The following is a 64739-nucleotide window of genomic DNA, read 5'->3' on the forward strand; positions in this document are numbered from 1 at the left end:
TTTTTTTTTTTTTTTTCTAATCTAAACTAGAATGATTCTTATCCTAGCACATAAATGTGATGGTATGTGACATCTTGACTATTCATCCATCATAATTCAGGCATCAACTCAATGAGTGAAATTGTGTTTAAATAAGTTAGCACTCCCTTAATACTGTTTTGTTCGCTGGAAGGGATACCGGCCATCTACATTTATCATGTCTATCATTGCTTCATGTTTGCCCTTTGCATTCTCATATTCCATGTTCCATGTCATCTTGGCTTAAAAAATGTGCTCATGAATCATGTCCATCTGTGTTCTCTTCATAGTTAGGAATAAAAAGGCTAATCATGAACCAAAGGATCGACCTTGCATTGCTTGCATTGCACTATCCTCAGCTCTAAAACCTGATTTCTTTAAATCACATCTCATCTCTTCTTGCTTTAAGCCATCCCTGCATCTTTTTCTTTTCCTGGCCGTGCTAATTCAAGTTTTATCTGTTTCTACTTTGGTGCACTTTTGGCTGCTATGCTTAGTTGTTGATTGCTGCATTTTAAATTAAAGTTTGGGTTAGTTCTCGAGGTCAAACATCGTCATGCTTTAAAAGCATGCTGTTGTTGAGTTGTACCACCTGCTACTATGTTTGAAACCTGTTTTCTGCCATAATTAGTTGATGGTTCAAAGTGTTATATTCTTGGCTGCTATTTTGTTATTCGCAACTGCATTGTTGGTTATTCACCACCATGGTTTTGAAGTTTAATAATTGATGTTCTTAAGGGTTGGATCGTATGCCCTCTGAAGCTTCATAATACCCTTCCTCTCCTTTTCCCATGCTGGACATATGAAGCCAAATACCATGTTTTCTTATGTCACCTATTCTGAGTCACGTTTGGTCTTGTCAAAACTGCCTGAAAGTCTATTCTAAATTGGAAAACACTTCATTATATTGACTAAAGTGAATTGAACAATGAAAAGGTCCTGTAAAATGAACAACATTGGCACTAAACAATTAAAATTGGAAAGTCTATTAGGCTGAATACGTGGAGGCTTACTCTTTCAATGACTGTGTGTGATATTTATATTTGGAGTGCAGACAGTATACAGTTGCTATGCGTTGAAGATGTTTGAGCCTTTTTTCTGAATCCTGTAGTCGAATTAGGCGTGCAAATTGCCTCCTGACATCCATATTTGTTATTTTGAGTTGTTGTTTCAGCCTGACTGTGTTGTGTTAATTACCTGAATGAATATGCTTAAATATATGCGGTATATATATTTAACTTGCTGGCCTGTTTTGAGTCTATACTTTATATGTTTAGCCTCGTTTATCGATTACTTACTAATCCTTTTCCTTTGTTATTTATGCATGAACATCGCGTATGAGTCCGAGGACTCGTCATCTCCCACATTCGGCGTCGGATCAAAACCCAACAAAATCTCCTTCTTGTCCGGCCTCTGTTCGCAGGACAAAAAAATAAGAAAGCAAAAAAAAATCTGGGACAAAGCCCAATAACGTCAACAGTTTGCAGCAATTGGGCCTTAACAAATGGGTCAGATCCATTTAACCTTCTCCTCTCTTCCTTATTCTTATTGTTGTGTATTTTATTGGCTTTGTATAACTAACATTTTTGTTAATTAAGATAAACCTTAGCAACATTAAGGGTTTTAGTTTGGTAATGGGTAGCTAATCTCATAAATTACATTCATTTCTATTTTAAAAAAAAAAAACCATGTATAGTATCTATAACACTTATTTGATTAATTGATTTTCAAAACGGCATGACTACATCTTTTGCCTAAGGGAATAATAATTTATGCTTACTATTTTAGAAACTTAAAACATCGCAAATCTTACACTAATGTTAGCTTACTCTAAGGAATAAAAAGGCAAACTAATTCAACGAACAACCCTTTTGCTTTAGTTCTTTTCCAACACTTAGAAATACACATTGAAATACATATTTATCTAGAACAACTTTTAAAACTTTATTAAATAACTCTTTTAAATTTTAGTCATTTCCTCCACATATAAACATTACATGTCCCGCTTTCTTTTAGTTTATTTTTTAACTAAACTCTTTTATGCAATTGCCATTTTCTACAAAGTATTATTTTAAACAACGTTATTATTACTTTCGTCTTAAAACCTTAACAACATTTATAAGTCGTATTTCAAAATAGCATTAAAGGTACTCTTTTATACAAATTATTATTTTCTACAAGTTCTATTTTAAGTAGCATTTCACATGTCTAGCTATAACTTTAGGCATGCTTACAAAGCTACTTTCTTTTTTCTATAATACTATATTTACACTTAGTCTAATTAATTATAAGTCCGGTCGGTTAACCATTGTTAATGGGTCTTAAAGGATGCCTAATACCTTCCCTTTAGATTAATTGAACCCTTACCTAGAATCTTAAGTTTCGCAGATCTTAAACAGAGTTAACTTTAAACATAACTTTAATGAACTTTAGGTGTCCTAATTCACCATAAATAATTAGGTGGCGACTCCTTAACATAAACAAAAAATAGGAATCACCAATATGTCGTACTTCTAATTTAACCCAGTTAAAATGGGGTGTGACAGCTTGGCGACTCCGCTGGGGAATCAGGTCAGGTTCTAACCATAACAGACTTAGATTTAATTAGGCTTTGTGTGCTAACTTAATTACTTTATTTTCTTAAACTATTTTTACATGCTATAAAATGTTTACCTGCTATTAATTGTTTGTTTGATATAAACTGTTTATGTGCTACTGCTTTGATAAAATTGTCATTCCGTTCATATTTTCTCCACTTCTGGAAATTCACACTATCACACGTACACGCGAGGTGTGTTTTGCGCACCCGCAAATTTCTTTCGTAGAATCCAAATTTTAGAAGAGTTGGCGTATGCGCGGGGTGCCCGAGTAACGGGGACCGCATAGCCTTCTCACTCGAGTTGTCCGCTCGGGAACCTTGCGTCTAGTAAACCCACTCCTAGTCAACCTAGGATAGAGCTAAACCAACACCTTTTATTAAGAGCATACATTTCATATCCTAGGAGGTTTAATACCCTTGGTGTATTAAATCCATTAGACGACTTTACCCAAGCGTCCAAGTGGGTTCACAACCCCAAGCGACAATAATCATACTTTATATGCATATTTGAAGGATAACTGTGCCTAAATATTGACTGTTTGCTCTAATTAATTAAACTTTAGGAGGGCGGGAATGACTAACGTTTCTATGACAGGTATGGATTTTCATTGGAATACAATGAATGCCGAAGATCAATGACATCACCAAAACGGAGCTGATATTTAGGCATAGGAAATTGTACTTACTTTACTTAGATTAGGAAACACTTTATGTTATATTCATTTGACATGTAGTAAATATTACACTACCGTTGTACTTTATTTTGAGGAAATAGAATTTGTTTAATTAATCAAAGCAACGGGATGACGTATTATGGCACACTTTACCCTTCAAACAAACGTTAGGCCTACCTCTGGCACGAAGAGGTCACATGCATATTAGGACGCGTTATTGTTTGATATAATCGTTTACATTTGTTTGACAACTTGTTTGACTTTATTTGATGATTATTCGCTACATGACTTGCTTGACTCTAAGTGATCATGACTTTACCTAGATATGTTGTGAGACTGACATCATTTTGCATTTTTATGTTCTTATATCCCCAAAAAAGTTGATTCGGGTCGACACCGACCATTCGAGATGCCGAACCAGGAGAGACATTGGAGAATTGGATTCCTACTCCAGGAGTCTTGGTTGTTTGAACATGTAGAAAACTTTAGAAATAGCACGATTTTAAAATTGAGGCTTAAATTGTGCCTCAAAACTTTTGTTTGTTTTGCTTCATCTTTTGGAAGCTTAAATTGCAAAAAAACAATGAATGCATTTCTGATTTTCCTTAATCATCCATTATTGTTATTTTCTACTTTATTTATCAAAACTGTCAACTCTACGATTGTGACATAAAATGAACGAATAGACAACATACATCCCGAGAGAGTAACAACAAAACTAGGGGACAAGACAAGATTCCACTCGAGAAATTGAAATAGCCGATAGACAATAACACAAGCATGAAAGTTATCAGTCAAGAAGAAATCAAGGACGACATTAGGTTAGACAGCCTAGTCTGCAACCTTTCCTTTAATACATGCGAACTACGCTTGACCTGATTCCTCGGTGGATACGTAGGCAGCCCACATAGGGACTCGGTCATACTAAGTTAGAATGTTTCCCATTTTGCATACTTACGAACTACGTTCCGACCTGATTCCCATGGTGGGATACGTAGGCAGCCCACATAGGGTTCGGTTGCTTTATAACAGAAAATCCAAAAAAAAAACATACTTATACAAGGAAAACCACATAGGGCCTGATTCCCTCGGCGGGATTCGTAGACTATCAACATACAGGTCCGTCACACTTAGATAAAAATCCAACAAATCTTTTACCATTTATATAACAGAACTACGCTGACCTGATTCCCATGGCGGGATACGTAGGCAATCCAGATCGGGTTCGGTCCCTTATTAGAAAATTTTAAACCATTTTTATATACTTTACGAACTACGTTATGACCTGATTCCCTGGAAGGATACGTAGGCAACCTATATAAGGTTCGGTCACACCACGACATAAGTTTAGCATACCCTTTCTGAACCCAAAACTGGGGCATATTTTGAAAATATAGACGAAAGAACGGTTGGACATCGACAATATTGAGGCTACCAGACAGGAAGTATTATAGACCAATTACTTTAGAAGTGTCACAATTCGAAGTTGGCAGAATATTTTACAACTTACATATATATACATTTACATATATATATATATCTTTCCTTACATACATACATTTACATATACATATTTCACAATTTATATACGTATAATTATATTTCCTTATACATATACTTACATACCTACCTTTCAAATGAAATACTTTCTTTCAATTATTTCACTACTGTTCATCTACCGAGGCTTGAACGGAGATCACAAGATCCAAACAAACAAGACAAATGGAGCGCCAACAACGTCAAGCTTCGAGTCAACACGAATCAACTTCCCCCTCCCAAACTAAGAATTTTTCTTTGAGTGCAGGAACGTAAAATCGCGAGATCAACAGTCAAGTCTATCAATCAGGGCCAAAAAGCATCATTTTGGCTCATTATGGCCTCGCCTCAAAGGCCATACGGCTTTACTTCCAACTTTATCTTTTAATTTATTTTATTTTTATCACAATAATTTTATGACTTTATATACCTGTTTTTGTAGGTTGACGAGATTGAAGGCGAATTAAATCAAGATTGCGTGTCCTGAATTTGGCCTGTCACGATGCCATCAACATCATAAGCCAAACGACTATTCCACCACTTTACTCCACACTTTATCAATTACTTTATCATATACTTTACCAGCTTTAACCATTTTACTCTGAACTTTGCAGGAATCATTGTTAAGTCTCCCAAGACCGCTGGAAGCATCAATATCACACCCCGAGGATAACTATACATTTTAGGCTCGCCCGCCTTTAATAGGACATCATTTCTTCAAAAAGCATCGCACTGCATATGCACTACTGCTTTCAAATGCCCGCACTGCAAAAGCACCGCACTGCATATGCACTACACCGACATTGCATTATTACTTTCAAATGCCCGACAAAAGGACAACATCATTGTTCGCAAACGCACAGCATTTAGGATCGTCCGCCTTTAATAGGACACTTTAGGCTCATCCGCCTTTAATAGGACATTTAGGCTCGTCCGCCTTTAATAGGACACTTTAGGATTGTCCGCCTTTAATATGACACTTTAGGCTCATCCGCCTTTAATAGGACATTTAGGCTCGTCCGCCTTTAATAGGACACTTTAGGATTGTCCGCCTTTAATAGGACACCTTGGGTTCGTCCACCCTAAAATAGGACATTTTAGGCTCGTCCGCCTTTAATAGGATATCATTTCTTTAAATGCCTCACACGGCATATGCATCATGTCCCCGAAGACAACCGGAGACACAGCATCAAGTCCCCGAAGACAACCGGAGACACAACATCAAGTCCCCGAAGACACATCATCAAGTCCCCGAAGACAACCGGAGACACAGCATCAAGTCCCCGAAGACAACCGGAGACGCATCATCAAGTCCCCGAAGACAACCGAAGACATATCATCGAGTCCCCGAAGACAACCGGAGACATCGCATGGCCACACGGCCTCACCTGCATAAGCCAAACGGCTATACACTTATTTTACTCCTCACTTCATTCCTTTATTTCATCATCTACTTTTCCTACTTTCACAATTTTACCTTGAAATTCGCAGACATCAACAAGTCCCGGAAGACAACCGGAGGCCTTATCACTATCATCTTCAAATGTAACTAAAGATATTATCACATCCTCAGCATACGCATCACGCATTCATTCAAGTCTCTGAAGACAACCAGAGACAACATTGGTCACACGGATTCATCTTCATTCCCGCACTCATATTTACTATCCTTTATAATTTTACAATTTCAACTTTATTACTAATTTTGACATGAATTTCAGTTTTGGCAGAAAGTACAACCTGCAGAGACGCAACACAACGTGGAACTTTATCTTACGCAGTGAACTGGGGCAAATTTGCTGAAGAGGAATACCAAACTCACAAGCAAAGGTCACGAATCTACTCTCGAACTCAACTCCGCCTACGTCCACAAACACGTGACACGTAGGTCAATTTCTCTTCCATATTTCCCACTAAAACTCTATTTCAATCAACTCTTTTCACAATCTCATATTCCTTTCTGCATCCCCAGCGTCTCCATAACTCAACACTGGGGATATAAATTATATTTCATATTTTTTAGAAAAAATCCATTCAAACAACCAAATATTATTTGCAAAAACTATAACCAAACACAACTTCAACTTCAAAAATTCCAAATAAAGTGAAATATTTTTTGGTTTCTATGGCCAAACGCATATTTTTCTCTACTTTCTCTAGATTCGTATCTTCCTCTTCTTGATCATCACCTATAGTTTTATTAATTATGAAGAAGAGAAAAATCATGGTCTCAACTATCAAGTAGTTGAGTCCTTTTTTTGCCTTCAAACAAAAATGAGGTGAATTCTGCAGAGAGGAAAAAAAAATGGGTATGCCGTTAGAAATCCCAATAATATATTATTAAAATACTAAGCTACATTGCTAAGAAGAACTAAGATACAATTAAACTCACAAATTAGTCACCCTAATGCTATTTGTACGTCTTGGAGATTCGGAGGCTCCATCCGAGAAGAGTAGGTTCACATGTCACAATTATATAGTTGGAGTCCTGACTTCCAAATTCTCAAAAAATGATCAATGTGAAGAGATTTGATATGTATATATTGCACGAGTCTGTCTTCATTTTGTATAACACCACATATCTACCCAAAAATGTGCTTTTTTTATTCGATTCACCAACCTCAAGTGCACTGATGCAAGCCTAAGCACACATATGCTTAGAACTTAGCCAGTTGGCGCTCTTCATTTATCAAATGTGGGACCCTTACGAAAACATAGGAGTAAAAAAAAATGTTCCTCTCTTTTGATATAAGGGTAGGATTAGGGGTCGTTAGATTACCAGGATGAGATAGATAAGAATATCCATTGTTTTAGCTATTCCACTTTCTATATGGGATAGATAATTTCACCATTTTAGTACAAAATGATTTTCGAGACTAATTAATACTCATAACCAAACGCAGGATAAAATAATCCTGCATTTTATTCAGAATTATCATCCCTTATCCCACCATCCAACAACCCCTAAGTTCCCTCTATAAAGAAACTAGGTAGCTTACATTTCAAAAAGTGTGAAGGGACTTTCATAGAAGTAGTATAGTTGAGTTGTGTGCTCCAAAAGTTTCATGTCTCTATTCCAATTTTATCTCAACTAATAGCTAGCTGCCTTCGTACTGCCATGGACTGGACTGTAAGATTAAAAGCATATACCATCACCTTGTTTTCTGATATCAAAACAACTCTTGGAGCTCATTTACCTTGCAAACACCTATACTTTTCCAGAAGATGAATGAGAAGAAAACCAAGAACCTGTATTCTTGGCCCATATGGGCTGATCTTCCTGATGAACTACTTCTTAAGATCTGCAAGTGCCTCAAATACTCATTTCAAGTTGGTCATTTTCGTGCTGTTTGTACCTCTTGGAGATCCGCAGTTCCACGTCCCCCTCATAAAACACTTCACATGCCTAAATGCAACTCCAGTAAGAAGCCTCATACGACTATTACATTCATCGGAAAATTGGTTTTCCGGCTTGATCTTCAAGGACTTCCACATTCATCATCAACACCCACCAGCTATTTAATAGCTGTGGAGGAACAATATAGTGGAGATGGTGAAACCCAACTCCGCCTCTTGAACCCAATCACTGGAAGTCCTATTCCTATTTCTTCAACACCATCAAACTTGTTTCCTAGAGAGATTAGTTTGAACAAATTTCGCGTCTCTATACTGCATAAATGTTCCTTGATTTTGCTTGCAGATACAACTCATTATAGTACTTTTAAAGCTGTTCGTCTTTATACTCGCTGCCGATCCTCTAGGGAAAGAGCAATTGCTGCTATTGCTGCTCTTTGGAAGAGTGGAAAATTGTCTTTACTTATAAGTAATACAGGAAAGGAAGTTGTCTTAAATGATTTAATGGATCGTCTTCTTAGAGACCAAAACCTGACCAAGCCTGTTTATCATGATGTGGTCAAGTACAAGGAGAAATGGTTCGCTATTGATCAATACGGCCGAGGGGTTATGGTGGATTCTTCTTTGAACGTGAGTCTAGTTACAAATCCTCTGTTTCTCCCAAACAGGAATGATTTCTTTTGTAACCACAAGTCATACTTAGTAAAATCATCAGGGAATGCAGATCTATTTCTAGTAGACCGATACCTGGATAAATCATCGGAGCAAACAAATTACGACGTGCAACATGCTGCGACCTCTGATGACTATACAAAGGCACCAGTTTACGACATGGCAGTTAGATTGAGAGTGTATAAACTTGAGGAAGAGAAGCATTGTTGGAAGGAAATTACAAGCTTGAATGACCAAGTCATATTTGTAGGGGATGATGCATCTTTTTGGTCCTACAGTGTGTCTGCTAAAGATTTTCCAGGGTGTAGAGGAAACTTGATTTTCTTCACAGATCAATCCAGGAAAGCTGAGGATGGGGATCTTCATGATTTTTGGGACGCGCTAAAACATGAAAAAGACTACTCACTTGGAGGATTTCACATGGAGAATGCATTTCTTGGGCCAATGGCATGTTTCCCAGGTTACACCGACTTTTTCTGGCCACCCCCTACCTGGCTTAACTGAGATAATCTCCCCAGTGACATGGTTAAATTCTACTCCGTGATCCATTTTATGTGTTAGATTGAATCTTGATAAGTGAAAAATATTTTGTATGTACAGAGCACTGCTTCTTTAGTAATTTCTAGACAAAAGTCATTCTAGTTGAATTGAATATTTACTGCACTTTCAATAGTTTCAAAATTAGCTCTGAGGTCTAGTGGGGCAAGGTACATGCACTGTTGAATCTGTGTTTAATCTTGAACCAATTTAAGTTAGCTTGGAGCATTGAGTTGTTACTTGATACTAGTTGCTCCACTAGAAGTGTGAATTTCTCATGTCTCATCTTCCCTTTTGCCATTTTGACCCTTGGCTTACCATGCCCAAAAGTAAGATAATCAAGGGAAAAAGGTTAGGGCCTAGCTGACCTATAAAACAAGGTTTGTTTTTTTAGCTCCTCCGCATTTGCTCTCATATCTAAAGGAACCAGACCTGTCATACACAAAATGAAGTAAGTAATTAACTTGCATTTGGGGCTGCATGTGCGAAGTAATTAACTTGCATTTGGGCAGGGGCGAAACTCGAAGGGTACGGCCGAACTCAATAGTTTTGGTCCGAATGTTATACTCTTTGTATTAAAAAATCAACTAAACATTTTCAAAAATCAAATACAGAATCCAATTACTGCTTGATATTGCTATCCCAGAATTTGGCTATGCTTTCTGGTTATGTTTTCTTGAAATTTTAGTGGTACCTTCCCTCTGCAAAAAAATCAGATGGGATGACACAAGAATGCAGAGTATGAATGGACTTTCACAGAAACACTAGGGTTGAGCTGCACACTCGAAAGGTTGTCTCTGTTCCTTTTTTACACAAGGTTTTGTGCATCAAAAAAGCATGAGCTATACCTAATCCAGCTCCATTTATTCTTTTACTTCTCACCAAACTCATTAGTGTTCACATGTCTCCCTCTTACCCCGTGAAAGGTTTCAGAACAAATTCTCAGGAGAAATTAACATTTGGACTATCTAATGCTGCAGTTCAACGCATTATTCTCTACTGCCTCTAGATTCTTATCTTCTTCTTGATTATCACCTATAACTTCATTGATTATGAAGAAGAATAAATCATGGTCTCGAGTAGTTGAATCATCTTTTCTGCATTCAACAATAAATGAGGTGGATTCTGCAGAGAGCCGTTAGAAATCCCAACAAAATACTATTAAAATACTTATTTAATAGACACAATGATGCAGCAAACTAAAAGATAAAGAAAGGAGAACAAAGAAATTAAATGGCGAACTTCAAATGAAACCAAAACACAAACTGAAGTATTGGAATTCTAATTATCATACTAATACCTCAAGGAAACATACTAAAATACTAAGCTAGATTGTTAAGAAGAATTAAGATGCATTTAAACTCACAAGTTGGTACTCCAATGTTTTTTGTACGCTCGGAGATCCGCAGCTCCATCCCGGAAGAGTGGGTTCACAACTATATCAAATTTTCCAACTACACACTTTGAGCAAATAGCAATCAATACAAAGAATCCATTACCATCTTGCCCAAGATCAGGAAGACCTGGTATTTTTGTAATCAAATTCTTTTTGACAATAAATTAGAATCCGTATAATAATTTACTTCTGAAATACTATCTTCTCTTTTACTATAAAATTTGAAACTATGGCTCAACATCCATTCTTGACTTCCAAATTATCACATAATGATCAATTTTAACAGATTGGCATGTTTGTATTGCACGAGTCTATCTTCACCCACCTAGCCAAAATATGAAATTTCATCTGCTAATCATGAATTCATTGGAAGAGTTGAAGCCCTAGATATCCTTCTGCCTTACTTTACATTGTATTTCATTTTCTTATAATCCGCAAAACCATAAAATTTGATCAACTTTCTCATTCCTGATGAAGCATATTCATCTTAGAGAAGGAAAAAACAACATTCCGGATCCAAATCACAAAATATGCAACATGATTTTTCATATTGGAAATCATCAATGCTTTCAAAGTTGATAACCTTTGTCATCCTTCTTTAGTAGTACTACTATATAACAAGAAGAAGAAAATAAAAAAGAAACGAAGTGCTTGCTAGTTACTAACCTCTACCTAATAGTATATACAGACAAAAAAAGAAAAGCTCCAACAGATGGGAGGAAAGAAGAAAAAGAACAAAACCTACACATGTAACTATGAAACAAAAAGAGTGTAAAAGCCGTCCAATTAGGTTGCTTATGAGATGCATCTCATGGAGTACATTGTAACAGGAGAGTCTACTGTAGGGGCACCACCATAGACCCTGGCATGATCACTCTCCAAACCATAGTCCATCATCGGACGGTACTCAAGATCTTCATCATGATCATACACAAATTCTGGCATCTCAATCTCATTCCTCCTCACATGTTCCCACATATAATCCACCCTGTTTACATACCTCAATTTCCCATATAACCTGCACACACAAGTAGAATATACGCCTTGTCAATTTATAGATTACTAGCATAAATACCTGCGCGATGCGCGGCCATTATAATCTAAAATTGAATCAATTTAAAAAGTCTTATACATCTATAGGTAAAGACAGAAAGTCATAGGAAAAACTTATGATTTATATGAAAATGCACTTCGTTAAAATGAAATTATGTGGTCGAGAAATGTCTTATTATTTACTGTTGGCGAGCCTACTTTTGCTTTCCAAATAATAACATAACATACATAAAATCCAACAATTCATTAAATATGCTAATGCTGATTACATATGAAAAAACAAATCAAACATTCAAATTTCAATCAACATAAATTTGTGAAACCGCATGGGATTGAAGTTCCTAACACTCAAGTTCCTACGTTTGTTCGATCTCCTTTTGAGTCCTCTATAATTCTAATTGATAGATTATAAGGACAAGTTTTTCACGATTTGATTGCTTCACGTAAATAAATGGATCTTGGCCTAACTTGACCCTCAAAAACTAACTCATGAAGAGAGGATTGCGCAAATCCATATAATGCATAAAGAGACCACACATGTCATTGGACTTTTTTCATTCTTGTAACACTTGAAAATTTGGATTTATTTCTAAAATCAGAATGGTAAAATGCACTGATTCATTGGAATTGACAATCTTACCCTCCACTAAAGATGAAGCGACCAAATGTGGCAAGGAAGAGTCTAGCTTGAAGGCCAGGATGAAGAAAGTAAACAGCCTCCAGATTCTCTCGAACCTTCACCGGAATTGCATCGTAGAATGATCGTAAAGCTGATACTCCAGGAAAATTCTCACTTTTCTCCACATCGGTGTGAACATACACCACGGCAAACGACCGTTTCTCAAGTTCTGGAAAGATCTTCTCCGCTAAATACTTATTCACTACTTCAACACTTAGATTCCTAGCTGATCACCCACAAAACAAAAGCAAAATCGAAAATTCAGGCCAAAATCTCAACCGGAAGAATCAGGAAAGTGGAATAAATACAGTATGCGGTACAGTTGAATTTCGAGAGTTAATTTTGAATGTGTATTCGGACAAAAAAAAAAATTAAGTTTTTTGACATAGCATTTAAAAACTATACAATTCATGATAATTGACAATTCAAAATATTTAAAAGACATATGAAAAATCGTGATTAAAGAAATACTTATTTGAATCTCGAAAACGGAGAGAGTATAAGAATTAGAAAAAGAAATAGTGTACCAGGGAAGAATTTGCCGATGATGCGCAAGATTTTGCGGCCACGTTTATCTCTGCCTTGGATCTTGAAGATTTCGAGTTTCTCAATAAGTTGTTCTTGTTCAACTTCTGAAAACATGGTTTTAGAATAATTTCGAATGGGTTGTTGTTGCAAAACGCTAAGTTTAAGATGAGGCGTCTGAAGGAAAAAAGAGAAGCATTTATATAGTGACAATGAAAATGGGCGGTGGCAAGAAAGAGAAGGTAAAGAGAAATGTTATCCATTTTGGAAGGAGGAGAGGAATATTAGGGGAATATTCTTAAGGATCTTATGTTTTGTAGGTGGGACCGTAACTTGTTATCTTGTGTTTATCATTGAGACACTCCCTGTGATCTACTGGATTACTGGTGGGACCCTTTCTTTCGGACTCTCCATCAATTGTTTGGGCCTTTTTATCTTCTCTTTACTCCAGATCTGGGCCCGCTCTATTATCTTGTTTTTGAGAAAATTTCATAACTAGCTATAGTTTAGCGCGTAATTAAATGTAGCAACAGGTTGCGTATTTATGAAATGTAGCTATAGTTGATATATCAATTGGAAGAGTAATATCAGGCCGGTAACAACTGTATCTATAATTACATCTTTTTATTTAAGATTTCATAAAAATTGTAACCTCCGCACAAATTCTTGAAATCAAATATTATTTTTTGTCGCTATTTTTCTTGTCTTGATTATTATTTTCAGGAACGAAAGATTAGTCGTTACAATTATATTACCAGGTTAATTTTAAGGTATTGTCTCATGTTTAACACAGATGATTATTATTTCTCTTTTAGGGTGAGGATATAGTATAAATATATCATGATCAATAATTGGTTTTTTAAGTTGAAGTATTTTTTTTTATTTTTAAGGTTCCATCTATATGATGGAGGAGTTTAGGCATGAATCTAACCTGCATATTTACCAAAAATCATAATTACAAGGGGGAGGACATAAGCCTTGGCCTCTAGAACAAAGTGATAATTGATTACAGTGAACCTATAATAGAAATTAACACAAAAATATTCATGTCGATCAGAGGTGTGGAAGGAAGAAACTGGGAACTTTGCAGCACCACTATTACGTGTTATGTATAGAGTGGTAAAAAATAACAAAAGGTTATCCACTGTCATTGATGGCATACTTGTTCTTCTTTTTCCTGAATCTGAAATTTGGAAGTCCATCAGCTTCTAAATTCAATGAGGCTCTAACCTTAGAAGGGACGGAAAAAGCATTATTGAAGATAGATGTATTTTTGGATTCCTCTACATGGTTTGCTAAGATATCAGCTGTATGATTACCTTCTTGTAATACCTCGTAGCTTCGGGCTAAGGTTTGACTCATAAGATGATAATATAATGGAACCAATATGAGGGTTATAGGAAGTGTTTTGAAAACTAATCAAGTCATAAGAAATGTCGTTGGGCAAAGTAAAATTGGAAGCCAATCTACGGGGCATGTTTGCAAGTGGGTTTGTAGAAGGTCTTACTTCCAACGACCATAAACCCTTTATTAATTAGGAATTTGGGAAAACTTCCTAAATGAAAGTTGTATCCCTTTGAAATACCTTTCCGACGGTATATTATGAGGGTCAAGGGGACATCTGTACAAAAAGTTATGGTCATTTTACTGAAGGATTACAGAGTAGTCCGTTCACTGGTCATGTTATACGAACTGGTTATACGGACCGTATAACTCGTTTGTACTTCATGAAACCTCAACCCGACGTACTGTTTTGTGCCATGATAAATATGGTCATATTATACGGATCGTATAACTTTATACGGACCGTATAATATGTCCATATAATTTCTACCTCACTTTTGTATAAATTCAAGCCTTGAGTTCTTTTATTTCATTATTCACAATTCCAAGCCCTAGCAACAATCCAAAACATCAAGGTAAGTCAATCCAAACCCTTCCCACTCAATTCTATCATATACTCTAATAATCTAAGCAAGAAATCATTGTTCCAAATCTAGGGTTTTCAAGAAAACCCATCTCAAGGTTCAAGAATCAAGATTTAGAAAATCTTCTCCAAAATTCAAGTCTTTAATTCAAGTTTTGGAGCAATTAAGGTATGTAGAGTTACTATCTACGTGTGGGAACATCATAGTTCTTCCCCACGCCTCATAATCCATAAATTATGATTCTTTACGAAAACTAGGGTTTCTATACCATGCTCATGATAACCCTAGGTCTATGTCCATGATTATATTATGTATGAATTGTTATAGTTCCAACATTGAGTTCTTAATATTTCTTTATGATTATTAAGAATCTGTCCGTAATATATGAAAAACCCTTAGATCTCATGCCATGGGTTCATGCATGCTAGTTTATGATATATTATGTTATTTTCAAGAAAATACTATACATGTTTTACAAGTTCATGCAAGCAAGCTATAATTCATAATATCCATGTACAAGCAAGTTATATTCATGAAAACCATGGGCAGCAAGTGCCACTTATTTTACATGTTTATGTTTTTGGGATTTGCTTAGTTAACCGAGAAGGCTCAGATAGCCTGAAACTACGTAGCCACCGTAGGATAAGGGTTGTCAGCAAGGAGGCAACACCTTCATTATGAAGTTTGGATCTTTACATGCTTATTATTACTTAAATCTCATATCCCTGGCAAGGTGTGAGTGTTCTGCTGGTAGGACGCAAGTACCAGATCATGTTGTCAGTTATACTATAGCATTCCCCAGGTTACAAGCAGTTTTATATACATGTATTTCCAATGATTTACTGTTTTCAGACTTTACTCACGTTTCATGCTTATGTTCAAGTTATATTCAGTTTCAGTTCATATCGTATACCTATGTTGTGCCATGTTCTTTATTTCAGCAAGTTTTACATACTAGTACTATTCACCATGTACTAACGTCCCTTTTGCCCGGGGCCTGCACTTCACGGTGCAGATACCGGTTTTCAGGAGCATACACCTGCGCAGAAGGATCACCTCAGTTATCAGCTTATTGGTGAGCCCCACTTCTCTCGGGCTTCAACATGGAGTCTGCACTAGTATTCAGTTTATGGTAGTCCAGGGCCAGGTCCTGGTAGTTAGTATTCAGACATGTTTTAGAGGTTTCATAGACAGATGTTAGTTCCCAGAGTCAGTTATGCTTCCATGTTTGCAGACTATTACGTTTTCATGATTTTTCATGCTCTGAGATAATTGTAAGACTTTATTCCGCAATTATATTTTCATGATTCATTTAAATTGCATCATATAGATTATATTGTTTTGATGCCCATGTTGACAAGCAAGCCATGAGGTTCGCTCGGACACATGCAAGCAAGGCCTGAGTGCCGTGTTACGCCCAGGCCATGGTTCGGGGCGTGACACTTCTCTTAAGGTATGACAAAAGTTGAAGTTACCATTCTTGCTCAAGATCCTAATCTGCTCTATAACCTGATTGAGTTGCCATGGAGGTTTTTTAACTCTCTTAATCAGGTCTAGTATAATCACAGAATCAGATTCCACAATCACATTAACAAGATTTTTGTTGAGACACATAATGATTCCTCTGAGCATTTCTTTGGCCTCGATCTGCTAGGTTATTAGTGCATCCACAATAGAACTTAGCAAAAGCACAAATAACTATACCATTGTGATCCCTAGTAACACCACCTCCTCCTGAAGAGCCCGAATTTTCTTTACTACGCCCATCTACATTGAGCTTAATCCATCTGACAACTGGTTTGTGCCAGTAAGCAACCTCAGAAGTATTTGATTCTATAAAATTACTTTACGTACGCTGTTATAGCACGCATATTACCTATAAAGTTTATATATTCATAAAACATAATCCACGAAAAATATGGACCATTACTGTATGATCAAAAGTCAAAACAGTATAAGATCCTCTTTAGAGAACGATGTTGCTAATTGCATTTAAGAAATGATCCATGTCAGCCGTTGAAGCTGCCAAGCAAATTGATTTATTCAAAGCACATTGAAGTAGCGAGTTATATCCCAGTTGGTAAGGTATTTTGTTTGAATATAATTCAAGAGAATGATAAGCGTAACTTCAAAAATTCCAAAGAAAACTTATACACAACCGAACAAGGTACTGATAATGAAATGGATAAATCCTTACTCAACTCCATAACCTAGTTTCATGAGGCCGTAAGGATTGTCAATGACCTTGTGAGATGCACCATCTCACACTTCTAACATGTCTCGCGACATGATCAAGCCTGCCAATTGGAACGTAGATAACATGAAATGGGAGCCTAATATCTGGTAAACCAAGAATAAGGACGTACAATAGTAAGAAAATAAATATTGGATCTAATAACTTAACTTCAAGAAGTGGAATAAAATCCCGACTATTAAGCTAGCTAGGTTGATAAGCTTTTCAGGCCTTCCAGTATGTATACAAGTCTTTTCGAGTATGCTTATGATCAGTTATTTTAATATTAACGTATGACACTCTTTTTCCAACACATTGTCACACTTGATCTCTATCATAATTGATGATTTACTTGTTTTTTTTTTCTTTCTCTTAGCAGTAGATAAATTTAACAAGTTTTGTCATACAGTATTATATTTATATTTATATATACTTCCTCAAATACAATTTCCACATAAAATATGTTTGTTGCTTTGTAATAAATAAATAAAATCCCTATTAAAACAAAAAAATAAAAACATAAGTTCATAACTGTGACATACCTAAAGTCTTTTTGAAAATTTCGTGTCATGACTCATGGGTCCAAGTTTTGTCCTTATCATTTTCTTTTTAACTCCAGTTTACCATCAAGGTTAAACTACTACTCGTTTAGTTTGGGTGAGTACTTTTAAAAAATGATCATTTACTGCAATAGTCATCGGTTACTAAAGCTTTTCTATTAACTTCGGTACGTAATTGGCGTATGGCATTGACGAGTAGGTTATTCTTTTTCTCCCACATCGGTAGCGTTAAGACAACATTCGAGGAAAGAGGCATATAAAAAGAGATGGCAGAACAAAGGGTCACTCATCTTTGCGCTTGGGGCAATGACGCAGCTAGTGAGGTACTAACCGAGGCGCGTCAATTGCTGGTTGAAAACTATTTCCAAACCCCCTCTTTGGCCTGGGTTCTGCCTTGGCCATTGAGAATTTTTGAAAGGGCTTCCCTTCTGGGTAAAGCCCCACAATTCTTAGTCTAATATTTTTTTCACTTAGCAACGTACTTAGTCTACTTCTTAGTTTGCCTCAAATAAGGCCTACCGAAAATAAGAGAAAGAGTAGTTCCGTAGCAAAACTGAAAGGGGTTAAAACCCTTTAGAACTTTGGCCGAAAGATGGCTTAAAGAGAAACTTTTAAGGTTACTTAAAACGGAGGACTTCACAATTTAAGAGCTGACCAGCAACCCCAGTTGGTTTATGAAAAGTTTGATATGATCGCTCATCAGCAGAGGAATAGTCATACCATGAAATTAATCTGCTCCGCCATCATCATGACCATGTAGACCATTAACTAGGAGCAGATGGAAATAATAGGAAGCTTGTTGCTTTAACAGTATATATATTCAATGATTCAGTTGCGATTTCATGGCCAAGCATTGAATATCCTTTTAAGCAACAACCCTCCAATTAGTTCCACCTGTTCTGTATGAGCAGAACAGTGATTCGGTGAAACAAACTGCTTCTCTTTCTTTACTATAGATTATAGATATGTTCATCGGAGGTTCCAGGTCCTGCATATTTTCCAGAGGAAAAGATCTTTAAGCATTTCGGACTCTTGCTCGCAGATAGTACTTCCAATCGCTGTTCAGTAGGGCCCTGTTCATACTCCTCCAACCAAACAGAATCACTCCGTTTATTATCGGCTTTGAAGAGCCCATTCAGGGTTCTCCGCGCAGTTACCACACATCTTTGTGAGGGTGAACTAAATGGGGTCATAGTCTTTTATAGGAACGGTGACCTCAACTTCATTGGAGTTATCATGAGCAATATCACTTGAAAATACAATCAGCAATTTAGAGGAACAAACGGTTGAGCCAAAAGATAATATAATAGCGAAACAAGAAATATCTCCCTAAACAGTCTTATAAGTGGAGCAAGTCAAATCATTATACATATCCAGTCGATCAGTAATACTGTTGGTGACAAAGTTGTTGGTGATCCACCAGTTGCTGCTGAACCGGATAATCTGACCTTCAACCCTTGCTCCGGAGAAACCTGATATGTAATATGGAAAGAGGGAGAAAATAGTGAACTTCCAAGTGAATAACATACAAGCACAAGAATAAATGCATAATAAAAAGCTTAGGCACCTTTACTAATGGTTTCTGCACAGAACCCGAAACCGAAGCAATCGCAGTCATATAAAGCGCTACATGAGTTTGTGCGGTGTTGAGGCTACAAAATAACAATGAAGAATCAATTGAAATAATTTTATGCATTTTAGACTGGGATATGATAACAACTACTGTAAGTCTGTAACCTTGCAGCTTATGATGAAGCATGGAAGTCTAGATCCCACAAGAACAGGACAAGTATAAAAAGCACATAGGCTACGCAAAATGTGTATTGGAACCTTGCAGAATATAGAAGTCAGAATATATTCACAAGGATACTAAAATAGGCAGTGTAAACTAAGTTGCCCAACACAGACAAGAATGACAACCAATCCTCTCCATGGAATTGCTTGGTTACCTGAACCAAAGCACACTCCTGAATAAATGCAAAGCATGTGTGGAATCATGAATAGACAAATGATATTTTACTGAAAAGAGTGGCCAAACTTCATATTGAAGGAAAAGCAGATTTAGACACGTGACTAAATATGGCCACCTCAAACCAGATATCTATATTCCCATTTTTCCCTTTTTAAGGGGATGACGGTTTTTTTGGGTCAAGTAAAATATTTCATTGATAATAACAAGGCCTACCTGGCCGTATACAAGGGGTATACCAAAAAAAGAGAAACCTACAAAATATGGTTCTCTCCAAACGCCACCCAATCCTCTATACAAACAGGAACTACATGGGTGAACCAAAAGAAAATAAGGGATCGGAGACTACTCCTTAGTTGAGCAAAGCTCATCTCCACCCCTTCAAAAGCTGTCCTATTTCACTCTTTCCAAATGACCCACATTAAAGCAAGAGGAGTAACATTCCACGCCTTGTGCCTTCTTCTCCGAGCTCCACTCTTCCAAGTGAACATCAACTCATTCACGGATCTTGGCATAGTCCAAGAAACACCAAACCATCTAAAGATATCCCACCATACTATATCAGCATATTGTATGCCTTAAATTTAAGCTAGCGTTTCTATCCAATTCAACATCTTATGTCTGGCAGGATCTATCCTGTTACAGAATAGACCTCAACTATAAAATACAATTACATTGCCAGATAAAACGCAGAAGTAACCATACAGAAAACCACATAACCAATACATGTTCCATTTCAGGGCATAATAATTTTGCTTTTCAACAGTCAAGACTCATTTTGAAAACTCTTCTCCCTCATAAACTCAAATGCAGTATTGATTAGAACTTTGGCAGAATCAATATGATGAGCCATAATACCTGCACAATTTTGGAAAACTGCCAGATACCTAGGTGGAGGCGATGCCAGATTAGAAAAATAAAGATACAATTGATTTGTTTGAAGAGATGAGCAGCACAAGATCAAGATAAGTACAAAGAAAAATCTAAAGAAAAGCAGTGACAACAATAGTAACTATATCACAATCTCCTTTTGATCTCTTAGCTTGAATATACATGGAGTTTAAGTGCAGTTGAAAAATTACAGTGTTTAAAGAAAAGTGGGCCCAAACCCAAAGATAACCTAACTTTATGAATTTGGATTACTATAAGAATAAAAATGGGTTCAATCTGACTCGAGCAGTATACAATTCAACAAATAATGAAAAAACGATGGAGGCTTCTACTTAAAGAAAGTAGATATATTTTTGTGATAGTTCAAAGAGGAAAGTAAGACAGACATGTCAAATAAAGGGAGTAACTATAATAAGCAAAGGAAAGATAATACTTGTAAGTAATGAGATGACCCCTTCACCTGAATTCCTTGTGAGCTGCTTCATAGCCCATTTGAGTCATGCCATTGTAAACCTGTGCATTCACAAGCAAGGGCCTCCACGCCATAAGTCATGTGAGACAGGTTGAAGGTACTGGATGAAAGAAGAACGTTCTCTTACAATTTCCCATGACTGTGGATGAAAACCAACTGTGAAACCTTCCAACTGAACATTCATTCTCCTCAAACAACAGCAGGCCCTTGCCCTTGCTTTCTTATTTATCCATCCAAATTCTCCCCAGAATCTCCTACAAAATTGGCATCCAGATAGGCATGAAGCTGGAATCTGGACCTGTGATTTTTTTTTTCCTGGACCTGTAATTGGATAATGAGCTACAGGGTGTGTGTGTGTGTGTGTGTGTATATGCTCTGAATACAATTTTTAGAAATTGAGCTCCAAGGAATCACACTAGAAAACACGCTAACAGGAGATGAAAGAACAATGAAAGACTAAACAAAGGAGAAGAGAAACTGGAAAATTGAAAGGAAACAAAGTAAATGGAAAATGAAAGGAGCAGAAAAAGGGATTTCATTATTCATACCAATCATATTGGTTTTACAGAGATATATAAGCAAGCAATACATGAAAAGGATGCGACATCACTCCTCTAGCTGGCTAACTAACTCTAACAAGAGTGGGAAATGAAAATCCAACTAAAATGAGAACCAAACTATAAATAATAGAACTTTCCACTACCCTGAATGCAAAAAAAATTGCAATAGACAATTGTAAATTTCTTTCATAGCAAAGTATGCACTAAAGAAAAATGACCACGAGGTCAACAATAAAGTCATTTCAATATCTTGCTACCTCTTCAGTGCAGGCAGTTTAAGCAGCACTCTGTTGGGAGCTATGAAAAAGTCAAGTGCTTTGCTTGATGAGGAAACACTCTACAAGTCCCCAACATAAATACTCCACTTGCTCTGAACTTTTCCGCCATTGAATTAGGAGGTCTATGATCTGATTCCTCATCCCTGTTTGACATGTTTCTTTGAAGCGGCACGAGATGACTGTTGGAAGACTGAACTGCATGTGTGCTGCTGGATAATATTGATGAGAACGAAAGTATTTGCAGCCAAGAATAGCAAACCTGCCACCCAGAGTTGAAGAAAAACATTTTTTCCTTTAAATTCAAGCAAATAACCCCACAATAACCAGTGACCCTGAGCTGCCATCCACAACAAGATGCAGACCAATCCTTTGCCTCTGAGCTTCATGTTGGTCCATGGCAGGATTAGCGGCAAGAGACAAAAGAACCAAACAAAGTATTGAGCAGTCATAACCTGTCAGAGGAAAAGAACATTATCCCGCTTAAGGAAAATCAAGCTAATGTTCACTGATACTCAACAAAAAAAGATTCAACCATTGCTGACGAACCTTGTTAAATGCAACAAATGCCACAGTCTGTACAAAGAAACAAAATGGAAAATCCTGCGCAAAGCGGAAAACAAGAACTAGCTGCACCATAATCTGAGGCAGAAACGAGACGAGCTTTTCCAAGTTTGATAACTCACGTTCATAGTGCAGATATATATGGTAGAAATAAATTGAAAAATTGTGCCTTGGGTCAGTACGTGTGAGATGGTACAGCAGTGCTTCATGCAAGAAGTCCCATCCATATAAGAAGAAGAAAACACCAGTAAGGAGAAAGAACATAGCTCCAGAAATAAGCCCAAACATTATCCTCCTCCAGGTAAAAAGGCTTGTTAAAAAGTTGCACATGCAACAAGGATCCATAAGCTTTTTACAGCTGGAAGTCTGCTGTGACTTGCTTTTTCTAGAACTCCAATTTACAAGAGCAGGTTTTGTACCATACTGGAAGAACAGAGGATCAAGAACTAAAATGATCGGAAGAGCATAAATTATTGGATAGATCCTCATGTGGACAACAAGCCCATACCAAAATGCAGCTTGTACTAAACGACCTGATCAGGGAAACACCACCAAAATCAATAGAGTGTGATGATTTGAACTTACAAGGAAAATTATGAAGCCACAGTCCCCTCTAAAGTGAGATTACAGTTATCTGACCCAAAGTATCGGAGGATTCTTGAGAACGCTCTCAATTAAAAGAGTTTGCAGTTTAACCCTATAAATTTCCAGAGTTAACATTCTTGGTTTCTACCTTTCCTTTAACTGGAGGCTCACTATAATTCAAACTGTATAAGAGCTATGAAAACAAACAGTCATTCAGGACAAGTCTTGTTTCATCTGTTTACTGGAGAAAGCAAGTCCTAAAAGTATAAGAACAATATTCAGCTTACATTGGTTGCTTGCTAAAACCTCATTCACTGGATGATAATATTGGGTTTTGAGGCACTATACCTAACACTGGGGTGGAGTGGGAGAAAGACTCAGTCTTGACAGGTGTTTGATGAAAATACCCTCTTTCCTATCAGTTTCATCACCTAAATCATGATTTTGATAGTCTAAATACTTCCACTTCCATTCTCCCCTCTTTACTGTCGTTTACACTGCCCCAATGATAATTAAGGTAGGTTAAGAGGGGCCATTTTTAAAGAGATGAGTAAACTAACAATGAGAAAGAAAAATTTGGGAGTAAATTCTGAACATAACCATATTAGAGGAAAGCAAAAGGTACTGGAAGTTTTACCCTTCATTAGACATATAATAATCCAAAGGATTATGGCGCAGATGATGGGCTCACAATTCCCACGAGTTCCAATGGTGAAGGTAAATGGATTCAAAAGCCATACCATGACCGAATAAGTGCACAATTTCTCAGGCACCCCTCTTAGCTTTAAAATGGCGTCGATAAGAAATCCCACGAGAAGATCTGCCGCACGAACTCAATGTAAGTTTCACTAAGAATATCTGTTTTGAAAACATAATTAAGATGTAATGTTTCTACGAATCCCAATTATGCATTGTTTGCCATAAGAAGAGATATTAAACCCATATACAAAGGTGCAAGTGCAAGAGCTATTTGGCTACTCTTAGATGATCACCCACAAGTGCTAATCACAATTAACAATTCATCCATTCTTAGTTATACAGCCACAACCACCCCAAATATTACCAATAACACCTAAGCAAAGAGAGACTAAAATCTCTTGGAAACCACATGCAAGAAGCATTTGTATGAGGAAAAACAAGAATCGCAAATGAGTAAATAAAAATGGAACCTTTGCATTGTCTTGAAATTAGAACCTTCCTTATAGAAAATTCAATAAAAGCTTAATCCAAGAACTGACTAAAAGAATAAACCAACAATCTCAAATCATCAAAAGCTTATAGCTTTCATGTATCTGAGTGTTCCAACAAATAATAAACAAAAATCATATGAAAATTGTAAAGCTCCGACTTGTTCAGTATTTAAAAGGAAATACCTGAAGCGGAGAAGATGAACTTTCCAAAAGAAGGATGAATGAAAGAATTGGGTAGGAGAAGAAAGGCAATTAAGGGTGAATAACGATATGTAGATCTCTGATAAGGGGATTTTCCATTAGCAACTAAAGCAGCTGCATCTGAGAAAACAAGATAGTCCACATCTGTGTATCTAACCTCCATATGGCTGTCTTGCCATTCTCCATAAATTATCAAAAACACCCTAAGAAATGCTGAGGATATTAGCAAGGATTTAAGATTCACAGTCACCATTCTTTTTACAGCTTCAAGGAAGTGATCACCACCAAAATGGGTCCTCCGATGTACTAACGGATGCAAAACAAAGAGAGAGTAGCTATATAAGGGATACTCCAGTTATTATTTAATTTTTATTTTTTTTTTAAAAAAAACAAACAAACAAACAAAAGATATGACTTTGCACCATATTTGGCCCCAATATATTTGTATTATTTGTTATAATTATCAAGGATTGAAACGCATTTATATATTCAAAATTTACACTTTGGATTTGAATAGAGTCAAACATTATACTGGAAGTAGAGCCAGTCTTCTTTTTAAAAATAAAAAATAAAGTAGCAAGTTAAATACAAAGAATAATTGTATAAGGGATATTTACACTAAATAGCTATTTTAGAATTTGGGTTTCCATTTTCGATAATAATTTTTATTAGGCTTTGTGACTAGATTCTAAGGGCCTGTTTGGAAACCACCCAAGTAATTGGAATTAGGTAAAACTGAGTGTAATTACACAATTTGATCTGTTTATTTGATCAAGTAATTACATAGTTAGATGGGAATTGAGTGTAATTACACTCTTCAATTCTCACGGGAGGGTGGGGGGCGCTGAGATGTAATTCCAGGGTTACTTTTTAGTTTCTTTCTTTTTTTGTTTTATTTTAATTTCTTTTATTTTTTATTTCTATTATTTTAATTTGTTTTTTATTTTACTTTTTAATTAATTTTATTTTTTAAATATATAGTTTTATTTTTATATTATTTATCTTTCATTTCCTTTCTTCTCAATCTAATCTTTACTTCTTGTGATTTCATATAGTTGCTCGTATTTTTTTATTTTATTAATTTAGCATAATCGTGCTATTATTTTAATTTTTGAAACTACACCTCTTAATATTAGAAAGAATGAGTCGTTAACAACCTTGACATATAATAAGTGATGTTATTAAAGTAAAATTTCGTTATGAATGAGGTTATAAACTTTATTTTTCCTTTCTTTTGAATTATTTTACTTAATTAAGTCACGTTGAAACTTATTTATGTAATGTTGAAATTTAACATAAAAGTATTATCTTAAACTTTTTCTTTTGAATTTTGAATTTAGATATTTTCGATTTTAGTTTATTTACTTTAGTACTATTAACTTATTATTTCACATTGCATGTTGTTTATTTTTCACTTACAACTAATAGATTTTTTTGTCAAACATTTGAATAATGTTTTGGCATTATGGCAAAGTTCAGGGGGAAGTTGGACAAGTACAACATAGGAAGAAAACAGTACCACAATATTCAAATACTTGCGGTTAATAGGATTTGCTTGATATATATTAATATATACTCAGAAAACTATCCACTCAGGATCATTCACTTTATCGTACTATCTATTCAGTTTTCTAACATAGAAAGATAATTACATTATGAAACAAAATAAATACCAGAGGGCAATAATAAGGTGACTACATAAAAGGTTGATATTATAATTATAAGAATATGGGACTGTATTGTTAAAGGAAGCTCATTTAGCCTCGGTGAGTTCTTTCATTTCGAAACCAGACAGTTCAGCCAGCTCCGAAAGCTTCTTCTCTCCGCTCAGAACCTGCAGCAATATTGTAGTGTTAAGGTCCCTCAATGGAAAGAAAAGCTAGAGGTCCAAAACAGCAAGATGTTCATTTTCTTATCAAGCGTGCAAATGATCGATGCCTTTATACAGGTTATAAAAGATTTTCTAGCAGTAAGAAGATTCTTGCTCACCTCCCCATTGATAACCCATGTAGGGAACGCTTCGAGTTTGGCTTCTTGACATGCATTGGCCATATAAGTTCCTCTCTTGAATCCATCAGGATAGCATTCCACATAGTCTAGTAGCTTTGCTGCTGCTCGTCCAAACATCTTGTTGCAGTGACATAACATATAAACTAATTTAGCACAGAGTACAAGCATCTCTTACACATGCAGTTAAGTGCATGATGCAAATAAGAATTTCTAGTGTAACTGCAAGGTAGAGAGGGAAGATTTTGATGTGAAGTGTAAAGAAGCAAAGATAACCATTTGCTTTGCCAACAATACTTTGTTTCCATATTTTAGTGGGATCTTTATGGCCCTTGTTTATATTCTTAAAGATTAGTTGCAATATTGAGTTGTGGTCGAACTCCAGGAATCTGCTTCTGAACTAAAGGGCAGCCCGGTGCACTAAGCTCCCGCTATGCGCGGGGTCCGGGGAAGGGCCGGACCACAAGGGTCTATTGTACGCAGCCTTACCTTGCATTTCTGCAAGAGGCTGTTTCCACGGCTCGAACCCGTGAGCTCCTGGTCACATGGCAGCAACTTTACCAGTTACGCCAAGATTCCCCTTCAATCTGCTTCTGAACTCTAAAGATAAATTAACTGAAGCTCTTAACCAAATTCCACCACCAGCAAACAGAGATAAAAGATATGAAATAAATGTAAAGCTCGCTCTTTTCCTATTGAATCATGCTCTTACTTATTTATGGAAGACGTTAACATTCAACCCAATAGTAGTTGCTGCACATCCATATTCTTCCCTACCCATTCATGTATTCTTTTGACTCTCAATCAGAAGCCTATCTTTTTTTCTTTTTCTTTTTTTGAGAAGGAATCAGAAGCCTATCTATGTTTTATCTTTTCCCTTATCGAATGTTAATTTACGAATTTAGCAATTAGACAATGTGGCTGGAGTTCAATCAAGATCCATGCTTCACCCTACCTCCATCATGGCAGACTTGATAATGAGGAAAGATCTTTCCTTTTCCCGTTTTCTGTGTAAGGAAGCATATTTCTTTCTCTGTAGCTCACCTTTTATTTTTCGCCTAATGAATTGATGTCACTATGCCATTTGGAAATAATTCATCAATTAGAAAAAACAATCATTTTCATATGCAGTTTTATTTTTTTATTTTTTATTTTTATTTTTGGAGGAGAGATCCACCAAAATGCAGTTTTAAGAAAGCACAATTGCAAAAAGAAAGAGAACCTGCTTTTGATGCTGGCAGTGAGAACACCAGAAAGCCCCATACATCTTTGCTCCAACTGAACGCAGGTGCTTTGCTAGGGAAATAGCAAAAGGTGTCGATTCCGATTTGATCTCCGTTGTAAAATATTCCAGCTCAGCCATAGCAGAACTGCAAAAGATGGGAAAAGGAATTTGAGTAATTGTTCTCTTGAGTCTTGAATGAAGTCCAAGATCTTTTCACCAGCTCATGGATTTCAGATGATCTAGAGTTTTAAGTATGACTATACATCAAGACTTTTCTCTCTTAATATGACCAAGATATCTTGTTACTGCTAAATCTAGAAACCGAAACAAGCTTCTCCTACTTGCTTAAAGATGTAGCTTAGATAATTCATGAAAGTGATTATGTAAGTTATGTGGTTATCTTGTGAGTTCTATGCCAAAAAAACATTGACCACTTAATTCTAAGCACTTCAACCCAAAGCTCAGCTCAGAAACAAAGCTAATTCTTCTATAAAATCTCTTGCACCATGAAGCAAGGGTGGAACAATTGTTTTCTAAATAGTAACTTATTTACATGAGGAAGCAATTGAGAGATCGCGAATAAGGACAAATATGTCTGGCATCGTATGGTTGAATAAAGTAAATATGTAGTTGACTGATCTCTGCTCACTAGCTGTCTTGCCTTTATTTCCTCCCTTCAACTTCTCTACAAACTTAGTTATTCAAACCTTAATTGTCTGTTTCTAAGCCTGAATTATCAAGTCTTATCATCCTCTTTTTTTTTTTTGGATGAAGTGGTATTAATCAAAGGCATCAAGAAGATGCAAGAATTACACGATATAGCATTTGAGCTTACAAAAAAAGACTGGCTGGCTGTACAACAAATATCTAAGCCAGAACTAATGAGCTAGTAAAATCCAAAAGTTGCTCTGCAGTACCTACAGGGACCAATTTGGTCCAACTAAACAAATTGGCAATACACCTTGCTTTCAAAAGACCTAAAGGTGTTGACACCCCTTGAAAACATCTCCTATTCCTTTCTAACCAGATACACCAAAATATACAAGCGGGTACCATGTTCCAGATCTTCTTGATGGCTTTGTCAACTTTCCATAGATTCCAGCTCTCAAATTGGCAATACACCTTGCTTTCAAAAGACCTAAAGATGTTGACACCCCCTGAAAACATCTCCTATTCCTTTCTAACCAGATACACCAAAATATACAAGCTGGTACCATGTTCCAGATCTTCTTGATGACTTTGTCAACTTTCCATAGATTCTAGCTCTCATAAGCTTCCTTTATTGAGAGGGAGATGGTCCAATTAAGTCTCATCATCCTCTTCAACCAGCCCAAATCAAAGTTAATCTACGGCTATTATTACTCCGAAAAACAACCTGAGAGCACAGCAGCCAAACACACACAATGCTTTTACTTTAAAGGGCAGCCCGGTGCACTAAATCTCCCGCTATGCGCGGGGTCCGGGGAAGGGCCGGACCACAAGGGTCTATTGTACGTAGCCTTACCCTTCATTTCTGCAAGAGGCTGTTTCCACGGCTTGAACCCGTGACTTCCTGGTCACATGGCAACAACTTTACCAGTTATTCCAAGGCTCCCTTTCTTCTTCTACTTTATGCTTTTGAAAATGCTATGCTAATGGTCCCGTGCATGTGTGATAGACTGTTGGCAACTTTTCTTAAATAAACTGTATCAAGATTACAAGAATCACAAGTGTCAACCTCATAACTATTTGCTTATCTGCTTAATTAGGAAAAGAATAATCTCCATATTTCATTACATGACAGCATTGCACAGGCCTAACAAGCTTTGTCCAGATATCTTCAGACTCTTAACTTAATTGAAGTTAAAAAGTAATGGACAGCTGGGATTCTCTTATTTATACATATTCTTTCAAGGAGTATCTAACGTGTTATGAAGAGGTAAGATCTAAATTTTTAGCTCCAAGCCTAACTTGCTTGGACTCTCCAAAAATGCTGCCCCACCCGTGTCGGATCCTCCAAAAATACACTACTTTTGGAGGATCCGACACGCACCCGTCGGGATTTTTGAAGAGTCCGAGTAACATAGCTCCAAGCAACCCACTCCTACTCTGGGGAAGAATAGACAAGGAAATAGAAAAGAAAAAAGCTCCTGTTTTCTTTTCCTTGAACCTTCCCTTATATAACACAAGAAAAGGGAACTCTAGCCTATTGTCCTTTCAATCCAGACAATTTGACTAACATCATCCTACAATGTGTAAATGCGTACGGATTGTTACCTGGTATCTGTAGGCTGAGAGCCACTGAATGAATTGTTTAGGGTGGAAACCACCAAGAGAACTATAAGCAACTGTATACCCACATCTTTTTGGACCTCTTGAGACCCCAAACCCTGTAAACGAAAGCCATATCTTTGTCATTAGCATTGCATATAGCCATAGAAGCTGAACAAACAATGTTTTCTGTGGTGGAGATAACCTTTATACTGCTGATGAACAAACCAAACGACAACAGGACAGAAGCTAAACAGTACGGACAAAATTCCCCAGTGAATTTTGTGCTTAGGATGTACAAGAAGTATGCACTGGCAGCTGCCATGGAAGTACTTGTTCCAAGTAAAACCAAACGCCCATTAGCTTCACCAATTCCAAGAGGCATGCTTTTCTGGCCCAATTGTATCCCAAGTACCGCAACTACTCCATAAGCAAGCATCCCAATCAATGGAAGAGGAACACCTGGCAAATGCAAAAGGATGAAAACTGAATCTCTTTCCAAACATATTACCTGCAATTTAAGCGACATATTGCCTTCAATTTGATGATTTTCCAATCTGTATCTTTCAAATCAAATAAATACAACTGATACTGTAACAAAATTAGCACTCCATTAATTATCAACTCTGAAGACAAAATAAACTCTATAATAGAACGTGCTACCTCCTATTTGAGATGATTTAACCATCAAGAGGAGTTAAATATTCTGTTAGAAGAAGAAATTTCTCGTAGTGTAGGTTTTCAACAAATTCCCAAGGACTAGGGATCAAACAGATGTAACGGGTCCAATGGGATGGGCAGCCTATCCCAGCCCATCCCTGGCCCAAGTATGCCCTGACCAATTCACCTCAGTGTTTTTTTTTTTTTTGGATAAGGTAAAGGTAGAATGATTCACCTCTGTGTTATTCACACTATGCACATAAAGTATATGAGAGATTTACAAGCAATTGGAGTTACACCAGTACGAGAATTAGGAGCTGTTACTTCCAGGAATTGGTTTATGTTGGGGCTTCACCATTATGTGATAGAAAGAGCTGCAACTTGTAGCAATGTTTACTGTCAACATCTTCTTGTCAAGTATGTTGGACCAATTGATATTGGTTTTGCTAATTCTAGCTCCACGTTGGAGTTTTTGTAACCTCGTGCAATCAATGTGTGCCGGCTTATTGTAACACTGAGATAGGATAAAAGTCCTTTGATTCATCACTGGATACTGAGAATGGTGTATAGGTGGAAATGAGGGTGATCTTATGGAGGCAAACTGGGTAGCGCATCAGTTTCTGCGCCCGATTGCATTCCTAAGCATCCCATTCATTGATAACACAAACTATCTACCTTACAGCGACAAAAGATTCCTTTGGTTAATAACCTCTTGTATTTAGTAAGGCTTCTTGGAACCCACTTTATTTCATGTCCTGAATTAACAATTTTAACAAGCAAAACTCACTATCTCCATGTACAAAAATAACAACACCTAAGCCCCAATTTCTAATTAATTGGGTCGGCTATATGAACTCCAAAGTTAAGCATGCTTTGGCTGGAGTAGTATCTGGATGGGTGATCCCCTGGAAAACTCCGCTTGTGTGAGCTTGCTCATATAGCTAATCCCAAGCCCGGGTAGAGGAGGAAGGTTGCGGCGGGTTGACAACCCGTATAAAACAAATCAAATTATGACAAATGCTAGCAATACACAAAATTTACTATCTCCATCTGTAAATGGAAGTTTCACCATTGTCTTCTTTGTCTGTCTACTTTATTACTAAGGATATGTTTTCAGAGCTATTATACTACATAAATAGTTGTACTCCTCTCGTTATTCTTCCAAACAATTTTTTTCTAAAAACAGAAAAAGGAATCCCATTGCATTTCATGTTCTTCAATAAATACTTAAAAAGAGCTCCTTCTACTCTTTAGTCAAAATAAGACATTCAATAGGGGAAATAGGGAGTAAAAAATCTTATTTCTGGCAAGTAACAATTCATTAAGAGAATCAAACAAGATCTAATCCTCAAAGAAAAGCATGAGATATTTTAAATTCTGGCGAAGATTTGCCAAACTCTTTAAAATAATTGTATCCAACCACTTCTTCAGGTTCCCACCAATACTTGTCCAACTGTGTTAACATACTCAGATATCTGTTTCTTTTAACCAAAATTTAGACATTTATAGATTGCTTTAAAAGTTTCTTGCTTTTAACAAAACTTTAGATATCAATAGAAGGTTATACAAAGACACGTCTAAAGTAGAAAGTTCTTTTAACATCCGGAGTTCCTAAAATTGAAAGAGATAATAATCCCTCCGTCCATGTTTGACTTGGCACACCTCTTAACGAGCAATAAATGAAATGACAACTTTACTATATCACCCCTAATTTTTACTCCATAAATCATCTAAATAATTGAAATCAATCAAATATACTTTAAAAGTTGTGCAACCACTAACAATTCCTTGAAGTTTTCAACCCAATAATTAAAAATAAGGGTAAAATAAGTATGGAATGCTAATTAATATTGCACAGGAACTGGGTCTACCCGAAGGGTAGCGGCTGTGGGTTCCCATGTATTATCTCTTGGTTTTCCAAACTGGAGATATATTTTTAGCATACTGGACAAGAAAAAATGGAGGGAAGGAGTACCAAACACAGTTGAGTAGCTGCTGTTGAGGATGTCACCGCAACTGCCCCCATCACCAACAGGACAAAATGCTTCGGAGTTAGTGAGCTTGAGATAAGTCAAGTAAGAAGTTTCAAGAAACCCAACCCCTCCAAGTGCTGCACACCAATTGTATGCTGAAATGCTTGAATCACCAAAAGTAGTATTTGGCAACACCGCCTTAGATTCTGATTCTGTCTCAGCATCTTCGACCTGTCTTGATGAGCAGTTCAGTCGGAGAAACAACAATCGCCGACCCGAACCCGAATCTCTCTTTAAGAAAAATAAAAATGTCAGTCAGTATTTGAGAGACAAAAAGTGAATGTTGAAGAGTAAGTGTACTACCTTGAGTTGAACGAGAGAAGAAGGTATGGAATTAGAGCGAGATGGGAAGGGATGAGAGGTTTGGGTGGGAAAAGGAGAAGACGCTGCTACGCCGATGAGACTGGCCATCATTGGGTGGCACCCGCCGTCAGTAATGGTGGTTTGACTCTACTTCAACGGTCGTTATTAATTGATCTGCGGAAAATGTTACTCGTTTACTGAATTTGGCTTTGGACCAACTCTTGGGCTCTGCCCCTTTATTTTACACAACGTCCTTTGCTTAACTCTATATTGGGCTGGAGTTCAAAGGGAACGGAAGTTGAAAAACAAGTTAAGTGAACAATATTTAAGTGAAAGTCTCGCCTTATTTTAAACTTTGTGTCCGGTCAAACTAAGAACGGAAGGAGTACACTTCACTTCATGCTCAAATACTAAAGTTAAGGACCCATTTGGCCACGAGAATTATTCAAATTTTTCTGATTTTTTTTTCTCATTTTTTCCGAAAACTAGTGTTTGGCCAATGAAAATTCCAAATACAATTTAAAATTATATTTGAAATTTGAAAAACAATCGAAACTTTGTCTTCACTATTTTCTCTTTTTGTTTTTGACCATTGCTTTTGTTTTTTCCTTTCCAAATTTTACCCTAATTTATTTTTTTCTATAAATTTAACCCTGTCTATTCTAGTATTGGTAGGGGTGGGCATGGTACGGTATTTGAAACTTTAGTTCGGTATTCGGTTTTTAAAAATATGATACCATTACCATACCAAACTAATTCGGTATGGTTCGATATTTTTAAGTTCGGTTTCGGTATTTCACGGTACGATAATTCGGTAACTATAGTTTATTTGACTTCGACTTACGTATATACTCATGTAATAAAGGATTGTGATTTCGACTTTTCTCAATTATATTAAACTAACACCATACACAAATAGACATATTTAAAAGAAAGTACAAACAATTTTCTTCGTTAATCAATTACACAACGGATTACACAAAGGACATTTATATCACGATAGAGTAGTCAAAGTTCCAAAACCTAAACAACATTAGCCAAAATTAAGCATAATCTTCAGTCCTATACAATTTTACACCAAAATTTCATTCAGAAGCAGAGAGAATAGGCCATTTCCACCATTTCGAGTCTTAATGTATTGGAAAAATAGCAGATACAAATTAAAGGTAGCTTCTAGGCCTCAGCACATCTGAAAGCATGAAACTATTGGATAAAAGGTCAGCTTTGATGGTACAATTTTCTATTAGATACAAATTGGCATTAAATGAGACGTGATGTAATTTTTTCTACGAAAACTAGTCTATATATTTAGCAGTAGTAAATATAATATATATGGATTGTATATATGTAGTATAAACTTCGGTATGGTATACGGTATCTCGCTATCCATTTTATAAATACCAAATACCGTACCGAATACCAAAAAAAAATTAAATTCATAACAAATATCATACTAAATACCTTAATACCAAAACCGCGGTATTAAAAACTTCGATATCAGTATGGTACTCGGTATATACCGTACCATGCCCACCCCTAAGTATTGATAGTGTTTACAACTATTTTTAGTTCTTGTTGGGTTTAAGTAGTGAAAAACAGGACGTTGGTCTAGATATTTGTAATAACCAGAAATTTGCAATAGCAAATAAGATTTTGTAACCAGAAATTTGTATAACAAAAATCGTTGTATGTTCCGTTATTAACTTTGCTTTCTTTTTAATTTTTTTCTTTGTTACAAAAATAATTCTAGACCTTAGTTTATCATTTATGATTAACTTAATTGAGATGGGTGTAAACACTCGGTGCAATAAGTTTTTTACCATTCCCTCCGCCTCAAAGGAGCTTTGATTCCTTTAGGGCTAGGGGTTGATGGTCAGGGGAGGGATTGTTGTATGTGAATTTGAAGTTCCATTCTACTGAAAGTTGTTTTCACTAATGTATTAGTTGTTTTGATGTAATTGTGTAATGGCTTGTTCTGATTCTACCAACTGGTTATCCTTTTGAATTGTTTTGAATGGTTTTGCTAGTTTTTAGAAATTAGGGTATAACTTTTTAGAAAAAAACACATTCAATCGACCAAATATTATTTGCAAAAACTATAACCAAATACAACTCCAACTCCAACTACAAAAATTTCAAATAAAGTGAAATTTGTTTTGGTTTCTATGGCCAAACGCCTACTATTGTTTATGAATATTTATGGACAAACTAGTAATCGAAATAATGCTTGTCGTTGATTTTGAGTCACTTCAATTGTTGGACCAACGTTGATTTTGGCTATACTTTACTCAATGTCGTGTACTTACTAGTAAACGTCTAGAAAATATTTTAGTTGAAGTTAAAAACAAGATCAGTAATTTGGAATTGAGGTTGGGTTGGAAAAACGAGTTTGTTAAATCAAATTTGTGTTTGAACATGAACTTTACTTGATAAAAAGAGCTTGAAAAATAAAAATTTGTAATTGTAAACCAACATTTTATTTGAGACACACCTTCAAATTGCCAATATTTAATTTTTTACATAAAATTTATATTTATAAGTACTTAAGTTCAATATCCACAGACTGCAGGAATAAAATAGCAGTCCATGCTCAAACAGTACTGTTCATCCACATATTATAAGTGTTGCAACTAATCTTGATTTTTCTTGTGAAAAGAAGTTGGGGCTTTTGAATGTTCAATCAATAAATTATACAGTTTAAGCTGCCGACTTGCCAAGTGATGTTAATTTTAAGTTTTTAACCAAGTCACTTCATTATCAAGCTCTTTTGATAACTATGGAAAGGAAAAGAAAAAGAAAAAAGAGGAAACACACCCGCAAAAACGAATGTTAAGAAACAGATAGGCATTTTATTAAGGGGATCAGAATTTGCGTAAATGTGAGCAAATAACCGATCTATCACCTTCACCTCCATATAGAATTGAACAGTACTGGTTTACCTGAATGTTTTGATGTAAGTGCCTCTCAAACATACAGGAATTGGAGTTGAATCTCTGTATGTCTGTTCCCACATCGGAAGCCAAGCAGGACTTGAATGCAAGTGCTTGTAATAAAGGCCCGTCACTGACAACATACAAAGCATACCTTTCTCGGCCTTTTGGCTAAGATCAAGTGTAGTATCTGTTCTTATCAGTTTAATATCAAATATTTGATATGTGGATTATTGACTCACACGATATTAATTCAATTTTTTAAGGGGGAGAGTTCATTAAGGTAGCTTGCTACTTGGGCTCTTGCGTGTCGCCCATGTGTTGCACTATTGCACGGGCCTGGCACACCCCACCATGTCCAGTTCAACTGTTTTAGTCCATGTTTTTAGAGTCCTTGATGCTTTGTGTATTGTATTGTTTGATAAAATAAATTATAGTAATGCAGTTTCTGTAATTACGTGTACTTTGAAACATTCTTTGATTGCTGGTAAAGTAATATAAGTTTGCAGACTATAATTTTTGTGGCTTACAGTTTGGTATTTTAAGCATATTTTGGGAACTTCAGAAAAACCAAAGTTGGACGCTCAAAATTAACTTACAATAGTACGATGGGGCATCCAATTTTCATACAACCATTACCGAACCTTCACTTGGATTCATTTCAAGTCTTGAGTATTAACTGTTTAGTATAAATTATCACCATTTAATTCTTAGACGTTTGGTTCATTGCGTGGTTTAATTGTCCAAAGCATATAGAGGTAATTATTTATGTGTCGCGCCAAATAGATTTTTGAATTCAATCAGTCAACTTTCAGATGCAATTTTTCAGTTGTAATTTTAATATAAATGAATATATCTCAGTGTTCTCACTAATCGCAGCAAAAAGACAAATTAGGACATAAATTAACTTACAAATACCTTCTCTTAACTTCAAATATATTTTTTTATAACTTAAACCAAATATGCTCAAATGCCCTAAAGCTTCTCACTTCCTCCTCAACTTGGTCAGTATTAAGTAGTACTTCATATTTTGGAGTCTCCACATTATCAGTACTTTTGTCTCTCAATATATATATGACTGCTAGTAAAAGAAGAGTCAGTCCATAATATGCATTTAGTATGAGCAGATAATCAAATCTATCACGTCCACCCTCCAAATCTTATTAAAGACTAAAGTTTTAAGTTTTCGAACGTTCTATTTTACATAATGTTTTCATCAGGTGCATCTCATATTTTGACAATGGTCATGGTACAATAGCAGAAGCCTAATAAATTTCATTCTTCTTGAAGATAAATCTCTAAATTGGTTGCCCACATCGTTGGCTGAAGCAGGACTTTGAAGGCAAGTGCTTGTGATAAAAGCCAGCTGCTTCCACTGGACGAAGCATACCTTTCTCGGCCTTTTGGCTAAGATTAAGTGTAGCATTTATTCTTATCAGTTTAATATTTGATATATGAGCCATTGACTCACACAATGTTAACTTAAAAATTAAGGGGAAGAGTCCTTAAGGTAGCTTGCTGCCTGGGCTCTTGCGTGTCGCCCATGCGTTGCACTGCTGCATGGGCCTGGCGCACCCCACCAACTCTAGTCCAAAGCTATGTTGGGCTCCAATCCAGAGTTCTGTTGGGCATTGTTACAACTTTCTGATGATTATATGGGCTAGTTGTGTTAGGTCCACTTCGTTACGTGAAGAGATTTCGATAATGTAGTGATGAAAGTAATTGTATTGTATTTGACGTGAAGTAGAGAGTTAAGAACCTAAATGAAGTGTTGAATAAGTAACGTTCCAACTAGCTAGCATTAGTGATTGAGGTAGTAAATATCACAAGAGTCAACTCCAGGACTTTTCTTTGTTTTAATTTTACCATAATGGGAGGTTTAGGCTGACCCCAACCCGTATATTAATATCCACTAGGAGAAAACATGGAGTGATGGAGAAGTGGGACATATTGCCTGACTTCTCCATTAACATCAAGTAAATTTTCCCTAACTTTACACAATTTATTTGCCCAACAAAAACCTTTATACGGTTTGATTCTAGACAACGTCAGAAGTGTTGTAGATATCTACATCTAGACAAGTTTTTGATCCTAGTGTAAATACAACAAGGTAAACACAATTAAGCTTCCAATTTTTTTTTTTTTGGAGGATTCCTCCCTGTTACATATGTGCAAAATCATTGAGAGAGCTCAGATACTCAACTTCAGGACATGTGGAGTGGTTGCATCACTATTCAAGCCCAATGCTTATATCCTTGGGCCAAGCAATTGCACTTTTGGCCCTATTTTGTGCTGGTCTTTACTTTTTGGCCTTCAAGATCGAACATAAGATCCACAAGTTATGTCAACACTGTTAAAAAATTTATGCCAGCTAGACATCAGTTCGATTTTGAAGGGAAAAATTTAAAGACTAGCACAAAATAGGACAAATCACATACAACATACATATAAATTGTTAGAAGAAACTTTAATGAGACTATGAATTCATGAGATTGATTTAGATTCTCATACGGGACACTCCTATGACAATATTTCATTTACCCGACCATTAGTTTTTGTTCTTTTTCGTAGAAAAGGAAAAAACTGGGTAAATTTCATGAATGATCACTTAACTATCACTTTTTTTCACCAAAGTTACTTAAATATGTTTTCTAACATAAAAGTCATATAACTATCACTTTTTTTCACTAAAGTCACTGAATTATATTTTCTAACACAAAAGTGATATAACTATCACTTTTTTCCACTAAAGTCACTTAATTATGTTTTATAACACAAAAGTCACATAACTATCACTTTTTTGCACCAAAGTCACTTAAATATATTTTCTAACACAAAAGTCACAACACTTTTAGCCTACTAACACAAAAATCGCACCTCCAGAAAAATTCAACTTCCGTTGGATAATATTTTTATTTTTAATCAAATAGATACAAACTCAATTAAAAAGAATCGACCCGATCCAAAAATCATGCAATTGTTAAAATATTAAAGAAACAAAACTAATCCTTCACCAAGTATACGATCCTTCTCTCTAGGGACTCTCAAGTAAAAAATGTGTGAATTTTATTGGCCCTTTTTTCCAATATATATTGTACATGTTGGATAGTAGGAAATTGAAGTATACGGAGTAATAGTTATTATTATTTGCATCGGAAAAAGTAACCTTGTGATAAAAAAAAAATCAAATTTATTCACCCTTTGGTATTTTAATATTTGCATATAAGTTTTGGATCGGGTCGATTCTTTTTAATTGAGTTTGTATCTAATAGATTAAAAATAAAAAAAGAATATAAAAATATTACTCATTGGAAGTTAAATTTTCCAGTAGGTGTGATGATAGTTTAGTGACCATTTATGAAATTTACGGGGAAAAAACTCCATCTCTCTAACAAGGTCCCAATAAAGACAAATAGAATACGTAATCTCATGACAACCTTTTTTATTTCAATAAAATTTTCATTAGATATGACGACATATATATAACACAACAAAAGTTACCAAAACCACTCAATTTTGTACGCCTTTGAAGCTCATTGATAAGTTTCATCCAATAACTTACAACTGCAATTCTCATAAAACCACACATATTAATTTGGTATGAACTTTTATTCATCTTTTTAATTCCACAGTCATACTATTAAAGAGTGGCGAGATGGAAGAAATTTGTTCACCTCTAATAAGAGATATCTCGTGTTTGATAAAGCAAAAACTTCTAGTAAAAATACTGCTATCCCCGATTAGATAGTGCACGATCTAATTTTAAATTAATCGAATATGTGAACTTTTAATATCGACGGATTAAAAAGAAAGAAAGATATAACCTCCACTATGAATATAACAAAATGTAACAAGGTGAAAGGGCAATAATAAGGGCATTGAAAAGTGTGCGTGTGGATAAAAGAAGAGTATGGCATTAGACAGGAAAAAAATGGGTCCATTTGGGACTTATCCAAACCACAGGATATCCAAGTCATCCTCACATCATTTCGGAATTATCTCACTGCAAATTATGATCCAGAAAAGTTCATAATATTCTTCGTTTACGTGTTTATCTATCCAAACACTTAAGACCCATGTTGCTTCCACTAGTCTACTCCATGCCTTGTCTTCACCCTTAAATATCCCCCTCCTTTTCATTTCTCACCATCAACATAACAATCCAAGAAAGAGCTGATTCACATTCTATTGAATCTCCACCACAATTTTGTTCACTTCTATACTACGTACTAACTCAAAGTTCATAGCTTGTATTGAAAAACTTGCAGAGCCAACAAATTAGAAGCAATCATGACAACTCTTTCCCTTCCCTCCACCGCATTTTCACTTCTTGAGTGCCATGGTCCCAAGAATTTGACAAATAGGTATTTATATGTATTGAAAATTTATCCCTCAATCAGTACAAGTTTTCATTTTTTTCCCGATGGGTGTTTCCCTGTTTCTCGTATCTGACCCTGTTTTTATGACTTGAATGCCTACTAGCAGCAGGATCACTGGATCAGTATCAATGATACCAGTGGCTAGGTCTCAATTTCAGCCACAAAGAAGACGTAACCTTGGAACTAGCAATAGAAATCCAAGCTTTAGGTGGGTTCTTGATTACACTCTTTTATTATTATTATTATTATTATTATTATTATTATTATTATTATTATTATTATATTTTGGCCTCAAAATGACTGATGGAGTAGTGGGGTTTTAAACAATTTGTTCAGCTGGATGGCAACAGTTGGAGAGAAAGTGCAGTCCTCCACTGTTCCTACATCAGTTCCTGTTCGAGTTGCACTTGAATTACTTCAAGCTGGCCATCGTTATCTAGATGTCAGGTACTGCCAATTTTTGCAGTTTACTTCTAAGTATTTGATAAAACAAATTGGGTTTTATTCTAGATAATAACTATTAGTACTAATTGATACTATGAAAGTTTCAATCTTTTTTAACCTTAAATTCGTGCAGAACCCCTGAAGAGTTCAGTGATGGGCATGCTGCCGGGGCCATAAACGTTCCTTACATGTTTAAAATTGGATCAGGTTCGATTATTAGTAATTTAATACTCCCTTTTTTCTGAGTACCAGATGTTGACAATACCTTAGTATTACAAAATAATTTTTTACAAGTGTCCTCTTTATTTCTAAGTGGCAACCAAGCATGAATTTTTTATAATTGTCATGAGATGTCAAAACTTCAAATGGTCTACGCCTGGTTTTTCCTTGCCGAGTGTCTTCAAGTTTACATGTAAAATGTATTCTGCTTGGCAAGTGTAGATAATTATTACATAAGTATTACGTAATGATGACACATGCTAATGATAACTACAAAAATAGTGATGAGGTGCCTATGTTTAATCTTCCATCTTTCCATGGTCAAACATTTCGTACTGCCAAAATTGTACCAACTCATAAATATAATATTGTAGCAAGTATTTTATTCTATGGAAAAGGGTCAAAAATATCCGTATACTTTGGGAAAAGAGCTAAAATATCTTGCATTACAAATTTGGATAAAAAAATACTCTTTCCGTCATTAAAGTTTTCAAATATACCTCTATCTTAACGAAAATCCCTAAAGTAAGCCGATTTTATTTTTAAACCCGCTTTATTTAAATCCGACGTAACTAAATAAAATACCCATTTGGGTTACCCGCTCCTGTGCCTAGTGAGTCCAGATGTAGGACTCGGAATAAGTTGGTCGCATATGAGTTTTTTATGCAGTTGGGTCGAGTTTAAATGGAACCGGGTTTAAAATGTAATCGGGTTATTTCAAGGGATTTGGGAATTTCTTCCCCTTATTTTCCGCAATGCTACTCCCAACACCAGAAATGTGAACTTTTAATTGCACTAATCTCGTGGAAATATTTCATTATATCGAGAATATGTCCAATCAGTTTGCTTCTGTACATAGAGTTGATGTTCAGGATTGCAAACATACCAACTATTTGAATGCGTGAATTTCACTATCGTCATTGAACTTTATTCATTCTATCAGAAAGTTATATAGTACAGTAACTAATTTGTCGATTGAACTGCCTCAAAATTCCTCAGAAAGTAGAAATATAATCGGAAAGGTCAAACTTCAGCACGATCATTAGTTTTTAGCACTCTGCTACTATTCTTTAGCTTCTGCATGTTTGGTGCAGGTATGACAAAGAACCCTAGCTTCTTGGAGGAAGTGTTAGAACATTTTGGAAAGGATGATGAAATTATAGTTGTAAGTCCACAAAGCTATACTATGATTTAAATAAGCTTCAATTTCACGAGTTAATGATTTGTCAGTTTGATTTTGCTTATTAATATATATCTTTGGTTGACTTTATTATACAGGGCTGCCAGCTGGGGAAGAGATCATTTATGGCTGCGAGTGATCTTCTAGCTGCTGTAAGTCCCTTTTACATGTTCTTGAAAGTAATTAATTTGCATTAACACATATAGAGGAAATGAGAAATATTAAATCAGTTTGTATATGCAATGGCATCGACATTACCGAGATAATTCACTAATATATATTAAAAATTTGTATTTTCTTTACTAATCAATATGTATGTATGCAATAAGATCGATCTCTCTTGAAAGTTGAAACTAATCCAAAGTATTTTGGGACAAGAAGTAAAATTTTAGAACCTCTACCGCCCAAACTGATACATATATACAATTTGAGCTCCCCAGACTCAAACTTATTTACAAATAGTGGCCCTAGACTTAAACTTACATACAAATTGAGTTGCGGTAATAGGTTGCCACTGCCGGCATAAATTTATGCCGACTCAAACTTTACATACAAATTAATTGCGACAATAAGTCGACACTGCTAACATCAAATTCTGTGTTCGCCACTAATTCTTTTTAATATATTTTGCAGGGATTTACTGGGGTGACTGACATTGCTGGAGGATATGCTGCTTGGACAGAGAATGGACTTCCGACTGAGTCTTGAATGTAAATCATTAATAGCCGTTTGTTCACTCACATAAAAGGGTATATTAATTAATAATAAGCAAATAACACCATCTTAATTACTTTAACCAGTAGTCCACTTGATGAAGTCAATGCCCTTTCATCACATCAAAATGTGGACAAGTGCGGCTGAAGTTAAGAAGCAACTTGCTAATAGTTTTTGTACAGTAATTTATAGGCGATATCCGATGTGGAAAAATGTGAAGTGCTGAAAAAAATTGCAAGCAATATGTGTAAATGTTCTCCTAATTCTGCTGGAATAAATAATATTGCCTGAAAGGGTTCTCATCTGCTGACTTGCACTCTCTCAAAATTGTTATGTTTGTTTTCAGAATGGTAACGGTAACTAGATCTCTTAATACATTTTTCCTTATTTTGATATGTAAAATTTGCAACTTGCACTACTCTTTCTTGTATTTATTGATGAATATCTAATTGGAAAGGTGAATTAGTATGTGTCTGATTTAACATCGAGAGTTAGTCAAATTAATACTCTCAAGGAAAAAAAAAAGAAAAAAAAAAAAGAAAAAAGAATTGGAACAGACTGATATATGCACTTGTACTATTTGTGTAGCTTTATTTTACTTCTTTGCTTTGGCTTGAAAACAACGATAGATTAAATACGGTAGGTACAAAATGTCTTAGGTGATCTAATAAAACACGCAAGGAAAACTGAATAATCTAATTCTTAAATTAAGGAATCCTAACGAATAACAAACTGACGGAAATGATTAATTTTAATTTTAAAAAAAATGAAGAGAGCAAATGCAAGTCGATATAAAAAGTGACCACCTAACTTCTAGTAGCGAATAGCGTTGGTTTGAATATAAAGGATGGTTAGGCATTGCAAATGCAGAATAAGCTGGACCTTACTGTACTAATTTAATCTTTCAAAATTATATTTAAGGTGTTAAGCATATTTATAAAATTAAATCGCTTATAATGTAATTACAGCTGAATGTGTATTATACACGTAACTGGTAACTCATTGTAAATACTGATTAATTTGGTATCATATGTTAATCTATACTAATAGTGTAAAAAATTCTATATGTCATCAACATATGTAACCTAACCTAAATCCTTTTAATTTTATGTTTTATTTCTTTTGACTTTGATTGATATTCCAGTACTCCAAGCCACGTCCCAGCATCAGTGGTCCCTGGTGCTGGAATGGTCCTTTGAAATACTTCAAAGTTAACACAAAATCAATTTCATCTTGCCACGTTCTCTTAGGCCTATTGTCCCCTTCTCTTATTTCCTAACAAACATGTTGGCCACGCTTCCTTATTTCCAGAATGTATAACACACATAAAATCTGTCCATTCATATGCTCTTGCAAAATCAAAGGCTAGCAAAATTTAGAAGCTAACATTATCAAACATGAGGATGTCCAAGAAGAATTGGTTTGGCAGTGTCCGAAAGAAACTATTCAGGTCATCTCCTCCACATAAAACTATCATTGTTCTTCATAACAACACAATTACCACAAGGACCAGCAGTGCCAGACAGTCTATAAACAACAATGGCCGCACCTATTTTATTTCTAAAGAGGATATGGCTGCTATAACTATCCAATCTCACTTTAGGGGTCATCTTGTAAGTTGTACTATTAATTAACCATCTTCTTTAGTTTTCATTTTGACATCAATATTTGCTAATTAGATAAACGTTGTGATTAATCGTGGAAATGATTTTTTTTTTCCAGGCAAGACGGGCGTTTAAGGCACTGAAAAGCCTTGTGAGGCTTCAAGCAGTGGTACGTGGGGCATGTGTGAGAAGACAAGCAAGAATAGCTCTGCATTGCATGCACGCCCTAGCGCGGTTGCAAGTAACTGTCCGAGCTCGGCAACTCCTCAGCAAATGCAATGACTCTTGATAAAGGACCTTTAGGTGACCTGATAGTCTAAAAATTATTTCACACTGTCAGCATATAGAAGTTAACAGTCCTGTGCAAATTTTCGATGAGTTGCATCTGAAAATTGGTCAGACGTTAACCATCGGAAAGTAAATGGGGCAATCAGATCATAGGATTGAGGGAGTACGTACTCATGAGTGCCTGAACATGACTTGTAGTCTTGTACCTCTTGTGATCCTTAGAACTTGATAATTGCCACTAACAAAACTGTGTAGTTCTGCTGTTTCCTGTGTTGCACTTGCATATAGAGTTTTTAAATTTATATAGGTCTTACAGTTGTGAGCTTGGGAAGCTTCTGAAGAATATGTTGATTATCAGAAAGATATGAAATGTTTTTCTACAGCATACATACTATGTACGCATGGGGTTGTAAGATGATCTAATTTTCTTCCATTCTTGTCTCTTTTTGTCTTGCTAACAGTTGAATCTTTTACATCTCTTCGTACAAAAAAATTATTGTTTTGGTCATTATTTCTTTTCAGATTGTATACCTAGAGTCAATCGAATACAAAGCTCATTAAGAAACACTGTGAACTAGAACGTGTAAACACGTCTTGGATGAAAATCAATACTTTTGGGACATTCCCGGTAATCTGTGCCGGCATTGATAGACATCTCGGTTAGCTTCAAAAACATCAATTCCGGTAAGCAATGATCTAGTGGTCTAGAACCAGTTAAAAAAGATATAGGTTCTTAATTAAAAAGAGTAGAAAAAGGACTAGCAATTAGAACTTGCGGAAATTCACAGGTATTCTGTACAGAGTTGCCAAAGCTTTCCTCACCAGCTTGCACCCCTGACTAAATTAGGAATAGTAAAAGAATACCAAGCAACATTGGATAAAATCATGATACAAAAACTAATCGGATCGAGTCTGGTCATCTGAGAATCTGTACACTGCGACAAAAGCTGAAGGCCGATTACCCTCCTCTCTTTTAGTAAAATCTCAGTGATTGCCCTTTCTAAGACCCGAGAAAAAGCTACTGATGGTTTTGTCCTTGTGTCTGTCCTCTCCATCATCTCCAACCTGTTTTTTAAGCATACAAAACTAGGTTCAAAGGAATGAACAAACTTCAATAAAATCAAGTTTATATAATGCAGATGCCTAACCTCCCTAGTTAGTTTCTGCAGAATATCCAAAATCTCCGAGAAATCAGGTCTCTGAGTTGGGTCTTGCTGCCAGCATTTCTCAAGAAGTTCAACAAGCTTTGGATGAGTGGTTTTAGGAATTGTTGGCCGAAGACCCTGATAACCATCTCAGACCAAATGTGAGGTGTTAGTTTATCTGGGGAAGATATCATTAGTGCTACAGATGACAGTGTTATACTACCTGCTGCACCACACCTATTGCTGCTTGTAATGGTGTTAAGTACGCATATGGAATCTGTCCCATCACAAGACATGAAAGTTAGTTGAGGTGTTAAGCAACTAATACATGAACATAAATAGCTGCTACGCAAAGACTTACTTCTCCAGTCAGAAGTTCCCACACCACTATACCAAAGCTGAAAACATCGGCCTTGTGGTCATACGGTTTGTGTTCAATCACCTTCAACATATAAAAACCATTTTAAGCGTGAGACTTGCATGCTGCAGGATGGTTAAGCGCAAAACTGGGCTAGAATTTTGGACTGGGATAGCGTAAGAGAATGTTGTAGTATTAAAGGTAAAAGAAGTCAAAACCAATAAACCAAGAAGTTGAAGTTTTAATACTTAATATTGCAGAATCCAAATGTATCTGCATGATAAACTGTAAACGAGTCCTGCAATGCATTTTACCAATGACAACCTAAGCAAAGTAACCCCCGTGGAAGGTCATCGAAAGCTCCTTGTGCTTAAAGTGTCCAAGATGCAGGAAGGTGAACCAAAAAAACACAAGTCACAAGCACTGCATGAAGGTGACAACCACACTTTACTGAGTGTGGAAACAAAATTCAATTACAAGGATGAAGGCAAAAAGTCAAGAGAGCATCACACATATTAAAATCTCCTCGTGCTTAAAGCACATAAGATGACGGATGTGTATCTCAAAGCACTAGCCCCAAATCAACTCGAAGGGAACTATTGCAGTTGTTTTATTACAACAACAACAACAACAACAACCCAGTGAAATCCCACAACGTGGGGTCTGGGGAGGGTAGAGTGTACGCAGACCTTACTCCTACCAAGGTAGGACGGCTGTTTCCGAGAGACCCTCGGCTCAATAAACACATAAAAAGAGGTCAGATAAGGCTAAGAGATTCAAATTGATATGGAAATGAAGTAGCGCAAGCGAAACAGATAACATAGAATAATCAAAGCACAGGAAATAACAGATAATAGCATAAATCAGAGCACAGGAAATTATACTATGATAATGCGACCACTAATAAGACAGGATAATGAGACTATCTACTAGCCTTCTACCCTAATGTGGGTCCTCCAAACCCTCCTATCTAAGGTCATGTCCTCAGTAAGTTGTAACTGCGCCATGTCGTGTCTAATTACCTCTCTCCAACCCAGTTGTTTTATTGTGGCAACAAAATCTAAGCACGAGGATAAATAGAAAATTAGTGGAGCAATCATGCATATTTTTCAGCAAGAAAAGCAAAGAATTTGGAATCATGAGTTTCAACTGGATTGAGGATGTTGCAGTAAGTTCTGTATAAAATTAAGTTCAGATCTTCTGCACCTCAGGAGCCATCCATCTATATGTTCCAGTTTCTGCAGTCATCACCCCAGTTTGAACCTGCACTCTCGCGACCCCAAAGTCACCAACCTTAACAACCTGTCAAGGAGAGGATGGATCTTAAAGTCAGAGTGAACATTCTGTAAACAAAGCAATTAACGTGGGGGGTAACTCTGACCAGCAGCAGTGTAGGTGTTGCTGGGTGATTTAAGCATAGTTCACAATAGATTTCCTTGGAATGCAAAAACTGGTGATGTAGAAATTAACAAGAATCAGTGTGCTATTTTGCACATTCACATTTTTCGAAATATGAACCAACTTAAATTGCCACTGATCAAGCTTTAATGCTGGTACTATTCCTCATTGATTTTCTTTTTATAGGATTCAATGAATAGGTGGACCCTGCAAATTAAATTTTCCATCATCTTTATTTGACATTTTTAATTGGCTTTGCAGTCTGATCACAAATATGGTTCTTTCACTTAAATAGTTTTCAGAAGATATCATCCACATAATCAGACATTTCAGAACAGAAATAGCAAAGGGTTCTGAGCAGTGAAAAACCTTGGACTTCTAAGCCATACAGATCTCCTTGATTGTTATATATTCTTAAGTTAACCTCCCCTAGCCTAATGCAAGACACAACTTTCCCCTGTATTTTCCGAGGCTAATTGCATATTAACCTTGAATCGCCTTCATGTTTGATTGCACCCAAATTTTTGCATGAGAATGGATTACGGTTTAAAGATAGCTTAAAGACAGCTTAGTAACAGACGAATAATTCCCTAGACTACTGGATAAGCTTTTTGAAACAGTTGCAATACAGCTCTGACTTACTCCATGTTCATCCATCAGAAGATTGGCAGTCTTCAGATCCCGATGAATTATTTTATTCTGGTGCAGATAACTCATTCCCTTAGAAACATCAATTGCAACCTTCAGGAGAGTAGGAAGCTTAAAAGCACCTCTTTGCTTGTGCAAAAATGTATAGATGCTTCCTCTGGACATGAACTCTGATCAATAAAATAATCAGATGCACTTTGTCATTAACGTGATGAAGAAGGATAGGCGTACACCAAAAATTTATAAAAATAAACTGCCATTCAAGTGCAGTAGCGTGAGCAGAAAATTCAAATTTTGGAAAATGAATAAAAGCACATCTCTGCTTATGAAACAATCAAACAATGTATCTGCTGGTGAACACTATGTAACAGTAATCAACAGAGAACAAACAGTTCTAATAATTAACAGACATAGAAGCACAATTAGATATATAAAATCTTGAAATATACCTGTCACGATGCACAGGTTCGGAGGTCGTGTGCATGCCCCTATAAATTGAACAACATTTTTGTGCCGAATTTTCCTAAAACAGAGCAAGATGATCTCAAACAATTGATGGAATTACAACACAAACTTGATAATAAATTCAAATCCACATGCACATATATCCACTAATATTTTAAATTTGTTATTCTTGGGTGTGTTTGGGAGAACCCAGTCCCTTGAATTATGTAGGACCCATTTTTCTCATCTGAATAGCCTAATGCCACTAAGAAAGAACATAAAATAGCTTAAATCCACTTGTAGAAGAAATGCCTAGTGACTCAATAAAGTAGAAAGGAAACAGGACATTCAAATTACGCAGAGGGAGTAAAAACATTGTAAGAAACTCTCTAGTGGCACAGCAGAAATGTTTTCAACAGAGTACGACTATCTTAGGAGCAAAAAACAATCCTTCAAATAGCCTTTTAAGTATGGAAAAGATTCTATACAATACACTCGAACAACAGTGAGGTTATGCTGAAAGGGATTCTCAACCATGATAGTACAACCGACACACCTCATTATAAAGACCTCCTGGGTGAACTCTTTTACCATATCCATATTCAAATGTTCAGGCTTGAGAACTTTTATAGCCACTTCCTGGCTACAGTATGTGCCTTTATACCTGAAAAAGACGGTATAAATCCACTGACTCAACAAACTCAATTAGAAATCAAGATGTGGATCGTCGGATCATACAAATCTCCAAATGACCCAGATGCAACTTTGTTTTCAAATTTCAGCAGACGGATATCAATTTCCCAGTCATCAGATCCATCAGTAGGTATTTTTACACTATCGGAACCTGATTCAGATGTTTGACCTGGCTCATTCATTGCAGCCTGGAACTGTGGTTGCTCCTGAAAAACATTACCAGAAGACAAAGCATTGAGACCTTCTGTCCAGGATGATAATCAAAATCTAGAAGAATAAATAAAAAGAAAACTTGTTCAAATTAGAACCTACAATTAGTAGGTTTAGTTAGAAATATGTTTTACTCAGTTACTAACATTTACTTTAGGTCCTATGCTTTAGGAGTCTTTTAAGTCATGTCAAAGACTTACATGCTAAGTGAACTTTTAGTACTTTTTATTTTTATTTTTAACAATATTGGTTTGAGATGAGCCTAAATATAGGAACATGGTTAGCTATTCATTAATTTTTTCCGATCAAGTATGATTAGCTATTCATATAACTGATCCTAACTTGATTGGATTGAGGCTTGTTGTTTTGATTCCTTTTATCGTTTTATAACCAAAATCTCATGCATATTACACATAACAACCAGGAGAAAGTTGGAGAGACAACCGTGTACCAGTTACTGAAAAAGTCGAGCTGGTCACAGAAACCAACTACTGTACTTCTTGGTGAATTTATTTTCTTACAAGCCCATTTAATATAACTGACCAGAAGTTTTAAATAAAAGAAAGTTTACCCAGTGGGTAATTTGGATGGAGTCATGTTAGCCTCATATTATTATTGGTCATTTTGTGTTAACATCAGTATCCTACCAACTACTTCTTTTTATGCGATGTGAAGTAGGGTGTTAGAGGATATCTGCATGACTTCTAAAAATCTGTTATGCAATACATATATGAACCATAATTTCAGTTGACGTTAAATCTTACTTGTGCTATAGCTGTGGCTGGAAAAACTGAAATTAATTCAGGGAGAGTTAGCAACAGAGCATTTACAGTACTACTACAGTAGAAAAAACAACTCTCTTCTATAAATTTGTCTAGAATATAACACAGTTGTTAAGTATGTTTTCTTACTCACAGAATGCATCAGACAAGCAAAGGCGAGCCCTCATGTTTGAGGAAGTCATTGAATATCTCTTGTTATCTCACTTTGAGTAGTTCTTTTATTTTCTGATCCCACTAATTAAGTGGACAATTTTTGGTGAGTACAACAGATTCAACTCAATGTAATCATGTGGTTGTCCATTCAGCAGGAGACAATGGAAACCAACTATTTCAGCAATTTCTCTATAGTTGCATAGCAACATAGTGAAGAAAAAACAGCTACATCAGCATGTTACTTTTTGCAAAAGAACATAGCCACGTAAATTATATTTAGTATTAACAGAAGATAATTTTGAGTCCCATTCTTGTCCACATTAAGCAGTCAGAAGAATATCTACCTTGCTCCTTATAGTTTCCTTTTGCACCTCACTCTTAAGCAACTCCGTCTCCTAGAATTTCAAGCCAGATGAATAAGTATAAAAGCAAATTGCCACAAAAGCGAAAAGCAGAAATATACTTCATGGATCTAGTGAATATAGGAAGACAACGAGGGGTTAATTTTCCAAACTTTCATATTTATATGATACTACATCCTCAATTCACCAAATAACAGTTGAGCGTCCTAGTATGTGAAATATATCTAGTAGAAAAATATGACAAGAATGAGAAAGTTATCAGCATTAAAATGCATTCTCAGCATCCCATTATTATAACGACATTCTACTGCAGACATATCTTAGATATTATTCGACATAAATTGTATTACTAATGGTAGAAGAATATACTAAGGTAATGACTGCAAAGTTGGTTTAAATGTTTGATAGAAAAAGAAATCACATCACAGTTCAGAGTTTGAGAAGTTTAATGAGTTTGAATTCTTGAAAGATGTACAGGAATGAATGGTGTCAAATATTTCAGGTTGTCCAAAATTGAAGGGAAGCCATAAAAACCGGGACAGGAGGACGAAACAAGCATACAACTAACAAACAATCTAGTAGATCAATGAGGAGCAAAATTTAGAACTTTCGTATGTTAACAAGAAAAGGGGAATTAAAGGTTACTTTAGTCCTGCAAACACAAAACTTTCATCTTTTAACTAATGCCAGAATCAATAATATGTATGTTAGTCATATAAGTAGATTAAAATTGTAGAAATAAGAAAGGATTTCTAAACTGCTAGCAAGCATTTCGTTATATCTTGAGAGAAACATTAGTAATGTACCTCATATGGCCATCCATCAACCACAAAGACGTCCAAGGAGAAACCATCAGTAGTTGAAAAAACATGGGCCTCTTCAATGTTCAGACCAATCTCAGAAATTATATTGGTCAACTGGGAATCCAGGATGAACGTCAATGTAACCAAACAAGATAAGAACAAAGTTAATATGTTAACAGAACTCTGAAAATATGGCAGCATCTGCAGAAAAATGAAATTATATATTTTTCAAGACAGCACAGATATGAAAAATTTAAACAGTGATATAACCTTAAAATGCATTAGACAGAAAGCAAATAAAAGATACAGATTCCAGTACAGGTAAACTGTCTCAATATTTTTCAGAGACTATTCGATTCTGTAGGTGTATTAACTGGCTAACCCCTCCCCTGTAAGACCCATACTATCCATCCACAACAGGAATTCAAGGGGTTTAACCTTATTTCCTGTTATATTCGCACTAGCCCCGCACATATTAAATTCATGAAACTACAGTTTGTGTTTGATTATGAGAATGTAAGAGGTGATAAGAGATGTATTTATGAACAAAAAGGGAGGAGGATTCCAAAAAGAATGAGGCACCTGAGTGAGAGTTTTTGGCTTGTCAATTGTTGAAAAAGTAATCTCGTGCATTGGCCTGCACAAAATCAATTTGCTCATAAGACTACTGCTAGAAAAGAAAAGTCAATTAGAAATCCTTTGTGAAGACGAAATAAACTCTATATGAAAGCTATGAAGAGCATCATGAATCTTATCATCACCAACTCAAGAATTAAGGCAATTTGACCTGGTTGTCCGCGAAGTTGAATTGATATCACTTTCTCCATCATTTACAGGTTTATTGTCCTGAATTTCAAGGGCTTGAAGATTTGGTGCTGAACCAAATGTTGGAGGAGGATGGATGCTGGAGAGAGAAAACCATATGGAAGCACATAAAAGTAATAGACGTGAGGAAGCACAACAGAGAAAATTCAAAGGTGCAAAAGTAATGTACAAGAAGAAGTTATACTGGAAAAAAACTTTAATTCTTAAACTAAAGAGCATACCTTGGGATTTCTTCTTTAACTGAAGAATCTACATCAACAGTATTGGTTGACACTCCATTGTACATAGGCTGAACCTGCATTATGAACTTAAAGTGAGAACATGCATGTACTAGAATCTCTCAATTATAAAGTACTTGTCTTAGGCCATGACTCGAATTCTAAATTTTGCTGTTATGGTCAAATCTTTGCTACGAATCTTCAAGTTGTCGATCATTGCCTTCTCTCTTCTGTTGGGTTTTATATATTGACATCTCCTCTTTCTTTCATTTTCTCACAAATCTAGGCAGAAGCGCACTTCCCAAATCTGGTCTAATCCTGATTCCTTAGTCTTACCGTAATTTGTCTCGCAGTCGTTAATGTTAAATAGAGCTTAGATATGACATGACTTCCATACTGGTTTAAGTCTCTCGATTTAAATCTAAACTCTTCTTCTATTTATACCCACTTAAAGCATGTGGCCGCTTTATCCAAAAACTTAATTTGTTAGACATGACACCTTCATTTTCTAAATTATGTTTTCAACATGGCACTTACATTCAGCTTGACTTTTTCATGAAGTAAGGGCGTAAAAAATCTTTTTAATTATTGGTGGGAAGAACACTAGGTGATGTCTTCCCATCTATCCAAGCCTCGGCGGACAGAGTTACCGGGTACTTGTGCTGGTGGGAGGTAGGAGGTGCCACGTGGAATTAATCGAGGTGCGCACAAGCTGGCTCGAACACCACGGTTATCAAGGAAAAAAGAAAGACTCAAACTCAAGAACTTTTCCTTGATTTAAAAGCTTAAATTGATAGAGAAGAAACATCGTTGTTCACTTAATTATGTTTTCAACAGGAACATTTCAAATCTTCTTCCTTTTTGTCCTCAATGAGCCTTAATTGCATATTCTGCAGGATGTGACCATCTATAATCTTTTTTTTGAAAACTTGTGACCATCTATAATATTGTATGATCTCACATCCATAATTTTATAACATTTACTAGCATCTTCTATTTCTACTTGAACTTATGAAGAAAGATGAATCAAACGTCTATCCCCTTAGATGCGTGAAACTGAAGCCTATCAACAACAACAACAACAACAACAAACCCAGTATAATCCCACCATGTGGGGTCTGGGGAGGGTAGAGTGTACGCAGACCTAACCCCCACCTTGAAAGGTAGGGCGGCTGTTTCCGAAAGACCCTCGGCATCAGAATAACAAAAATGTTTAAAATGGTTTTACTTTGGGTCATTGAACCACTACCAGATGTAAAAATGAACAGCACTAAAGAGAGCTCTCATGGCCTCCGAAGGTAGAATGCAAGAGAAATTTTGGATCGATGAAAAGAAAAAAGCCATGTCTTTGACGAGATTATGGCAAATTCACTACTCCCCCCGTCCCAAAATACTTGTCATGTTTTGTTTCTCGAGAGTCAAACTATATGAAACTTTGACCAACATTTTAATAACTATTTTTCCACCATACTTATATTAGAAGAATTGTAACTTATAATACTTTTTGCAGTTTTCAAATATCTAAATTTTAAAATATTGAGTTAATCTAATCTAATTTAGCTTCGAAGATTAGTCAAATTGACTCTCAAGAAGCTAAATGTAACAATTATTTTGGGGCAGAGGAAGTAGCTTTCCATCTTTTTTTTTTTTTTGATAACTGTGGTGTCCGGGCCAGCTTAGCTTGTGCGCACCTCGACTAATTCCACGGGATACCTGCCACCGGTCCCAACTCCCTCGACAGAGGGAGTAGCTTTTGCAACTCCTTTCGAGTACTGTAAAGCAATCACATAATACATCCTGTGTTTCTTAATCAAATCCCCAACTTATTCACCTAAGATCAAATAGAGATTATTCCTCCTTATCATACATAGGAAGAACTTTTTCGGTACATATCAACTTAGCATCTGTTTTCAGAGTTACCGAGAAAAAAAGAGCATTGACAAGGCATACACACAGAAAAAAAAGAGATGAGAGTATAACCTGAACAAGGCGGACATCAAAAGCAGGTCTATTCTCAGGATCCTCTGCTAGGTCCAGTAATCTCTTATGCATGAGCACATCTTCTGCTCTCTCCACATTCACATCCGATGCATATCTGCACACACCAAAATTCAGTTCCAAAATATTTTGAACTTGAAACTTGAGTTTTTGAAGTTGTGTTTGGACATGCATTTTACTTGGAAAAAAAAAAATGAAGTTTTGTGAGTGCAAGTGAAATTTCTCCCAACTTGAATAAATTTTGAAAATCTGATCAAATTTCATTGCCAAACAGATATTTGAAGATTAAAATTTCAAAATCTGATCCAAAATCTATGGCTTAAACTTTCAAGGCAGAAAATGGATCAATTACTCAATCAAGGAGTACAAAATTGAAACAAATGACAAAAAAAAAAAAAAAAGGGAAAATTTGAGAAAGATAGATAGGGTTTTATGGAAGATAACCGAACAGGGAGGCGACTGAAGTGAAGCCAAAGGTGGTCTTCAAAACCAGGTAATTTAACCTCTTCGAGATTCAAATCCTGTAATCTACTAAGCACTTGGTTATACACTTCATGTTTCTGCCTTTGTAACCTATTATGCCTCGGTGACGTTGGCTCCATCGCTCTACTTCCACAACTCTCGTTATCATCCATCGCCATTCACCAACAAACCAAAAATCACACAGCTCTCTAATTTGGATTATTACAATAAGAAAAGTTCATCCAAGTAACTGTAGAGTAGCAGAATGGTTTCCATAATTTGAGAAATTGTTATTTAAATGGTAATGGATTTTGAATTGGGTAAATACGAGAAAATTGAGGAGAGAGAAACCAGAGAAGATTCCGTTTTTCTAGTTACTATAATTTTGAGTGCGGGGCTTTATCGTGAGCTTATCCTTTTTATGAGATCAGACCAACACATTTTAATTGTTTTGTGTCTATGGATAATATTGCTGATTCCATTTTTTCCAAAACAAAAAACTTTTTTGCCCTTTTACATGGACAACGAAAATTGTCGGTTTCTCTATCTCCAAAGATAGAGGTAACATCTGCGTACACTCTATCTTATTCAGACCCTAATTTGTGAAATTACATTGGGTATGTTGTTGTTGTATAGAGAACGAAAATTACGAAATAAACAATTTAATAAACTTAAAATTTAAAAGTATGATCTCTTGTCTATTGAATTTTTGTTTATTTTTTAATTCTAGGACGCTTTCTTTTTTCTCAGACAAATGAGAGTTTGTATCGACGTCTTTGAAAGATCATAGGAAATCATAGATTTTTCCAATTTATTTTCCTAATGATGTTCTACACATTAATATGATACTTAATCAATAGAAGTGGACAAAAATGGATATTGACATCACTTCACTTTATAAGGTAACTAAATTACAGATATATCGATGTAATCTAAGAATTACCAACTACTACGTACTTACCTAAAATAGAAGAATTTATAAATTAAGGTTACTCAAAAAATGATAATGTTGTTTAATAGAAGTTGTTAAAAAGTGAATATCATGTATATTCATATTATTTTACTTCATAGCTAAATTACAAAGATATATATTGCTATTATCTAGAAATTACTATGATAAAAGGGTTGAATTTACAAATGGCGAAGTTACAAAAAATCACGAAATTGATGGAGTGGAAAATATTTATTATTTTTAATTATATGTTTCAGGTTCGAACTCTGGAATGAAGTCTTTTTAGATTGTCTTACCTTAAAATTTGGACTTTTCGACGTGTTATTTGAATTAGTCGATTTCAAGCGGATACTAAATATTAAATAGGGAAAAAGTTACTCCATTGTTCTTCGATGGAGTGTGACATAGGTATATTTTCTAGCATCCAAGTGAAGATATTCTTGAGCAACAATTAAGTGGAATTTATTTATTTTTAAGAAAAAGAACATTTGTTGAGCAAATCCAAAAAGTGGTGAGGTGAAATCCACGTGATATCTATGGCCAGAATGACTTTGTACAATGTGAACCCTAATAAAATACTTAAAGAAATAAAAAGAATAGTATTATCATCTTCCTTTGGCTCAGAAGGACCATATGGTACTGCAGTGGCAAAACGAAGCCGCTAGACTGTAATACAACATATTGTATTTGTGTTCTACTGACAACATATACGACGACCCTTTCTGGATTTCTATAAACTAATTAGCTAATAATGTTTAATATTGGACTATAAAATTAGGCTCTTGTTATCATCTGACGCCTATTGTATTTTAAGCTTTCGCTATGGCTTAAAATATTAGTGTGTCCTCAAAAAATTAATGTGTTCTTTTAGGAAAGTGCAATGTAATTATTAAGTTGATGTGGGCATATTGTACATCTTCAAAGTCAATTTGGTGTTCGTTTGACTCCCTGATGGAAGTGGACTATTAATTTTTTTTTACTAGTTTGGTAATAATTAAGTTTTCACGAGAAGTTAAACATATATAATTTGCTTAAATATAATAATTAGGTGAAAACCATTTAAATCATGCGAGACAGAAAAAGAAAGCAACAAATTTAATTTTCCTTCAACTCTCGAGCACCTGTGAATTGAATATTCCCTCCACTCCCCACTCCCCACTCCCCCCACCCCCTACCCCCCAAATGCAAGTTTAAGCTGACCATTGATTAGTGAAGTAATGTCATTTTATATCTAAATTATTTTTCTCTCCGCTCCATTTTAACGTTGTTTTAGCTCAAAATTTCTATCCCAAAATAATTATCGCTTTAAGAATTCAAGACTAAAGTTCACAATTGTTTCTATCTATACCCTTAACATTAAAGAATTATGCACAATATTTAAGAGAAAAATCAATCCACCTTTATTAAATGGGAGTAACTCATTAATTATACTTTGTATTTATTGTTTTCTCAATGAACGCAAAAAGAGCTAAGACGACAGTTAAAGTGAGACCGAATGAGTAACCTCTAACTCTTCCTAAAAATAATTTTGTATATAAGTTAAATTTTTTATAAAAATTATATTGGTCTATGACCGAATGGTAAAATATGATAGAGAACGTTTAAAGCTAAAATTCAAAACTTGGGGAAATATGATTATCACCCAACAACGTTTGCTCAAGGCTCAAGCAAACATATATTGTATGCTTTTCATTCCACTATTTTAACGAGGGTCGATATTCTATGTATGATTATTACTTAATTGCGAACCTTTTTCTTTTAAAATTCTTTAATGTTTAACGATGGCCCTTGAATAGTGAGCATAAAAAGAGACAACTTGAGAACCCTAGATTTAAATGTGAATAGTGCCGTGTTATAATATTTATATCAAATTGCATGAATACATTATGATTAAGATTAAGTGACATAAAATGAGTTGGAACATGAATTAATACATAATGTTTAACTGATAAAAGTTTATATGAGAAAAACTACTGATGTATTTATTAGTTTGATATAAGTCGGGTGAGTAAGAGTTTTATTAGATTTCTACTCCAATTTATGTACTACTTTGTTATTATAGTTTTGGAAGGAGGACACGCCTCCCCCTTCCAAGTACTCTACCCAGTTCTATTTACTTGTCATATTAGTTTTTTATACCCTTTAAAAAATATTAATGATAAAGGTTATTTGATTAACATAGCTGGTAGGTCACTTTACTATGTTAGGAATAAAATAAAAAAAGCATTAATACTTTTTAAATTTTATAAAACTTACAAATATTTTAAAATAACTATTTTCTATGAACATAACAAATAAGTAGGACGAGAGGAGAAGTTTATTTCCTCATTATTTTTTATTTTCAGCTAAAGTGTGGAAGCAAACAGACTCAGGCGATAAGAGCCAGAACTAGAGCGGCGGGGGAGAGGTTCATATTGTATATAGAAAATTTCTTTTTCTATGTAAAATATAATATATGATGATGATGCGGTGACAGGTGAAGTGATAAAGGTGAGATCAAACTCATCAAGTATATGTGAAATGTAGATAGTCAAAATTAGGCATCAATGTGTTGTCTGCGCCTTAGTTAAGACCTGAAATTCATATCCATGTTTAATGGGAATATGGTGTCATCAACATGTCGCCATATATAGTTTCTATTTTTAGTTTTTGCAAGTTCCAACCCAATTACTATAATTTAATGCCACTCTTAACATCTTTACCAACATCCATTGCACCTAGAATAGGTGAGAATTCAGATGAAGAAGAAAATGAATTAAGAAATGGAAATCGTATCCTTGGTCTATCTACTTTAGTCGTCTTAGCCACATGGTCAGCCTAAATTTTATATGTAATAATCGTCATCCACACCATATATTGTCCCCTTTTTTTTACTATATGAAATTGAAGCAACTTCTTCCTCTATTAGAACGCCAAGATCCAACATAGATCTTTTAATTTTTATAAAATATCTACATCATTTTACCCTCAAATTTTCAAGAACTCAATTATAAATTCCAATGGGTTCGTCTTGTTGCTAGTGTCTAAAACAGTTTAGGCCCAACTACTAGGAAATGTCAAAGTTCCAATCTCGAATATGACTTTATTTAAATTATGTTGCTACTTTACTGATAATCCTATATATTTAGCATATCAATTTCGATTAGTTTATGATGTAAATCATATGTCTGATATTCTACTGATTTGTGTAAAAAAAAAAAAAAAGACGTACGTTAAAGTTCTCAATATGATAGTTTAATGACCAAAAGGCAACAATTCGACATGCATGAACGAGTTTGAATTCTAATTCATTTTTGTGCTAGGATTGGCCTTCAAACACGCTGGTCTTTAATTTTTGCCCCTCAAATCGCTAGTCTTTAATTTTTGTTCCTGTTTTTCGTTTAATGAAAATTTGTCAGCTAAATTATTCTTATTCGCTGGTCTACGAGACTAGAGATTCTGGGTTCGATTCTCAGCAGAGTCGGAAAATAAAATCACAAGGCCTTTTCGAGCAAAATTATATAGAAAATTTGCCTTGTCCGGCATAATTATGTAGAAATGAAGTTATCCGGCATACGTTGTGTAGTAACTAATTCGCTCGGCATAAGTTTATAGAAATTTTGCCTTGTCTTGCATAAGTTATGTAGAAATGAAGTTACGCCAGATAACTTAATTCCTGCAGAATTTATGCCAGACAAAGAAAAATTTCTATGTAACTTTGTCCGAAAAATTTGCGAAATTAGGTCATATATAAGGGTAGGCCGAATTTTTATTTTTATTTTTTTGATGTCATGAATATTTTTCGTCACTTCTTTGTTACTTAAAGTGTCGAAGGAAAAAAATTAAAGATCAAACTATTTGAGGTGCAAAAATTAAAGATCACCCCAATATAGGGCATCCGTGCGAATTGCCCGATAAGAAACGGCCAGTGCATTGAAATCTATAGCCAGCCCAGTCCATTTTGATACTTCTACTTAAGTCACCAACTAAGGTGATATTGAGTATTAATTAACCAATTATGATTGATGGTAAAAGTGTGTGTCGAAACTTGAATCATGTATATATTCATTGTGTTGACATAAATCGAGGGCCAGTATGTTTTGATCCTCCCCGTAAACAGAGGCGAATTCAGGATTTCAAGAGGATGAATTTACCATTAGCTATGAGATTTTTTGATTTCTTTTGCCTTTGGTTCGCAGCTTAGCGCCTATGGGGTTTTTTGATTTCTTTTGCCTTTTGGGACTTGAGTAATTAGAAATAAAGGGGAAAAAAATTCATTAGATGTAATATAAAAAAGAAACACGTTTTTATACTTTTTGGTAATTAGAATTATAGAAGAAAAAGGATTTAGAATAGTATAAAAAAGAAAGTTAAAAGGTTGTTTAGAAATAAAAGCATAGAACGTGTGGGAGCTCAGGTTCGATCCCGAGATCTTTCTTGAAGAAATAAACAAAGCTCCTAACCAGTGCTCCACTCGGCCTAGTTTGACCATGTGTTCCTTCAGGTAATATTAGATATATTTTCAGAATTATACACATAATATATCGAGTTTAGTCGAGTGACCATGTGTTCACGTGACCCAAAATTAATACATAAATACGTCTCTGCCCGTAAAGGTCATACATCACAGTTATAAGAAAAATAATTTGCATATATTCTCTCCTTGAAAAATAATGACTCAATTGTAATGGACATATGACATATCATCATGTCTATAAGTTTCTCAGGTATTGGGAGAAAGTGATAACCAATTGTAGTGCAAGTTGTCCCATGAGCATGACTAAACACCAACTACCATCGCTTATGCTATCATGCAATTGATTCATGTATATCCCTATCCCAACTCAAGATATCGAATCTCTAATTTGTATCTTAATTTTTCCCATGATCTTAGATTCATCTTACATGCTTGTCAATGTTTGCTGTCCCAATTTTAGAATTAGTATAAAACTGATTTTTTTTTTTTCGGTCGAAGTATAAATGTAATTGTAGTTTATTGTATGGAAAAGATATGACACTAAGTTTAGATTATTCTAATTGGTAAATTAATATTATTCGCAAGAACCAGCTCCTTTATGGTGACAGGTTCTAATTAAATTCTAATGTTACTCAAATACTCCAATCTATTAGTCAATTAATAGTTATAGAAGAGGAAGGTGTGTTTTTGATGGAGAAAAATAGGTTTTAGAAAATATTTTCAGTTTTTTAATGTTTGAATGATCAAAATATTTTTTCTATGAAAACAAGTTTCTCATGTGTTAGGTTGGTCAAAGTATACCGTCCCCATGTTAGCAACAAGCGTCAGTGATAGACACAAATAGAATGAAATATTCTTAACTCTAGACAATTGTGAAAGAATTAATTAATAAAAACAACACAGAGTGTATTGAGTAAAATATGCAACCAGGGTAAGCTTACATGACCGGATGCTTGGTAGGACCGGAGGACTCACGCAACTGGCCTCCACTCCTACCAACTCGGGTCATATCAGCAGACCTCGAGTAGAGTGTCGCAGTCAGTATGCACGTTGGAGCTGCAGAGAGGCCACATCACACGTACTTTAGGGTTTGAAAAATCTAACTTTGGCTGATATAAGGTTAGCTTAGGGGAGAAGAAAAGAAATCCATCTTGTTCATGCTCTTGTAACCCTATTCTTTTCTGTCTAAAGGCAATATCCTCGAGTTTGTTCATTGCTTATTTAGCTTCTTGAATCATTGACTTATATTCTTGTTCTTTATTGTGATTTACCCGTACACTCAGTTGTTCCGAACCGGGCTCATAATAAGAGTTCTCGGGATTGGATACGGACATTTGTCTTCAACCCCTATGAAAATAAATATCTAACTGATTTTCTGATTAAATCCGTTTTCACTTAAAACACGCGGCATTCTTAAAACAACTCCTATTTTGTCTCTACTTCCTTTTAAACTTGGACTTCACATAACCACGCAGCAGGATCTTCAATGAGAATCATGCACCTATAAGATACAAATTGAAGTACTAACCCTACCAACAAGTTAATTACTACTACTAAATAAAGTAATTTTCTATCTTTATCTTCAATGTTTTTTTTTTTTTTTTTTTTTTTTGAGGAATCTTCAATGTTAGTTGAAAGTTGAAAATGAGAAAACAAAAATTCTATTCCAAGGATCATTTGCTGGAAATAAAAATTAAAGGGAGCATCTAGAATTCAAGATATATAATTTCATTCTTTTGCAAGTTTGTTTAAGCCATACAAAACCAATAAAATTAAAATAGACAGCAGTATTAATTTTATGAGAACGAAGACAATGAACCAAGTCATCTGGAATAACAGTCGTGATTGTGACCAATACAATTAATAGTATATACTATAGCTACGACATTTTCCTTCGTTTTTTTAGCTTTTCCTTTTTAGAGAAAGATACTCTTACAAGTAAGGAGACATACAGCATCATAATTCATAAGATTGTGTAATTACTAAGCCAAGGAAAGTAATGAATCTATATAAAGAACATATATCATTATACACATAAGCTACTAATTCAACTCCATATCCTTCTTGAAACAATTTAAGTTGCCGTTTCATCTTTCAATTTCCCCACAAATTACAAAAGGAAATTGAGCGGAGTCCAGAAATACAACTAGTGTGCTCTTCATTAACCCTAGAAAAGGACAAATCCATCAGTTTAGAGGAAAAACAAAATATAGAAAAAGAGATCCTGAATTTTGCTAGTGTACTAATAAAAAGATGGACCATATAAACCAGGTCGCCCCTCTGATGCTTTGGATGTAGATACATATTGACCCACCAAATATTACAAATGTTCATTTATTATCATGCTTGATTATTAGCCAAATGCAAAATCTGGGAAAGAACTACACAAATTGAACCAAAAAGAAAAAATGGGTTATTTATATATGTAAAGGAAGAACATTAGAAGAGAAATAATTCACTACAATCAATATTGTTCAAAACATGCAGGAGGTATAATTGCATTTTTTTTCGTGACCGGTGACCATTACCTGCTTTGTGGCTACTTATAATCCAATTTCTAACAACTTTTTCATTCTCAAGGCTTGAATCCAAACCCTCACCTTTGGTAAAGGTAGGATCTTATTCAACCCATCACAACCGTTGGTAATAATGCAATTATAAATTAGAGACACATTAACTTACAAAAAGGAAAAAAGGGTTCACAAACCCTACATAAGCCTGTCAAGTGGTCCCAGGCCGGGTAGATGATAATGTTTTCACACGAATTAAAACCTACCTGTTACCCGGTTATATTAGGCAGACATGGGTTATAGTGAAAGAGAAACTGAGATATTGGCACGGCTCAATCAAACGGAAACTCCACCATTCAAATAGTTTCATTTTGTTGTCTGAGTGAACCAGGCCAATATCAAAGTTACTGTTTCATAGGAAAAACATACAAATCTTTTGACCCCAAAACGAAGTGATCGTTAATACAAGGCAAATAGACAAATAGATGAGAGGTAGACTGGCTGTGACTATGAAGAATTAAATTGAAAGGGCAGACATCTAACCCTAGTAAGCAACAATAAGAATTCATATAACCGGCCCTAATTTGTGTGGGAATGAAGTATAGTTATTCTACTGTGGTAGGAAAACCTAAAGAGGTGAGAACATTAGTGCAAGGCAGAAAAACAAAGAGGATGAAGAGAGTGCAATGATCGGAGAAGGATGGGAATGTCTTGGGGGAAATTTAAGGAGAAGAGAAGGGGTAGACTGCATTTAAAACCACGACTACCAAAGCACAAGGACAGGGCCACTGCATTTAACTCCATTTTTCCCCCTCCTACCCCCCTTGCCTTTTTTCCCATCTCCTTCAATTCTCTCTAAATAGAGTCCATAACAATGAATAATTAGTGAGATCAAAGAAGTAGATTGAGGATCACGAGAGATTTAAGGTTCAAATTTCAATATAGGCAAAAAATATTAGGTGATCTTTTTCATTTATTCAAGTTGAGATGTAGCCAGAATTTGAAGTTTATGAGTTTGACATTTAGTCTCTTTGAGTTACTAAGTTCTAAATTGAAAATATATACGTATTAAATGAGTTTTTTAAGACAAATATAAGATTTGAACCAAAACTACTGGGTCTGTCGAATAGCTTCCAACGTAACTCTGCCTTGTATCCAAGTCTTGGTGGACAGGGTTACATGGTACCTCTGTTTATGTGAGGCAACAATCTAATAGATACCTCACGGAATTAATTGAGGTGTGCGCAAGTTTGACCCGCATACCACGACTATAAAAAAGAAAAAAAGAAAAAATCATTTCTATATTTGGTTATAATTCAACTTTAAACGTACTATTTTAACCATAATAAGAAATAGCCACATAAATATTATGACACGTTTAAGACAACAAGTTTTAAAGTTATATAATCATACAAATATTATGACACGTCAAAGACTATAGGCTCCAGAAAATCTGATTTTTTTCTTATACTTAATGCTAATTAATTAAAATTTATATCACATATTTTAGACGGAATGAATAATAACTCATCACTATTAACAAAAGTGGAAACTAATTGGAGTATAAGTTGAAATCTCGAAGTAAAACTATTACTATTTGAAATCTTTAAGATTA

General features: G+C 35.4%; 8 protein-coding genes and 3 non-coding genes across 13 annotated transcripts; 6 read left to right on the forward strand and 5 right to left on the reverse strand.

Moving 5' to 3' along the window:
* Positions 1 to 7974: 7974 nt before the first annotated feature.
* LOC132621142 (F-box protein SKIP23-like) lies at positions 7975 to 9357 on the forward strand. Its single transcript, XM_060335284.1, has one exon. The coding sequence runs from the start codon at positions 8053 to 8055 to the stop codon at positions 9355 to 9357; it is 1305 nt and encodes a 434-aa protein (XP_060191267.1). The 5' UTR covers positions 7975 to 8052.
* Positions 9358 to 11315: 1958 nt separating this feature from the next.
* Positions 11316 to 13263, reverse strand: LOC132621947 (uncharacterized). Its single transcript, XM_060336426.1, has 3 exons — positions 13046 to 13263; positions 12480 to 12744; positions 11316 to 11804 (listed from the first exon to the last, which is right to left on the reverse strand). The coding sequence occupies exons 1-3, from the start codon at positions 13158 to 13160 to the stop codon at positions 11582 to 11584; spliced, it is 603 nt and encodes a 200-aa protein (XP_060192409.1). The 5' UTR covers positions 13161 to 13263; the 3' UTR covers positions 11316 to 11581.
* A 4789-nt stretch (positions 13264 to 18052) lies between these two features.
* Positions 18053 to 18204, forward strand: LOC132625277 (U4 spliceosomal RNA). The gene has a single exon (XR_009576719.1). It is a non-coding gene; the product is annotated as a U4 spliceosomal RNA (small nuclear RNA).
* Positions 18205 to 18911: 707 nt separating this feature from the next.
* On the reverse strand, positions 18912 to 21478 carry LOC132625206 (uncharacterized). Its single transcript, XM_060340038.1, has 4 exons — positions 21224 to 21478; positions 21085 to 21137; positions 19332 to 19416; positions 18912 to 19236 (listed from the first exon to the last, which is right to left on the reverse strand). Exons 1-4 carry the CDS (start codon positions 21278 to 21280, stop codon positions 19120 to 19122), a joined length of 312 nt encoding a protein of 103 aa, XP_060196021.1. The 5' UTR covers positions 21281 to 21478; the 3' UTR covers positions 18912 to 19119.
* Positions 21479 to 21613: 135 nt separating this feature from the next.
* On the reverse strand, positions 21614 to 24818 carry LOC132625203 (GPI mannosyltransferase 1). Its single transcript, XM_060340035.1, has 4 exons — positions 24454 to 24818; positions 23718 to 23900; positions 22481 to 23028; positions 21614 to 22386 (listed from the first exon to the last, which is right to left on the reverse strand). Exons 1-4 carry the CDS (start codon positions 24722 to 24724, stop codon positions 22072 to 22074), a joined length of 1317 nt encoding a protein of 438 aa, XP_060196018.1. The 5' UTR covers positions 24725 to 24818; the 3' UTR covers positions 21614 to 22071.
* Positions 24819 to 26006: 1188 nt separating this feature from the next.
* Positions 26007 to 33248, reverse strand: LOC132625204 (thiol-disulfide oxidoreductase LTO1). The gene is made up of 7 exons (XM_060340036.1): positions 32950 to 33248; positions 32589 to 32877; positions 30159 to 30415; positions 29960 to 30072; positions 27701 to 27848; positions 26461 to 26598; positions 26007 to 26305 (listed from the first exon to the last, which is right to left on the reverse strand). The coding sequence occupies exons 1-7, from the start codon at positions 33058 to 33060 to the stop codon at positions 26225 to 26227; spliced, it is 1137 nt and encodes a 378-aa protein (XP_060196019.1). The 5' UTR covers positions 33061 to 33248; the 3' UTR covers positions 26007 to 26224.
* A 2781-nt stretch (positions 33249 to 36029) lies between these two features.
* Positions 36030 to 36232, forward strand: LOC132625270 (U2 spliceosomal RNA). The gene has a single exon (XR_009576715.1). It is a non-coding gene; the product is annotated as a U2 spliceosomal RNA (small nuclear RNA).
* Positions 36233 to 37265: 1033 nt separating this feature from the next.
* On the forward strand, positions 37266 to 37459 carry LOC132625271 (U2 spliceosomal RNA). The gene has a single exon (XR_009576716.1). It is a non-coding gene; the product is annotated as a U2 spliceosomal RNA (small nuclear RNA).
* Positions 37460 to 39951: 2492 nt separating this feature from the next.
* LOC132622087 (thiosulfate sulfurtransferase 16, chloroplastic-like) lies at positions 39952 to 43119 on the forward strand. 2 transcript variants are annotated; one of them, XM_060336615.1, is made up of 7 exons: positions 39952 to 40243; positions 40362 to 40466; positions 40595 to 40705; positions 40836 to 40909; positions 42016 to 42086; positions 42200 to 42253; positions 42735 to 43119. In XM_060336615.1, exons 1-7 carry the CDS (start codon positions 40170 to 40172, stop codon positions 42807 to 42809), a joined length of 564 nt encoding a protein of 187 aa, XP_060192598.1. In that variant the 5' UTR covers positions 39952 to 40169; the 3' UTR covers positions 42810 to 43119. The 2 variants fall into 2 exon arrangements, with proteins under 2 accessions (XP_060192598.1, XP_060192599.1); XM_060336616.1 differs by having other exon boundaries at positions 39958 to 40243; positions 40365 to 40466.
* A 145-nt stretch (positions 43120 to 43264) lies between these two features.
* LOC132622088 (protein IQ-DOMAIN 20) lies at positions 43265 to 44972 on the forward strand. The gene is made up of 2 exons (XM_060336617.1): positions 43265 to 44428; positions 44538 to 44972. The coding sequence occupies exons 1-2, from the start codon at positions 44213 to 44215 to the stop codon at positions 44706 to 44708; spliced, it is 387 nt and encodes a 128-aa protein (XP_060192600.1). The 5' UTR covers positions 43265 to 44212; the 3' UTR covers positions 44709 to 44972.
* A 449-nt stretch (positions 44973 to 45421) lies between these two features.
* On the reverse strand, positions 45422 to 55625 carry LOC132622086 (serine/threonine-protein kinase STY17). 2 transcript variants are annotated; one of them, XM_060336613.1, is made up of 17 exons: positions 55189 to 55625; positions 54727 to 54841; positions 52750 to 52823; positions 52491 to 52607; positions 52286 to 52340; positions 51707 to 51817; positions 50883 to 50933; positions 49439 to 49599; positions 49257 to 49364; positions 48706 to 48779; positions 48251 to 48426; positions 47592 to 47660; positions 47417 to 47512; positions 46214 to 46294; positions 46076 to 46129; positions 45856 to 45990; positions 45422 to 45772 (listed from the first exon to the last, which is right to left on the reverse strand). In XM_060336613.1, the coding sequence occupies exons 1-17, from the start codon at positions 55383 to 55385 to the stop codon at positions 45692 to 45694; spliced, it is 1755 nt and encodes a 584-aa protein (XP_060192596.1). In that variant the 5' UTR covers positions 55386 to 55625; the 3' UTR covers positions 45422 to 45691. The 2 variants fall into 2 exon arrangements, with proteins under 2 accessions (XP_060192596.1, XP_060192597.1); XM_060336614.1 differs by lacking the exon at positions 47592 to 47660 and having other exon boundaries at positions 55189 to 55623.
* Between the last annotated feature and the right edge of the window lie 9114 nt (positions 55626 to 64739).

Source organism: Lycium barbarum, chromosome 12 (assembly GCF_019175385.1).
Source record: "Lycium barbarum isolate Lr01 chromosome 12, ASM1917538v2, whole genome shotgun sequence".
Taxonomy (NCBI): domain Eukaryota; kingdom Viridiplantae; phylum Streptophyta; class Magnoliopsida; order Solanales; family Solanaceae; genus Lycium; species Lycium barbarum.

What these genes read in the sequence shown, in the direction of transcription:
- LOC132625204 (XM_060340036.1), bottom strand. Translation starts at nt 33,060, where the DNA reads ATGATGGCCAGTCTCATCGGCGTAGCAGCGTCTTCTCCTTTTCCCACC. An exon ending in TGTTCATCAGCAGTATAAAG is followed by an intron (nt 30,073 to 30,158) that starts GTTATCTCCACC and finishes TTTCGTTTACAG; the next exon opens with GGTTTGGGGTCTCAAGAGGT. An exon ending in ACTGCCAGCATCAAAAGCAG is followed by an intron (nt 26,599 to 27,700) that starts GTTCTCTTTCTT and finishes CACTGCAACAAG; the next exon opens with ATGTTTGGACGAGCAGCAGC.
- LOC132622088 (XM_060336617.1), top strand. Translation starts at nt 44,213, where the DNA reads ATGAGGATGTCCAAGAAGAATTGGTTTGGCAGTGTCCGAAAGAAACTA. An exon ending in CTCACTTTAGGGGTCATCTT is followed by an intron (nt 44,429 to 44,537) that starts GTAAGTTGTACT and finishes TTTTTTTTCCAG; the next exon opens with GCAAGACGGGCGTTTAAGGC.
- LOC132622086 (XM_060336613.1), bottom strand. Translation starts at nt 55,385, where the DNA reads ATGGCGATGGATGATAACGAGAGTTGTGGAAGTAGAGCGATGGAGCCA. An exon ending in TTCAGTCGCCTCCCTGTTCG is followed by an intron (nt 54,842 to 55,188) that starts GTTATCTTCCAT and finishes TGGTGTGTGCAG; the next exon opens with ATATGCATCGGATGTGAATG. An exon ending in TTCTGATGGATGAACATGGA is followed by an intron (nt 47,661 to 48,250) that starts GTAAGTCAGAGC and finishes CTACATCACCAG; the next exon opens with TTTTTGCATTCCAAGGAAAT.
- LOC132621142 (XM_060335284.1), top strand. Translation starts at nt 8,053, where the DNA reads ATGAATGAGAAGAAAACCAAGAACCTGTATTCTTGGCCCATATGGGCT.
- LOC132625206 (XM_060340038.1), bottom strand. Translation starts at nt 21,280, where the DNA reads ATGAATGTTCAGTTGGAAGGTTTCACAGTTGGTTTTCATCCACAGTCA. An exon ending in ATCCACAGTCATGGGAAATT is followed by an intron (nt 21,138 to 21,223) that starts GTAAGAGAACGT and finishes GTGAATGCACAG; the next exon opens with GTTTACAATGGCATGACTCA. An exon ending in TGCAGAAACCATTAGTAAAG is followed by an intron (nt 19,237 to 19,331) that starts GTGCCTAAGCTT and finishes ATTACATATCAG; the next exon opens with GTTTCTCCGGAGCAAGGGTT.
- LOC132621947 (XM_060336426.1), bottom strand. Translation starts at nt 13,160, where the DNA reads ATGTTTTCAGAAGTTGAACAAGAACAACTTATTGAGAAACTCGAAATC. An exon ending in CATCGGCAAATTCTTCCCTG is followed by an intron (nt 12,745 to 13,045) that starts GTACACTATTTC and finishes GTGGGTGATCAG; the next exon opens with CTAGGAATCTAAGTGTTGAA. An exon ending in CGCTTCATCTTTAGTGGAGG is followed by an intron (nt 11,805 to 12,479) that starts GTAAGATTGTCA and finishes TTGTGTGTGCAG; the next exon opens with GTTATATGGGAAATTGAGGT.
- LOC132622087 (XM_060336615.1), top strand. Translation starts at nt 40,170, where the DNA reads ATGACAACTCTTTCCCTTCCCTCCACCGCATTTTCACTTCTTGAGTGC. An exon ending in CCCAAGAATTTGACAAATAG is followed by an intron (nt 40,244 to 40,361) that starts GTATTTATATGT and finishes AATGCCTACTAG; the next exon opens with CAGCAGGATCACTGGATCAG. An exon ending in CATGTTTAAAATTGGATCAG is followed by an intron (nt 40,910 to 42,015) that starts GTTCGATTATTA and finishes TGTTTGGTGCAG; the next exon opens with GTATGACAAAGAACCCTAGC.
- LOC132625203 (XM_060340035.1), bottom strand. Translation starts at nt 24,724, where the DNA reads ATGGTGACTGTGAATCTTAAATCCTTGCTAATATCCTCAGCATTTCTT. An exon ending in GTTCATCTTCTCCGCTTCAG is followed by an intron (nt 23,901 to 24,453) that starts GTATTTCCTTTT and finishes TTCGTGCGGCAG; the next exon opens with ATCTTCTCGTGGGATTTCTT. An exon ending in CATTTGTTGCATTTAACAAG is followed by an intron (nt 22,387 to 22,480) that starts GTTCGTCAGCAA and finishes TTCCTCTGACAG; the next exon opens with GTTATGACTGCTCAATACTT.